At 34.5% G+C, this 72089-nt stretch overlaps 4 protein-coding genes and 2 long non-coding RNA genes across 7 annotated transcripts; 4 read left to right on the top strand and 2 right to left on the bottom strand.

Moving 5' to 3' along the window:
- The first annotated feature begins 11125 nt into the window (after positions 1–11125).
- LOC126728560 (uncharacterized) lies at positions 11126–14415 on the top strand. Its single transcript, XM_050434361.1, has 4 exons — positions 11126–11237; positions 12798–12867; positions 12958–13658; positions 13883–14415. The coding sequence occupies exons 1-4, from the start codon at positions 11126–11128 to the stop codon at positions 14116–14118; spliced, it is 1119 nt and encodes a 372-aa protein (XP_050290318.1). The 3' UTR covers positions 14119–14415.
- Positions 14416–25839: 11424 nt separating this feature from the next.
- Positions 25840–27450, bottom strand: LOC126726720 (berberine bridge enzyme-like 17). The gene has a single exon (XM_050432063.1). The coding sequence runs from the start codon at positions 27448–27450 to the stop codon at positions 25840–25842; it is 1611 nt and encodes a 536-aa protein (XP_050288020.1).
- A 15427-nt stretch (positions 27451–42877) lies between these two features.
- Positions 42878–53989, top strand: LOC126726719 (transcriptional adapter ADA2-like). 2 transcript variants are annotated; one of them, XM_050432062.1, is made up of 13 exons: positions 42878–43030; positions 43119–43308; positions 43388–43548; positions 44624–44689; positions 44837–44962; positions 45114–45189; positions 47118–47178; positions 47263–47318; positions 48919–49014; positions 49681–49903; positions 52390–52600; positions 53112–53420; positions 53722–53989. In XM_050432062.1, exons 2-13 carry the CDS (start codon positions 43146–43148, stop codon positions 53911–53913), a joined length of 1740 nt encoding a protein of 579 aa, XP_050288019.1. In that variant the 5' UTR covers positions 42878–43030; positions 43119–43145; the 3' UTR covers positions 53914–53989. The 2 variants fall into 2 exon arrangements, with proteins under 2 accessions (XP_050288019.1, XP_050288018.1); XM_050432061.1 differs by having other exon boundaries at positions 48913–49014.
- A 2137-nt stretch (positions 53990–56126) lies between these two features.
- On the top strand, positions 56127–61878 carry LOC126726717 (gamma-soluble NSF attachment protein). Its single transcript, XM_050432060.1, has 9 exons — positions 56127–56307; positions 56403–56470; positions 56557–56641; positions 56749–56907; positions 57649–57786; positions 58083–58161; positions 58684–58763; positions 60831–60960; positions 61586–61878. The coding sequence occupies exons 1-9, from the start codon at positions 56261–56263 to the stop codon at positions 61688–61690; spliced, it is 891 nt and encodes a 296-aa protein (XP_050288017.1). The 5' UTR covers positions 56127–56260; the 3' UTR covers positions 61691–61878.
- On the top strand, positions 58770–60389 carry LOC126726718 (uncharacterized). Its single transcript, XR_007656047.1, has 2 exons — positions 58770–60222; positions 60309–60389. It is a non-coding gene; the product is annotated as an uncharacterized LOC126726718 (long non-coding RNA).
- A 6035-nt stretch (positions 61879–67913) lies between the features above and the next one.
- Positions 67914–71262, bottom strand: LOC126726716 (uncharacterized). The gene is made up of 4 exons (XR_007656046.1): positions 70906–71262; positions 70649–70693; positions 69091–69191; positions 67914–68189 (listed from the first exon to the last, which is right to left on the bottom strand). It is a non-coding gene; the product is annotated as an uncharacterized LOC126726716 (long non-coding RNA).
- Positions 71263–72089: the final 827 nt, after the last annotated feature.

The following is a 72089-nucleotide window of genomic DNA, read 5'->3' as shown; positions in this document are numbered from 1 at the left end:
GTTATATGTTTGTGAATGTGATTCTGATTTGTGGTTAAACACACAATAGGTTATTTATTGTTGATAGTTATGGGATTGATTTTTTTTTTTTTTTTTAAATGGTAGTTAAACCCAACAGGTTCATTTATGTTATACAGTGGAATTAACGGAATCATTGTCAATTTTGTTAAGCCATCACAGGGCAGTTAGTGTAGATGATGCAATTGCATTTGTCAATTAAGTGCATTGCACAATTTCAGTTTTTGCATAATCTGCACATTACTTGATTTCAAACCCCTTAAGCTCAACTGCAAATTACACAATAGCAAAAAATACACCATTTAGGGAGTACAATTGCCATTTCATTAAAGTGAAAAGTACAACAAATACATTCTCAAAACAACTGAAAAATACACCATTTGGGGAATAAGATTGTCATTTAATTAAAGTGAAAAGTACAACAAATACATTCTCAAAACCTTAAAAATATCTAACAGAACCAGCAAAATTATCATACATAACTAGCATATGCATTGATACCTGGAAACACATTGACAAAAAACACTCCACTACATTAAAAACTTCTCTCTCTTAGTTTTTCTCTCTCTTAGTTTAAGTACAATAAACCCAGCCCTTTAACCCACCAAAACTACAATCACACAAATGCAGATCCCATATATTGCCAATGACACTGCCAAACACATTGTCAAAACCTTTTTTCTCTAACAATTTGCAACTTTAGCTTGAAGTGTGATAATCTCTCCGCCTCTACTATATTAGCACCTTGTCTTGCTTGCCACACTCACATATCTCATCATTAAGTCATTGAAAAAATTTTCATTAGCAAACAACCTGCAATTGAGTTTACAGAGTTAGTTGGCCTATTAAAATAACATAATTTTGATTAAAGCACTACCCCTACCCTAGTTGTAAGGTCAAAGAATTCATAGTAGTTTATATTTTCTTTGCTAAGCTGTTTATTTTCTTTGCTTTCTCATCAACTTAAGAAGCATAATTATTGGTCCACTTCAATTAGGATTTCACAAAATTGAACTTGATTGCTTATACGAGAGCCTCCAAATAAAAGCTTAGTTAGCTACAAGGATACGAACAAACATGGTGACCCACACATCATTCTAATTAACATTATATCACAAACCCATTATAGGTGGAATAATATTATGAAAAACTTATTCTTAAAATTCACAAAGAAAGTACACATAACTCACCAACTGTTTGGGCTTGTCATTGACGTTTGGGTTCTCTGTTTCTTCATCACTTTGAGGGTCGACAGCTCAATTGGGAATCAGCAATGGAGTTGGCGAGATGAGAGGAGATTTGATCTTGAGGATTGGGTAAGAAGAGATGTGGCTATGAAGAAGAAGAAGTTCATGTTCATTGTGGGTTAGGGTTCAAAATTTCATTTTGGGAATTAATAATTCAAGCGGGTCTGAGTTGTTGCCTAGTGAGGATGTTGTTAAGTGAGTCATTGAGAGTCACGTTGGATTTTTAATAGGTGAAAATGCACTTTTGGTCCCTATATTTTGGGCCGATTCTCGATTTGATTCCTAAATTGATTTCACTCCTAGGTCAGTTCCTAATTTCAAAAAATCATTTTTATTTTGGTCCCTGCCGTCAACTCGGTAACATAAAAATCAAACGTGGTAGATAGAGCGCATTGTTGGCATGTTAGATGCTGACGTGGTTAATTATAGAGCTGAAGTGGTCATTAAAAAAATATTTTAAAATGCCACATCAGCAAACAAATTAATTAAAAATAAAAGAAAAAAATTAATTTCTCAAATTTAATTTTAATTAAAAAAATGTAAAAAACAAACAAAAAATAAAATAAAATACAATCTAATTAAAAGGAGTTAATTATTTTCTTATTTTCTTTTCATTATTTTTGGAAGAACAATGTAACATGTTCTTCGGGAAAGAACATGAAGGTTGCCCAGAAAATTAAAATAATCAATATTTTTTTTCCTTTTATTACATTTTCGTAGCAAATAAACATGCAAAAATTCATTCAAACTCCCTATCCTCCACCGAAACCTCCAACAAATCAAACCAATAAACTCAGAAAAATCATCAAATCCACATAAAAAAAAAAAAAAAAAAAAAAAAAAAAAAAAAAAAACCTAGAAATTTAAAGTAAACACAACAACAGCCCGAAACCCAACCCCAACCCACATTGTTATGCTCTACATTTTTGGTCAATGGCCTCCTCAAAACATAGAAAATACTTTGCAATCTGAAGCCTATGTTAGAGATATATATTGTTCATATTAGCCCAATGTAATAGGCCCAAGCCTAATTCTACTTTGTGTGCAAGTCAAGTCTCCTACTTGTACTAGAAGTCTATTAGTCTAGGGTTTAGTCGCCTATATATACTCATGTTAGGGTTCATTGTAACACAGGTTATTGTACTACACTCATTTACACAATAAAGATGTAGCCCTTAAGGGATTCCTCCGTGGATGTAAGCCGTCAAGGCTAAACCACGTAACCCTCGTGTTCTTAATGTTCCTATTATATGTTTCCCCTTCCGCATCCACTCTAGCATACACAACATGATATAACACATCTCTATGCTAATATTTAACATGGTATCAGAGCCAAACTTCGTTCTTGGCATCAAACAAAACATCTCTAGCAAGCAAAGAAGATTCTCACGTGCATATCACCATTTGAAGTCACACATGTTTCTTTGCTGGATCTAGAATCCACGGCATCTCGCAGCCACCGTGGCGCAGTGCTGTGTCCAAGATCCACAAACTCAAGCAAAGCCGTGACTTAACTTTTTAGATTTGTGCACATCAAGCCTTCGCTTGTCGAAACCGACACCACAGACGTGCTCCTGGGCCTCCCATGAGGAAAACCCAGAAATCTGGTCACCCGAAGCCCTGCCACGCGCCTCAATTGTCTCCGGAAAATCTCCCACGACCGCCTCAGATTCCTAACTTCCAGATCGTGTTCTTGGTACACGCGCCGCCATGACGGCCTCCTCGTCCACCAATCTACAGAACCTGAGATTCCGGCCCTCATCCGACATTACACGCGCCTCCCTAGTTTCTGGCTTCTCCTCCACGTGCTGGTGAACATCGCACGCTCCTGCCAGGCACCGGAAAACTACTGCTGATATCATCTGACGTCACCGGATGACGTCATTACTCCACGTCAGCAGCCATGCAAGCACCTCCACATCAACCCTAGTCCACGTCAGCAACACGTCATCAGCCACGTCAGCAGTGTCGTCTCGTCAGCACCACGTCACCTAGTTGACCGTTGACCCGGACCGACCCGACCCGGACCACCCGGATCTGACCCGTGAGCACTTTGACTATTGACTTTGACCTTGGACTAATTGACTTTGACTTTTTGCGTTGACCTTTGACCAAAAGTCAAAATTTCCAAAAGGGCCTATCTTACTCAGTTTTTTTGCGTAGATTCCAATTTTGGACTCCGTTTCTTCGTTTGAAGCTCCGAAATTGGTCAATTGGCACATACATCATTGTGGTTTCTTCAAAGGCATTCTTCAAGGCATCTCCAAGTGATCTTCTCATGCTTATCCAACCTCAAGCCTTCATCGAGCTTCCACCTTGAGTTTGAGGGAGGGTGTTAGAGATATATATTGTTCATATTAGCCCAATGTAATAGGCCCAAGCCTAATTCTACTTTGTGTGCAAGTCAAGTCTCCTACTTGTACTAGAAGTCTATTAGTCTAGGGTTTAGTCGCCTATATATACTCATGTTAGGGTTCATTGTAACACAGGTTATTGTACTACACTCTTTTACACAATAAAGATGTAGCCCTTAAGGGATTCCTCCGTGGATGTAAGCCGTCAAGGCTGAACCACGTAACCCTCGTGTTCTTAATGTTCCTATTATATGCTTCCCCTTCCGCATCCACTCTAGCATACACAACATGGTATAACACATTGCGTTGCTAATAATAATTATTTATTTAACAGCCTAAACCAACAACAGACCCAACCAATGGTCACCGATCTAACCAACCAACCAACCAATCCTGCAATCTAAATCCCACATGAACAAATCAGACCACCAATCACCACCATTGTCGCCAATCAGTCCATCAAATAATTGCTACCCACGCCAACAACAAACCCATCCAACGATCCACCCTCACCCACCACCACTTCACAACTATTCATCCGATAGAGAGCTTTAGAGATTTTCCTAGATCTACGATCTAAAAGAGAGAATTGAGAGTTTTAGAGCTTTAGAAAGATGAAAGAGAGAGAGAGAGGGAGGGAGATTTTGATCTGAGAAAGAGAGCTTTAAATATTTTCATTTGGGTAAGCAAAACACCAGCTCTCATACTTGAATCATTATGATTTGAGACTTACTTTTGTTGCTGTTGTGCTTGTGATGAAGGCCACACAGACTGAGGCAAACCCAGATCTACGATCTCTCCCTTCCCCCAACCTCTAACTAAATCAACTCCATCCAACGCAGATTGAGGTCTAGTTCGTCTACGACAGCTCGATCCGTCCGCCGCTACTCCTTCAGCTCCTTGTCGTGGGATGACTCCACCACCACCACCACCACCACCAATAAGAAAGGAAAAGAAAGAGGGTGAGTTAGAGAGAGATCTATCCATGGAGCGTGAAGAGAGTGAGAGAATTTGAGATTAGTCTTTGAGTGTAGGGATTTTTTTAAAGCTGATGAGGTTAAAGAAAAATAAAAACAAAAACAAAAAGAATTAAAAAGTTAATGATTTTTTATTTTTTAAGAAATGATTTTAGTATAAATTAGATTTAAGGTTTTTTTTTTAAATTTAATTTACTTTTTTTACAAAAAAATTCTGAGTTGGTTTTTTTTTATTAATTTAAATGCTGATGTGGCATTTAAAAAATGCTAAATATAAATTTTTTATTATTATTTTATTAGCTACGTCAACAAACAGTGTATTTCGTCTGCCACGTTTGATTTTTCTATTACTGAGTTGACAGCAAGGACCAAAATAAAAATGAATTTCTGAAATCAGGGACTAACCTAGGAGTAAAATCAATTTAGGGCCCAAATTGAGAATCGGCCCAAAATGTAGGGACCAAAAGTGCATTTTCGTCTTTTCAATAATAGTAGAAGTTGATGTGGAAGGTTGGCGTGGAATAACTATTTATATTTTAATTTAATTTATGCCATGTGTGCATTCCGTTTGCCATCTAAGCAAATTCCATTAGTCATCTAACGGTAGGGACCAAATTGATTGTGACTTGAAAATAACAGGGATCAAATTGACTGCTCTCAAAATGTAGGGACAAAATTGACCGTGATCCCAAAATGTAAAGACCAAAATGGTGTTTTCGCCTAAAAATATTAAACCTATCCCCGCTTGGCCCCAAGGTGCAAGGACAAATATTGCCCCATCCTCGCCCCACCACCTTTGCTGGTTGGGGCGGGGTGGGACGGGGCAATATTGTCATCCCTATATATAAGTCATTAATTTTAGGAGTATTTAAAGTATATTTTAATAAAAATATATAAGTAAATTTCTTTAGCAAAATATTTTTTTTGTTTTCCAAAAATAAAGTTATGTGCATTTATTTAGAGAGTTAAAGTTAACGGGCAAATTACATTTTTCCATCCTAAACTATACACCAGATTATACTTTGCACCCTAAACTATTTAAAGGCACACTTTACATCCTAAACTATCACACTTATTACACTTTACACCCGAATGTTAGTTTTATTGTTAAGTTAGATAGAGATTAATAGCACATGATTTACACATGATTTTTGCTTAAGTGGCGCACTATTTGAAGACAAAAAAAAATCCCTTCACAAACAATTAAAAACAAAAGCTTATTTCATTTTTATTTTTATTTGGGTTGAAGATTCCCCACACCCTACAATGGAAGCTTTGTATTTTGACTTGCTTCTTCATGAAAGTTGCAGTTTTACTCAAAAAGGAACAACGGTAAAAGGCTACAATTATAGAGTGACTTTTTGTTATCAGGGTATGAGTATCTGTATGATTTTATCAAACCGATTTGAGTCTGCACCTGGTATATGATGTAGTCTCCACCATTTTGTATATGATGCAGTCACCATTTTGAAGTTATTATATTAAAAAATATTTGCTTTCCGTCAATGATGCGCAAGGGAGAGAGAGCTGGGAAAAAAAAAAAAAAAAACAAGTTTTCGTTTTAATTGATTGTGAAGATGGGTGTTTTTGTCTTTTAATTTTGTTACATCTAAGAAAAAATCATGTGTAAGTCATGTGCTATTACTTTCTATCTAATTTAACAAGGAAACTAATGTTGGTGTGCAAAGTGTAATAAGTGTGATAGTTTAGGGTGCAAAGTGTGCATTTGAATAGTTTAGGGTGCAAAATGTAATTTGGTGTATAGTTTAGAGTGGTAAAATGTAATTTCCTCAAAGTTAACGGAATATAATGATACATTTGGATTGCCTCCCTTGAGAAAATTTTCTGGCTCCGCCAGAAAATTTTCGTGGTACATTCCTTTCACAAACAATACAAGTTATCATGTTACGTATAGAAGATAATACTGAAATTTGATTAATTTATTTTGTTATCAAACTTTACCAAACTTGAGTTAGGTACTGAACTCAACTTTTTTATTCTAGTTTAATTCGTTAATTTGCTGAATAAGATCAAGGGTAGGGTTATAAAGTAATCAAGCAAATTTGAACACTAAGATATATGTTGAAATTTGGTTCTTTTATTTTGTTGTCAAACTTGACCGAACATCAGTTATTAATGAACTCAACCCTTTTGCTCAAGTTTAATTCTGAATAATATTGAATTTATGCCATTACAAACTTTGTTGATTTGGTTGAATAACTTTACCCGGTATGTCAAAAACGTGAATTTCTACCTTTGTTTACGCGTAAAATCTGTAATTATAAAATTTACTAATTAATTTATGAGTAAAACTTATGAGAAAATTATTAAGTACTCTCGGAATACCATAAATGCATAGTCTCTCCTCTCACATGAATAGTGGGTCTCATCATAAATTTATTTAGTGGGACCTACCATTCATGTGAGAGGAGGGAGTACGCATTTATAGTACTCCGAGAATACACAATAATTTTCCAAACTTATGTACAATGCTTAAGTATTATTCCTTAAGTTATGTTTTTAAAATTCACCCTTGTGGCTTTCTTCTCATGGAATGGAAGTTTATTATTTTTTGGAGTAATTCTACGGTACCCCCCCAAAAAAGGGGGGATACGATACCCACTAGTAGGTAACCTGTTACATCAGGTTACTTTTTTCTCACATTTGACGGTTTCATGCTCATATTGTGCAGTTCCAACATCACATGTGACAGTTTTTTTCTCACATTTGGTGGTTCCCTTACTTTTTTCTCACATATGACGGTTCTATTCTCACATTGTGCAATTCTAACATCACATGTGACAGTTTTTTCTCACATTTGGTGGTTCCCTTTTTTTTTTTTTCTCACATTTGACGATTCCATCCTCACATTGTGCGGTTCCAACATCACATATGACAGTTCTTTTTTCACATTGGATGGTTCCCTTACTTTTTTCTCACACTTGACAGTTCTATCCTCACATTGTGCAGTTCCAACATCACATGTGACAGTTCTTTTCTTACATTTGATGGTTCCCTTACTTTTTTCTCACGTTTGACGGTTCCATCCTAACATTGTGTAGTTCCAACATCACATGTGACAGTTCTTTTCTCACATTTAGTGGTTCCCTTACTTTTTTCTCACATTTGACGGTTTCATTCTCATATTGTGCAGTTCCAACATCACATGTGACAGTTTTTTCTCACATTTGATAGTTCCCTTACTTTCTTTTTCTCACATTTAACAGTTTCATCCTCATATTGTGCAGTTCCAACATCACATATGATAATTCTTTTGTCACATTGGGTGGTTCTTTACTTTTTTTCTCACACTTGACAGTTCCATCCTCAAATTGTGCAATTCCAACATCACATGTGACAATTCTTTTCTCACATTTGGTGGTTCCCTTACTTTTTTCCTCATATTTGACGGTTCCATTCTCACATTGTGTAGTTCCAACATCACATGTGACAATTCTTTTCTCACATTTGGTAGTTCCCTTACTTTTTTCTCACATTTGGTAGTTCCCTTACTTTTTTCTCACATTTGATGGTTTCATTCTCACATTGTGCAGTTCCAACGTCACATGTGACAGTTTTTCTCACATTTAGTGGTTTCCTTACTTTTTTTTTCTCACATTTGACAGCTCCATTCTCACATTGTGCGGTTCCAACATCACATATGACAGTTCTTTTGTCACATTGAGTGGTTCCCTTACTTTTTTCGAACACTTGACGGTTCCATCCTCACATTGTGCAGTTTCAATATCACATATGACAGTTCTTTTCTCACATTTGGTGGTTCCCTTACTTTTTTCTCACATTTGACAGTTCAATTCTCACATTGTGCAGTTCCAACATCACATGTGACAATTTTTTCTCACATTTGGTGGTTCCCTTACTTTCTTTTTCTCACATTTGATGGTTCTATCCTCACATTGTGCGGTTTCAACATCACATATGACAGTTCTTTTGTCACATTGGGTGGTTCCTTACTTTTTTCTCACGCTTGACGGTTCCATCCTCACATTGTGTAGCTCCAACATCACATGTGACAGTTTTTTTTCTCACATTTGGTGGTTCTCTTACTTTTTTCTCACATTTAACAGTTCCATTCTCATATTGTGCAGTTCCAACATCACATGTGACATTTTTTTCTCACATTTGGTGGTTTTCTTACTTTTTTCTCACATTTGACGGTTCCATCCTCATAGTTGAGGTCATTTTCTTGATGTTTATATTTTTATTATTTATATATGATGGTGAACCAAAAATTAGACTATCTCCAATTCGTCCGTAGTGTTGTTCAAGACCAGAAAGGTCATCCAAGTGTAAGAAGGTTGTCCAGCATGGAGTCACCTGGACGACCGCCAAAAACTTAGAAATTTTCAGAGTAAATCTATATCCAAAAGCTTATGATTCAGGCCACATTCTACTATTCTGAAGTAGGAGCAAAATTCTTATCCATTGCTCTAACTTCCCACTAAGTTCTTAACTTCTGATGGCAATTGTAGAAATTAAGTCTGAACCTTCTAACTTCCATCCACGTTAAGGAAGTTACTAAACAAGTAACCACTCCAAAGCTTACTATAAAAGGACTCAACCATATGAAATCAAAGTAAGTTTTTCACCACTTACAGAGTTGGAATTCCTAATTTCAAGAGAGAAAACTAACTTAAGCATCGGAGGGTTCTTGGCCAGTTCACCACAGTCACCTTTGATCTTGTGCTTAGTTCTTTTCAGGCCTTCCGAGCAATCTCAAGGCCATTGAAACCCGAAACATTCAGCCTATTGATTTTCTATGCATCATCAATATACACTATAAAACCGAAGATGTATAACCTTATGTGCTCTCTAATTGTTTTTGTGCAACATCTGCAACTTAATCACAGTTGTGTGTTTATTGTGGTGTCTAAGATTGGAAATAGGGTGACTATACAATTAGCAAGACATGCAAAAAATCCAATACAAAGATTGTTGACAATTTTAAATTTTCAGTAAACACTTGAATTGAAACTACAGATCCAGTATGAAATAGTCATCAATCAAGGCTACTACACCAGGTTTTATATTTTTTAGGCATTTTCATTAGATCCACGTGTGCGGAAGTGTCAAATGACTGTGTCCGACACGAGTATAACCACCCCAATTAAAGTGTCTATGCAATTTTGTTTCATAAAATTATTATTATATTTAGACCCATCTAAAACAAAATAAACATCCCAAAAAATTTCCACAATAACAAAAATTACCAATAGAAAAGATAAAAACAATTAAGCATAATTGACCGATTTTACCAAAAACGAACAACCCAATCCTTTTAAAAAAATTATCAAAATAATTTTGTCATTGAGAGTTTAGCATATCGACCACAATGATAAGTGTGAGTCTTATTTGAGTCAGCAGAGCCTCCACTAGCTAAGTCTGAGAGAGCCCTAATAGCAATGGAATGTTTTCATTGTTGAAGACTTATCGATGCCACAAAGCACTTATCTCTCTCTCTCTCTCTCTCTCTCTGGGTTTCGCAAAATTTATACAAACTCGTCATTCTAAAGCCATTTGGTATTTGTTCCTATAAAATATTAGAATGTGTAATTTGAACATAATTGGCTGTTAAAAGGTCAATTTTCATCTCTATACTTTGTTTGAATTAGCATGGTGGCAAGTTGATATATTTTTTGTCGAGCAACTCTAGTTCGAATCCTTCACACTTGCAATTTTTTTTTTTTTTTTTTAATTTTCAATTTTTGGTCCATAAGCTGAAAAGCCCACAAGAGCCTACGCCCAAGAAAAACCCTAGTTCATCCCAAATCTTCATTCCTTCAATGTCAGTGATAACAGCCACCGATTTTCCTCTCTTTCTCTGCCCTTTTGTTCGAAGTCTCCACCGTTTCTCGTCACTAAAATTTCAGTACATCTCCTCCTTATTCTTTAGTTTTCCATCTGGGGTTTTTGCCGTTTGGCTTTTGTATTGCTGAATTGTTATTAATCTTGTTTTGTTTTTGTTTTCCGTTTTGGTTTCGCAGGGCTAGGGATAGACACAGGTAGGGGCCCGGGCCCTTCTAGCCCAATTTTTTTTTCTTTTTTTAAGTAGGTTAGTTTTCAAAAAAAAAAAAATACTTGGGCCCCCTTACAAAAAGCTTGGGCCCCCTCAGAAATTGTAACCCAGCCGGCCAGCCCACATGTAAAAAAAAAAAAGGTTTAGTCCAAAAATGTAAACCTAGCAATCCGACCGAAGACTCCAGTCTCCGAAGTCCAAACAGAAAAACAAAAAAAAAAAAAAAAAAAAAAAAAAAAAAACCTAAGGCTGAGGCAAGACAGAGAGAGTGAGGGGCTTTTAAAAAAAAAAAAAAAAAAAAAAAAGACAAGTGTAACTTCTTTAATATTGGATACTTTTTCTAGTCCAAATTCACTACTGGCCTTTTGATTATTTGAACTGTTTTTGCCTTTATTTATTACAACCATCTCAAACTTGAACTATTTTTGCCCATACTTCAAGCACTACCATATTTTTCTTGATACACAGTGTTAGGTCCTGTTGCTGCATGCAATGGGGTATTGCTATTTTTCCCTCTGTACTAGTTTCTCTGCACTAGGTACTGCTGGATTTCTGCACTCTACACTGGTTACTGCTGAATTTCTGCACTGGATAGCTGCTGCCTGTAGCGTGTGGACTGCTGTTTTCTTAATGCAATTGCATCAATAGCACTCACTGAATAGGCTTGCTTGTGTATCTAATGGTGAAAGTGGTAATAAATACATGTGTACATAATATTACAAATTGCGTCATTTATTTCTTTTGAGCTGAATATTGGCAATTGTTGTACGTGTACAATTTTTTGTGTGGATTATTTAATTAGTGTACTTGAAAATCTTAGGGTTTTCTTGGTTTTGGACGAGGGCTGTACTTATTGGATCATTAATGAATGTAGCCAATTGCTTTACTAGTTATATGCTTTGCCTTCAAGATCATATCTCCACTTCATGCAAGGACCGCTTGGAAAAATAGTACTTACTTTGGTATTTTGGATGTCAGAAACTTGAAAGAAAGCATTGATTTTTTCATTCACCAAGTAAAATTTGCACCGATATATTTCTCAGCTTAACAACATGTCTAGCCAATACTAAACTAACAATATCATTTCACATCACAGAAAATTATTCTCATATACACAAATATTCACTTCCACAAAAACGTACTGCAAAAAAATTCTATACACATAGCTCTTAGTTCCCACTATTTTCTTTAAGTGCAGACAAATGAAGGCTGGTGGACTATTTTTATAAGGATGAGGCAACCTGTGGTGAACATAGAGCCAAAACTCACAATAAATTCAAATGAAATGGCTTAAATGCCCCACTTATAACTCTAAAAAAAAAACCCTTAGTTTTGATAATAAAATAAAGTAAACAGTGTTTTATTATTGTGAACTCACATTACAAATATCACATGGAATATTGCAAAAGATAGTACACTAAAGTAAAAACAGAATTCACTAATTAAATACAATGCTTATTGTGCAATTTTTAAATAACTTGCACCTGTACAAAATAATTTGAATGTATTCAACATCATAAGTCCTACTGCCTATTCAATCTAACACGTCTTTCTGTCGTTTGAAATGGTTGAGCTGCAAATCACTTTATGTCTCAAGACGCTTGGAATGCATCCCTCATAAATCCTAAAGTGGCAAACTTTGCCAATCTGTCTGCCTATGCACAAGTCAGAACCAAGGCAAAATGAGAAATATTAACAAAAATAGTCAAAAGGTGGCACTAAGAAGCAGGCAGATATGTACAAATATTTATGTTCTTCGCTTACATTGGCCTACACATAATGCTGTTAAAAGCTCCTTAAGGGAGACAGTAAATGCAGAATGCTAGTTAGAACAATCAAATACGTATTTGTCTCCACTTACTACCTAAATGAAGTAATATACTAGCTAGCCACAAGGTAAGAACTTCAATAAATAATCCTTGGCATTACCAGAACTTCACTTTCTTACAGCAACTTGTGGACAGGTGTTTTAATTTTAAAAATGGTACCTAAGGTACTGTATCTAAGTTTTGGTCTTTTCATATATGCATCTTAGCATCCTCACCAATCAAACAACATAAATTGATATCTAAAGACATGCAGGGCAACTCACATAAACAAGGGTAGTGCAACTCACGAAATTCAATCTCCCTTTGAATTAAAAATAAAATTCACTAAATTGTAGCAAGGAAGTGCCCAACTGCTGGGGTTGCTTGTGTGGAAGGTCCAGAGAGAAGGAGCCAGGGAAGGAAAGTGTGAGCTTCTCTATAAACTTGAAACTGCTGAGAGAGAGACAGAAGAATTGAAAAAACTGAGACGTGAAGATGCAAGAGCCACTGAGAAAGTTGTGAGAAGCAGAATAAGAGTGAATTAGAAGAAAAGCTAAAAGAAGCTGAAAATGTCATCAAAGAATTGAGAGAAACTGCAACGCTTGAAGCCCAAGAGCATTCTTCTGAGCTATGGAAGCACAAATCTGCCTTCATTGAAGTTGTGACAAACCAACGGCAACTTGAAGCTGGAATGGGCTGCGCACTTAGGAAAATTGAAGCTACAAAACAAGAACTTGGAGTAGTATTAGAGCAAAAGGAGGAGGCAGACTTGATGGTTCAAAAACTATCAATGGAGATGGTAAAAATGCATAAGGATTTGGAGCAAAAAGAAAAAATTCTGTCAGCAATGCTTAGGAAGAACAAGCTGGATACAACAGAGAAACACTTGCTTTTAAAGGAGGTTAAACTATCAAAGGCTAAGAGAAAGCAAGCTGAAATAGAAACTGAAAGGTGGAGGGCAGTATCAGAGTCTAGACATGAGAGGCATTCATTAAGAAGTATGTTGACTAACCAAGTAAATTCAAAATTGGACTTTTACACAGGGGCAAGAGGGGTGCATCAGCATGCAACAGGATCATCATACAATGGAAAGACAAGATCACAGCCAACTGATCTTGTTCTTGAGTATGGGCATATTGGACTTAAAAAGGACAGAAGGGAGCCAGAACTTTCTCCAATCTTTGACTGCTACTCTCTGGAAGGAAATGAGGCATTGGGTAAGAACAAATTTCCCAATTTTCATTAGGATTTAACATATATGAACTCTTAGCTTTAACCAACATTATCAATAGCGAACTCTAATACACATGTGCGCACGCACAAACATATTCTTGATTTTATTTTCCTTTATAAAATCCAGTCAAAATGCTTTAATTCCTGATTATGTATAAAATTCTAGATTCTTATTTTCTTAATACCTTCCCTTTTCTTGCTTTTTAAGCTATGACAGCTGATGTTAAGCAATTGGAAAGTTGGGTACTGTCAGAAGCTGAGAAGTATGCAACTTTAATTGAGCAAAGGCATCACTTAGAACTAGATGCTTTTGCAGAACAAATGAGAATCAAAGATGAGAAATTAGAAACATTTCGTTGGCAGTTGATGAGCATGGAACTAGAATCAAAGCGGCTGCAGTCCCATATTGAGGGAATGAATGAGGATGTCATAGCTCAGACATGATAATATGAAATTGGAAGCCTTGTTATTGGAGAGAGAAGAAGAATTAACTTCCTTAAAAGAGCAACTAGCATCACAATTGAAGGCCCTAAATTGCCAAAATACTAATTTAAATTGTTCTGTACATAGTCCAGTAATATAGCCCATGAGGCCATTGGCTCTGAAGTTATCAATAAGAGAAAACAGAATGAGAGAGAGCAAGAAACAAGGACTCCAAATTCGGAGGATTTGTGTCAAGAGGAAGATGCTGAGAAAGAAGAAGGAAAATCATCCTTTAACCAGTCCAAGGATGTAGGTTTAATAGCCCGTTCTCCTGAAAAAGAGTTAGAAGATGATAAGGAAATTGCCAATGAGGGTCCTGTAAAAGAGGGAAGAACAAGTCCAGTGGATATTGATGTTACTGAAAACCTGGCATCATCTAGTCAGCCCTTGAATAAGACAAACAATTCTCCTTGGAGGATGGATCTTCATGCTCTTCAAGTTTCTTATAAGATCAAAAGGTTGAAGTAGCAACTTCTAATGCTTGAGAGACTGACAGGGAAGCAAGAAAGCCTTGAAGATACAGAAAGCAATGATAATGGGCAAATTGGGATCAAGAGTTTCCCTGCATTGATGCTGAATAAACAAGTTGGCAGGTACTAGTCCTTTCAAGAGAAGGCAGATGACCTTTCCAAACGCATGGTAAGCTTGGATTAATTCAGTAAAGTTCAAAAAACTATGACAATAAAATTGACTTTTGGCAATTCAGTGTTCTCAACACTTAGATAGTTGCAAGATTTCAACCATCTCTTTTAAATATCTGTGCTTCTGTTTGGCTTCAATTAGGGCCTAACACACTATATGACATTCTCATTGGCCTCTCTTTTGGCAGTTTAAAAATGTAGTCATTTACGTATGGTTTCTTATTTATATTTTTTAGCATGAGCATAATCTAACTGCGAGTGGTGGACATTCTAGTACAGCAAGACCAAAGGAAGAAACTAAAGCACCACAAAAATTCCTAGACGAAACATTTCAGCTACAGAGACATATAGTTGCAACAGGACAGAAATGGGTGGAAATTCAATCCAAGATTGCTTCTGGATTTGTTAGGGTCACTGAAGAAATAAATAAGATTGCCAACTTTGACATGAAACGCTTTGTTGATAGTGTCAGAACTCTCTTTCAGGAAGTTCAAAGGGGCCTTGAGGTTCGGATAGCTCGAATTATTGGAGATCTTGAGGGGACATTGACTTGTGAGAGGATGATACATTTAAGGAGGTAGTGAGGAGAGCTAAAATAAATAAAATAAATAAATAAATAAAGATGAGGCTTAATACATATTAGATAGTCTTGCAGTTTGTAAGTGTTTCTACTGATTTTTTTTTTTTGAGATTTTTTTTTCTTTTTTTTGAGAAACCAGTCTATGAGACAGAATGATGCTTTTATTAAAACATAAGAAAACTAATCAAACAGAGCAAGGGGGATAATGTCCCCAGGTAAGTCTTCAACCCAAACCTGACGTTCTAGTTCTAGCACAACCCAAGATTTCTTTGCCAAAGCATCGGCAACAGGCAATCAGTGGTGGACTGTCAAGCCCTTCGGTGTAAAGATTAATTTTTCAAATATATAAGAACCGAAACTCAAACAAAACAATAATATCATAAACCCACAAAGTTTAGAGAAATAATATAAACCCATATCGGCGATAATCATATGTAAAGAGAGAACCTGAAGATTGTGGGTGGCGCCGCCGATTTAGAATGGAAGAGAAGAAGCACCGCCGAGTCGTCCGGGAAGAGATGAAGCGCCGCCGAGTTGGATTGGATATGAGTGCGCCGCTGATTTGAATATGGATTGGAAGAATAAGCTAGAGAGCGGCTTTGACGAGTTGGATTGGGTGAGAAGAAGCGCCTCCGATTTGAGATTGTGGGTGCGCCGAGCTCTGAGGGTTTTGTTTAGAGAGGCAAACAGAGCAATGAGCAAACGAAGTAGAGAGGTAGAGAAGCAAACGTGAGAAAGGAGAAAAGGCTGAAAAGCGTGAAGAATGTTTTAATTTTTTGTTTATATATAAAACCTGCTTAACCGGTAACCAAAAACCTTTAAAATTACATCAACGGTTAAGATCAAAATGATAATAAATTAACGGCTCAGATATAGGTGGGTACCATACCCCCTATTTTTTGAGGGGGTATGGTAGAATGACCCTATTTTTTGTTAAGTAAACATATGACTGAATTTTAAAAGGAGAATTTAAGCAACAATATCTAAGGTACTATACCTAAGTTTTGTCTGTAATTAATTTACACTTTGAGAGAAATAATTTTTATATGTAATGATAAAAAATTATATTTTTAAAAAATTTGACTTTACAGTTGCAATGTATCAATCAACTCAAGTGGATTAGTTATAATCCGGGTGGTCATAATATGTTCAAACTGGACCAATTATGCAATTCGACCACTAACTTGGTAAACTGATGCCTAAGCTGATTTGGTCGTTTAATTGGACAACTTATGCAATTGAAACTGTTAGATCCAGTAAAATCCAATAGTTTTTCTGCAACCTAAATAGATTGCTCCGACCCAACTAATTATATAATTTTGAGCAAAATTACATTTATATGTTGATTGCAATACCATTTTATAAATTTGGAGTATAATGAATATATGAAATTTCATAATGACGTTTAATGTTAGACTTTTTAATAAAGATAGTTTTTCAAGTTTTAGTTAAGATTGTAATCCATTGGATTAAAACAAGTAGTGAGATGTGTAATATGAATAAAAGAAAATTGAAAGGTTGCATGGAATAAAAATGTGACATTGATGAAAATCTATCAACCATCATATATATAGTGACTCCCAAAAGTACTTGGAAATCCTTGTACAAAGTTTATACTAAGATCTTTCCAAGGAATATAAGGTACTAGTACTTAGAAAGTTAGAATTCCTATGACCTGTAGATAGCCCAGTTTGAAGACGTATAAGAGGAGAGGGAATGCTGGTTCTAGTGCTCAAGTATTAATTTAGGATGTTTCAGAGGGGCGAGAGCTCTTGGGACATTTCTTAGTTAGTCTGAGTTAAATTAAGTCTTATTTATTTTTTAATTATTTTTGGATCGGTTTTAGTTAAGTAAGGGCAATTTGTTAAGTATCAGATTTCTTGAATGGATTGTTCTTGGCTGTACAAGTTATGAACTATCCATTTTTATATACATATTTTTAGACATAAAAATGCTAAACATAAACTTGTAACAAATGAAAGAATTTAAAAAATATATATCTTATTTTCATTCTATGTGCACATATTTTTTGTACTAAGATATACACATAAAAGACAAAATATGGATAAAAACAACTATTAAGATGTGTAATATGCATAAAAGAAAATGCAAAGGCTACATTAGTTGTTAAGGTTATACATAAAACAATTAGTTATTTTTCTTGGGAAAATAGAATAATTTTTATTTATACGTATATCTTTCTTTCATCCAACATAATGTCTATTTGGTGAAATGTGTTTTTTTTTTTTTTTTTTGTATTTTTTTATTAAAAAAATTAATAACAAAACTAACATTTTTTGAAAATAAGTCGACTTTTATCTTTTTGACACATATTAAGAATAAGTTTACAAAAAGTATATCTTTATATCATATTTTGCAAATAAGCTACCGAAAACTACATATATCAAACAAATCATGCAGGTAATACTTTCTCCTTTGATTAAATAATGATAATACAGCTACCCCAATTTTTCCTCATGATTCTTTGATTAGACTTAAAAAAAAATGATAAAAGTTGATTGGCTACAATGACCAGGGTTAATAGTCATAGTGAAAATTTTCCAAACTAATTGAAAACCTTTTTATCGAAAGATATGAAATTTGACCAAGTTAGATTGAATCCGACCCAATCAACCATGTGAACAACTCAAGTATTTTTTTTATTGGTTTTTGATAGTTTTTAGACCCCTTAAAAACACAATTGGATTAACCTAGGTAATTAGCCAAGTTGTTACTTAGTCTAAATTCCAAATCTAGGTTATTACAATCAAACAATCATATCATGTAAAGTAGCGGAAAGATAAATAAGACAATGATATGATCACCTAGGAAACCAAACCGATAAAAACCTGGGGAGGATTTAACCTAGCTATCCTCAAGGTAAACCTGAATCCACTCTGAAAGAATCGAAGTTGTTCAACAGGACTTAGACCACTAACATCCTATTGCTACCCACCAGTAGAAACTTACTAACACGACCACGTGTAAACTCCGAAATCACGGACTCTTTCTTTCTTGGATTCCCCAAGAAGTACAAGCACACCTGCTTATGTTTCTTTAAGCTCTTTAGTACAACAACTGAATGATCATTAAGCTCTTGAACGAATCTCCTTCTTGATAATCCTAAGCTTGTGTAAAGGAAAGCTCTTCACAAATCTCACAAGAGATTTACACAAACAACAATATAAGCAACAAAGTCCTTAGAGAGCTTTTGGGTACAAAACCCTAAATATATAAAAGGCACTCTAATCTCTCTAAAACTTCTAAAAAAATGTTCTAGGGTTTCCCTTATATATAGGAGAGTTTTACTAGAACCCTAATACGTTTAAATAGAGTTTGGGCTGAACTGGAATTCTGTAGAAAATTAAATTTGCACATGGTTCGATCGATCGAGTCTAATTTTCTATCAATCGAGCCTTGCAGATTTAGTTCAATAAATTCTGCAATCACTCGATTCCAATTTTACAAATAAACATACTTTGAGCAAGCCTAAACCTAGACTCTATGTTTTGATCATGTTTTGCCAACATAATACAAATCAGAGTTCTAATACATTAGTTCCTAAAATCTTAGAACCTAACAATCTCCCCCTTTGGCAATCCGTGACAAAACACATCACAAACATGAAATGCTCAAAGTTACAAATAGCCCAAATACAATTCAACCTAACTACCATCTATCAGTTGCAAGTGTAGACAGCAATACAACTAAATCAACCTGTATATTTCCTAAAACACTCAACAAACGCATAAACGCATGTGTGACAGAAAAACAAAAACAATAAATCAACAAATATGCAATCTAGCTCTCCCCCTAAGTTAGATACATCAAAAACAATGTTAACTCCCCCTAAACAGAACATTCTTGTATTTTCCACACATATTTCCACATTTCATCTAAATCTCCCCATTTTTGTCACGTATTGACAAAGACAACTCAATAAAGAGTAAACATACGCAATAAAGGATAAGAGAAAATAGAGAATCAAGGAAACACAAAACAATTCAACTCTATAGAAAAATAGAGACAACTACCCCTATGAAGAACAAAGGATAAAAACAAGCTTCTCCCCCTATATAAATAAATAAATAAATAAAAAAAAAAAAAAAAAAAAAAAAACAAAACAAGCGTTGGGAAAAATAGTTTTGGGGAAAATTTAGGAGGTGGGGAAAAGAAAAACACACAAACCTAATCTTAAAAAAAATTAAGTTGAGGATACACATAAAGAAAAAATATTCTCTCTTTCAATAAATGCAAACATGACACTCTGTGACCCATAAACAGTTGCATGAGTAGAGAAAATATTTGCACATTGATTATCAATCATATCTCTTAAGAAAAATATTTTCTACAATTCACACATAAAAATAGCATATACTAAAATGTACAAAGGACTCAAAAATTAATCAATCAATTTTTAAATCAAGTTGAGCACCCAATTTAGCAAAGTGTATGCATGCTATGTGTGAAAACAATGAGAGATATGACTGTAAAACTGCAAGATGGATACAAAAAATCAATGCAATGCATGTGAATCCTAAACATAAATGATGCATGAAAAAAAATTTGGTCAAAAACTTAAAAACTGAAAATTTTTCAGTTTTGATCGGTTGAGCAACAAGTTCGATTATACACTCGCTCACTGATAAGGTGAGAGCTTGTAGTCAATGGAATCTCACATCACCTAGGTATGGAAAAAGTAAGGCTTTATATGTGAGTTGAATATCCAAAAATTTAACAACATATTTTCCTCTACTTTGCATGTGCTTGGGTTGGTAATTTGACATTTTGGTGGAATACAACCAGTTGTTTATTATTTTTCTACTTCTCTAGTTTGTTTTGCCTGAATATTATTGAAGCACCTCATTAACCTTGGTGGAGTATTCGATTATCACAATGAACTGTCTTTTGGCCAAGTACATAACGTTTTTCAATTAAATTCAGGTTTTTTTTTTTTTTTTTTTTTTTTTTTTTGTTGGGGGTGGGGGGGAGAATGGACTATTAAATACAATTGAAAAAGCGACAACACTGATTAGTTTATCGACTTTGTTGTGGTAAATTATTAGTTTGGTTTAGATAAATAAGCAAAAGTGTGGTATTGTTAAATGATAAAATGATGTCTTATACCATTTCATGAAGTTTGATAATAATTCTATGATTGTATATTGAAATATATATATATATATATATATATTAAGGAGAGTTAAAGTAGGAACGTATCTAGTATTCTATTTAAAAAGTTTTGTTCCTTCTTCAATAGGATCATCAAAACTACTTATTAATCATTGTGGAGTTCATGATAGAATTTTGTTGATAATGATTATATATGTGTAGAGTAGCAATATAGATACAACTAATTGCTGGCAAAGTAAGTAAAGTTGGTGATATAATTAAAGTACTCTCTCTCTCTCTCTCTCTATGTGTGTGTGTGTGTGTGTGTGTGTGTGTGTGTGTGTGTGTGTGTGTGGTGGATTGTTGAATTAGGGCAAGCAAGTGGCTTGCATGGAGTAATAAGGTGGTTTTATTTGATATTGAGAGTGTTGACTATTTTGTGTAATATTGAATGATTATTGTTGAGCTATTTTTTATTTGATTAATTCTTTTTAGGCTATTGATCGTAATGATGTTATAGTTACCAAATGTATTGATAACTTTTCTCTGCGTTTAAATTCATTGTTTTGTTAGGAATATAGCTGAAAGTGAATGATTAAAGATGATTTATTTCTTAAATTAAAGTGAAATTGTGTAAATGAAATGTGTGTTAACTCTTACTTTGTGCTTTCATGAAATCACATTATAGGTATTTCTTATAAACCACTTTATAGCAATGGATAGGAGTTAAAAGAAAATTACAAATAGAAGGTCGCGAGAATATTTAGATGGAGTCCAACAGTTTCTAAATTTTGCATCTAACCATGCACACCCGGATGGAACGATTTCATGTCCGTGTAGAAAATGTGTGCTTAAAAATTCGTGGCCTATAGATGTCGTAAAAGCTCACTTAGTGTCAAAAGGGATTTGTAGGGGTTATAACCATTAGGTTTTTAACGGTAAATCATCATTTGCACAGACTTCTTCTGAAATTCCTAATAGTTATGTCCAAGAAAACCCGATAGAGTATTCCGATCTTTGTGACATGTTGCATAAATCTGGAAAAATCAGTTTTTTTTTTAAAAACAGAGCATTTTAATGAAGAAAACTCCTCAAAGGACATTGTATTATGAATAAAATGCATGAGTATGAGATGAAAAGTTTTTCAAAAAATATTTGAATTCAACCCAGATCTTCCAAAAAAAATTTCAATCAATTTGACCTCAAGTCTTAAACTTTAAACGCATTTTGCATTAAAATCAAGGAACTTTAATCTTGAATGGCCACAACAAGATCACGCACAATATAATGTATAGTGTGTGCAACTAGTAAAAGGTTGAGATACATGTGAGGTAATATGTAAATAGAAATCAATCACAAAGTCTACAAAATTCATCATATAGAATTTGAAAGAGACTATCACCTAAAGAGTTACATCATATAACTCCCACATCTTCTAGAAAACAAGCTTGCAATCATGTAAGTTTCTTGATTTGCCTCATAATGTACACACAAATTTTTATTGTTCGATTTAGCTTTAAGTCCAATAATGTACACATCAATTTTAACATTTAAACCGAGGCTACACCTTATGTTCTTTTTGTGCATGTGCTATACTTTCTCAAGCACAAAATCTTACGATATGTACTAAGATGTTCATGATTGGCTAGTGAACAGTGGTGAGATGGTTATTTATGCTTTTCTCTAAAGGTTCAAGTTCGACAGTCAAAGACATGTGACTTCAAGATCAAGACAAAGTGATCAAAACCATAAACATCTTTCCCACACAACATGCATTACAAAGCTCAAACTAGTAAAGTGCAATAAATAAGCTCATCCAAGCTAAACAAAATACAAAAGACATGTTATGTGAAAATAAATTGGACAACCTTGATTTCAAATCCATGATGTGTAAAACAAAACACATAAAAATCTTTTTGGTTTAAAAATTTTATGACCAAAACTAAAAGCACACTATATGCTAAATGAACAATGCAAATGCAATGCATGACAGTACTTAACTAAGTTATAGAAGGTACACAAACAAGAAATATCAATTACTTAATTAACTCATGAGTACATGTACACATTAGTACATACTCATACAAAATTATAAATAACTTAGCACTTATATAACACATACTATTCAAGTTTCTCCACAATGTCAAGCATGTTCTAAATCAAGAAAGAGATATTATAGCTCATGTAATCCTCAATACAAATAAAACAAGACACAAAATAAAATATTTTTGTCTTTTTGAAAATTTTCAATGTTTTTGGATTTTTTTTAAAACTTAAAAAAACAAAACAACCAAAAACAGAAACAAAACATGTCCACAAACAATTGAAAGAATTAAATCAGGGACAAGTCAGCAACACTCACCTTAGAGAATCTTTTCTCACCCATCTAGCACGAGTCTTCGGCTTTGTAGGTGAAAATCCATAAGAAGCAGAGTGTATTTGAGGGATTTCACCAATCTTCTGAGAAAGACTAAAATTTTGCAAATTCCTTTCACAAGCCAACAAGCTTAAATTTTGTCAAATGAATATGAAACAATTTTATATGGACTTATGGTAGGAGAATATCATCACATATCCTAGACTGAAACACAGAATGCTTAAATTTCAATTTATGACAATTAAGACGTATGTGACCAGAGATACCACAAAAGTGACAAACAGGAACAAATTTAGGAACATCAGTATTCCTAACAATAAATCTAGTCTCAGATTTTGGTTTTTGCCTCAATAAAGAACAATTTGGTCTAATATGACCAACAACACCACAAAGGTGACAAGTAGGCACAAAAACAGATTTATTATGTTCTCTAACAGTAGGTTTAGACTTAGGTTTAGAAACTTCAGCGTATACATCAGAACTTTTACCTTTGTCTAACCTAACAAAATAAGATTTTTCTTTATTATTCTTCTTAAAAGGAGGGATATAAACTTTCTCAATTTTAGGCTTAAGAGAAACAGAAATACTTCTATTATCAACAGCAAGCTTGGTACTAGTCAAATTTTCAATTTTAGTTTTAGATTCAACTAACTCTTATTCCAAGCTTTTCATCTTCTCATCTTGAGAGGAAATTTGATTTCTCAAAAATTCATTCTTTTTATTAGATTCATCTAATCTAACAATCAATTCCTCTTTTTCAAGATTAGCCAATTTTAACTCTTCCTTGAATTTCTTAGCAATTTTCATAGATTTTAATAATTCCTTACGAAGAGTTTCACAGGCATCAATAAAATCAACAGAAGCATGAGCAGAAACATGATCAAAAAGACACTTCAAATTATCCATGACAACAGGGGTCAAGGATCAGCTCTTAGATCAAAAGATCTAAAACAAAAGAGCTACCTGCTCTGATACCACTTGATAGTTTTTAGACCCCTTAAAAACACAATTGGATTAACCTAGGTAATTAGCTAAGTTGTTACTTAGTTCAAATTCCAAATCTAGGTTATCAAAATCAAACAATCATATCATGCAAAGCAGCGGAAAGATAAATAAGACAATAATATGATCACCTAGGAAACCAAACCGGTAAAAACCTGGGGATGATTTAACCTAACTATCCTCAAGGTAAACCTGAATCCACTATGAAAGTATCGAAGTTGTTCAACAGGACTTAGACCACTAACATCCTATTGCTACCCACCAGTAGAAATTTACTGACATGACCACGTGCAAGCTCCGAAACCATGGACTCCTTCTTTCTTGGATTCTCCAGTAAGTATAAGCACACCCGCTTGTGTTTCTTTAAGCTCTTTAGTGTAGCAACTGAATGATCATCAAGCTCTTGAACGAATCTTCTTATTGATAATCCTAAGTTTGTGTAAAGGAAAGCTCCTCACATATCTTACAAAAGATTTACACAAACAGCAATATAAGCAACAAAGTCCTTAGAGAGCTTTTGGGTACAAAACCCTAAATATATAAGAGGCACAAGAGGCACTCTAATCTCTCTAAAACTTCTAAAAAACATTCTAGGGTTTCCCTTATATATAAGAGATTTTTACTAGAACCCTAATACGTTTAAGTAGAGTTTGGGCTGAACTGGAATTCTGTAGAAAATTAAATCTGCACGTGGTTCGATCGATCGAGTCTAATTTTCGATCAATCGAGCCTTGCAGATTTAGTCCAATAAATTCTGCAATCACTCGATTCCAATTTTACAAATAAACATACTTTGAGCAAGTCTAAACCTAAACTCTATGTTTTAATCATGGTTTGCCAACATAATACAAATTAGAGTTCTAATACATTAGTTCCTAAAATCTTAGAACCTAACAGTTTTTTTGTTTGGCCTATATATGTATATGTGAGAGTGTTTACCTTGATTTGCTTGAACTACTTGTACTAGTGGGATTGTGAGCATGTGTGTGTAGGAGGAGTCGTAATGTGCGGAGTTGCTATCAATCATTGAGATTTTTTACATTGTGATTGACTACCTAAGATTTGTGATTTAAGGTAAATTATGGTTCTAAAGGTCCTAGAGTCATCTAACCTAGATTATGTCAAATCGTGTCATGAACCAAGAAGATAGATTTAGGGTCTGCATGGGATGGTGTTAAGCACTCCCTAATGCCTGACCATAGATAACTAATTTTGATTATTACTTTCTAATGTTATGCAATGCAATAAAAAAAAAGGATAATTGACTAGTATTGGGGGCATATCACATACGTTCAATGATGTCAAGCATACTCCAAGATTGATACATGAGGAGTGATATTAATCATTTTGGTCTAGGGAAAACCAAGATAGATTTGATTTTGAAAATTCTAATATCAAGATGCACTCAAAATATTTGACAAAGCACATCGTGACACATGCTTGATGAACATGTTGTGTTAAGGTTGAGGGATCCTGATATAACAATTAAATGCATCATGTTTGTATTTACCTCTATAGTTGAATACTCACGAGTCGACAAGATACGAACATGACATGCGAACAAAAATTTTCTATACTAAAGAGAGAGAGAGACATGAATAACTTGGAAGGGAACATGCTTGGTTGCTAAAAGGGTATGAAATATGTTCGATTCCGAATCCATGATTGTTTAGTCAAGAGAATATTTTAAGTTGATTTTGTTTTCAAAAACTCAATTGAGTAAGCAATAGAAAATATTATTTTTAGATAGAATAGAATGGAGGAAAATAATCCATACAGTTGACCTTAACTAATTTGTTGAGAATCAATAGCTGACCTCAAATTTTTTGTACTAAAACTTTGGTATTGTTATATTTTTATTGTTTTGGCCAACTAACAATAATCACCAACAAGAGTTTCAAAAAAAATAAATAAAAAAAATAATCACCAACAAGTGGTGGGCCATTATTAAGTTTTGATCCCTTCTTTTTCTACTTGTATTTCGGAAGAGTTGGAATACTTTGTTCATTTCTGAAGAAATTATTTGGGTCTACCGTGGTTTTCACACGAACCAATCTCTCGAAATTACCCTTAAAATAGCTAGGTCCATATTCTTGAGCTTTTTGAAAAGCTGTAGCATTATCTGTGGCGGCACCAATGTCAAGGTCCCTGTAGCAGAAGAATGCTTCTCTTGGAGACTTGGAGACATATGGAGTCATCGCATCATATAAGGCTTGTGATAAATCTATATTGTGTTCGGTGATGTTAACTCCGTCCTCCATCCAGAGGAAACCGTACTGAATCAAAAATAAATTTCCGGCTCGGTGTGGGAATGGAGTCTCTGATTCAGAAATCTCTTGCATTCTTCCCCCATAAGGATTCCATTGCATCCATCCAATCCCTCCTTTGATCATTAGCTTCCATATGGATTCCAACACTTCCTTTGGAATGACTTCTTTTACATAGTCAGACCTACTCTTGTAATATACCACAGGCTGCTTTGGCCTTTCTAGTAAAACATTTATGGATGTTCCAATAGGATAGTCAGCCCAGAATACTGTAGATTCAACCCAACTCATCTCATTGCACTCATTTTGTTGTAGTCCTAGTTGGGGAAAGCTCTCATTCAACAACGAAAGTAGTCCCTGTGTTTGCCCTAGGAAGAGGCCAATAAATGCAATTACTACTGTCTTCTTGCCCTCTTGGGAGTCTTGGCTTGCATTGAACACTTGGGGCATCACTCTTATGAATAAGTCTTCAGGTAGTTTGTGACCAACATGTTGCCACTGATAAGCAATATCCGTTGCACCTTGTTCCAGGGTCCTATTAGCATGGAACACTGTCACAATAGGCGGAACACGAAGCAACTTGATCTTCCATGAAAGAATAACCCCAAAGCTTCCTCCGCCACCTCCTCTAATGGCCCAAAACAGATCTTCGCCCATAGACTTTCTATCAAGGATTATACCGTTGACATTGACAATTTGTGCATCAATGATATTATCCACTGAAAGACCATATTTTCTCATCATGTTTCCATACCCACCTCCAGAAAAGTGCCCACCCGTGCCAACGGTAGGACACGCCGCAGCAGAGAATCCATGTTCCTTACTTTTCTCAGCAATTCTGTAATAAAGTTCGCCAACAGTTGCACCAGCCTGAACCCAGGCGGTCTCATCTGCCAAATTTATATTGATGGATCTTAGATTGAACAGGTCAAGAATAACAAAGTACAGATATGAGGTGTATGAAAGGCCCTCAAAGTCATGGCCACCACTTCGTATTCTAATCTCCAACCCATGATTCTTTGCACATATAACAGTTCCTTGGACGTGGGATTCATGCAAGGCTGTTACAATTGCCAAAGGTTTTGGGGTAAATTGCGTTGTAAATCTTTTGTTTCTTATATATGACAGCAAAACAGATTGAAAAGAGGAATTTTCGGGAGTGTAAATGGCGTCAAAGATTGGGTTGGAAGGCTGCGAATAGTTTGAAAGACACTGGATGAAATCGTCAACATTACGTGGACTTGAGGTTGCACATGTAACTAAAAGCACAAGGACACCGAAAATTAAGAGTAGTGTAGAGCTTGAGAGCTTCATCTTTTGAGGACTCTTTTTCTTCTCTCTTGATTGCTCACTTGTAAATGATTCTGTTTATTTATAGGGAAATCAAGCACTGTAAAATTAATTTTTGGTCATACACTGTAAAAAATATTAAATATGAAATTAATAATTATGATATTTTTTTTAAGAATAATTATGATGCTTAGTAATAGGTATCTATGATTGTATTTTTATATGGAATTATTAAATATATAATTATGATAGTTACTGATAGGTATTTATGAACTTATTAAAAAAATTAATAGGGATTTATTATGATTTTACTTTACATAGAAATTTCTTTTGAAACTTTTTTTTTTTTTTTTTGGAGGTGGAATTTCTTTTTAAACCTATATTGCACTATTTATATAATTATGGTTATTAATGATGGATATTTGTTATGGTTGTGTATGTATGTAAAAGTAAAACTATTTATCGTATCATTTAAAGAAAATAACATTGTAAAGATTTTAATTGAGACAGATACTATATACGATACACATACAATATGGTAAGTACACGAACAGTTATAATTCAGCATCTTTTAAGAAAAGTAGGTTTCAAAAATTCAGCAAAGTGTAATATGTTTATATTTTAAAATTTAGCAATAAAAATATGGAAACATTAGCCATAAATTTTTTGGAGGTAAATACCAAAATTCAACACATTATAGTCTTATAGAAAATTTCAACAATTTAATTTAAAATAGAATATTTAATAAAGAAAATTATTTCAATAATAATGAATAAATCTACTATACCACTAATTTTTGTTGTGAAAATAATAATCAGATTACGTATCAAATAATGTTCTACTTATTCATAGATCCAAAATAAATGATCTTACCTAAATAAAAATAATATGGTAAATTTGTTCACCTGTTTTTTATTTTTCTACTTTAGTTGAACGTACTTACTATTTGCTCTAGAATATATTAATTTAGAACTTAGCGGCTCCTATCAATGGGTAGATGGTGTGGTGTAGTACCACCACATCACCCAATCTTATCCATTCGCCTTCATGTTTTTTGTTTTCAACTTTTTACTCGTTTGACCTTGTTTTTGGGCTACCATTTGAAGGTCTTTGGGAGCTTGGATTCCTTTGAAGGTCTTTGAGAACTATTAAATATATAATTATAATAGTTACTATAATAGGTATTTATGAACTTATTAAAAAAATTAATAGGAATTTATTATGATTTTACTTTAAATAGAAATTTATTTTTAAACCTTTTTTTGTTGAGGTGGAATTTCTTTTCAAACCTATATTGCACTATTTAAATAATTATGGTTATTAATGATAGATATTTATTATGGATGTGTATGTATGTAAAAGTAAAACTATTTATCATATCATTTAGGCTTCGCTTGGGAGTTCATAAGGGAAGGGAATATAATAAAATTGAATAATAATAAGGGAATGAAATAGAATGGAATGTATTTAAATAAGGGAAAGGAATGGAATGGAATGGAATTAAGTAACCTTGATTGGATGTTTTAAAATAAAGGAATGGAAAGAAATAAAAATGAATTGAATGCAAATAATCTTGTTTGAAAGCAACATGGAGGGAATGGAATGGAATCATTTTATGACAATATTACTATTAAATCCCTATTTTAAAATAAAGAGTTGAATATACAAGGGTATTTGAGAAGTTTTAGTAAAAAAATCATTAAATCTAATTTCATTCCCTCCAATTCCTCCCAATTTCAGGGGGAATGAAAATTTGAGGTTTTAAGGGAATAGAGAGGAATGAGTGTTCCCTCCTATCCATTCCATTCCCTTCTATTTAAACTCCCAAACAAAGGAATGGACTTTCAATTCCCTCCATTAAAACTCCCAAACAAAGGAATGGAAGAATATTCTAAAATGATTCTTTTCATTCATTTCCATTCTATTTCATTTCCTCCTCCGAAGCGAAGCCCTAAAGAAAATAACATTGAAAATATTTTAATTGAGGCAGATAGTAATATACAGTACACGTACAATATGGTAAGTATACGAATGGTTATAATTCAGCATCTTTTAAGAAAAGTAGGTTTCAAAAATTCAGCAAAGTGTAATATGTTTATATTTTAAATTTATTGGCAATAAAAATATGGAAACATTAGCCATATAATGTTTTGGAGATAAATACCAAAATTCAACACATTACAGTCTTATAGAAAATTTCAACAATTTAATTTAAAATAGAATATTTAATAAAGAAAATTATTTCAATAATCATGAATAAATCAACTATATCACTAATTTTTGTTGTGAAAATAATAATCAAATTACGTATCAAATAATGTTCTACTTATTTATAGATCCAAGATAAATGATCTTACCTCAATAAAAATAATATAGTAAACTTGTTCACCTATTTTTTATTTGTCTACTTTAGTTGAACCTACTTACTATTTGCTCTAGAATATATTAATTTAGAAACCAAGACTCCCCTTAGCCGCTCCTCTCAATGGGTGGATGGTGTGGTACCACCACATCACCCGATCTTATCTGTTTGCCTTCATGTTTTCGGTTTTCAACTTTTTCCTCTTTTTGACCTTGTTTTTGGGCTACTATTTGAAGATCTTTGAGAGCTTGGATTTCTTGAAACTTGGCGTCCCTAGAAAGTTCTGAATGTCTAGTTTTCATAGGCCCTAACCTCATATGATTTTGAGCTACAGTCAAGATATCGTGTCTGGAGAAAGGGGGTGACGTTGTGTAGAAAATTTAATAGCACTATTTTTTAAAAATTCATTCCTCCCAATCTAGAGAAGATATTGTAGGGTCGCAATTCAGGTCCCACGCCCAACAGGAATGAGGTTCTGGCCCAAAGAGCCCGAAACAATGAATTTATAGAGAATGGATTGTAAAGCTAGACCTTAACGAAGTGGGTACTAGCTAAAATTGGGCCATGCAACAATTGAGAATAAGAAAATCCCCTTCATGTCCATTAGATGTTCAATCCGAGGAGACGTGGAGGACGTATATCGGTCCCTGCTCAAAGGCTATGATCCTAACACTGTTCTTCGGTTCTAAGTTCCTTTTTTTTTTCCGTCCCTTCTTCATGGGGACTTCTCTCTCTTATATAGCCCTCTTGAAATCATCAAGGCCTTACATTTGTTGGTTATCTAGACCTCCACTTGAGTGCCTGTCCTATCGGACATCCCCCCCATCTTTCTGTGAGTTGTGGTAGCCAAGGCAATACTGTTCATAAGTCCTCTCCACATTAATGCGGCCAGAAAAGTAGCTGTCATGCATTTAATGTGGCAGCTGCAGCTTCTCCCTTGGCGTCCTACACTTTCCTCCTTCTTATGGGCTTATAGGACTTATCCTTGTTACCAATGCTCGTAGGTGTGGATCTTTCTAGCAGGTAGAGTGCATGTTTGAGCCATGCTTGGGACCGCCTTTTAGCCTTCTTAAGGCCCACTAGAGTTGGGCCGGGGGCCATTTTGGCACCCACACCTTCTCCTCGGACGTGATTGAATTTTCTATATGGGGCCCAAGGCCCATTGTGTGATCTTGGGCCTTTGCCCCTACAGATATCATCGGCCATTTTAATGAAAAGTAGCTAACCCATCATGCTTCAATTTGATTTAGGCAGTTCGCATAAATTATGGCTGGATTGATACAATTTATTGCGTGAAAACGCCCTGAAAATTGTTAGGTTTAGTGTGTGCTAGTTTTTAGGGAAAAAAATAGAGTGTGCTAATTTTTAGGAAAAAAAAAATTCTCTAGTATTTTTTTTTTTTTTTGCTGAATTACAATTTTAACCCTATTTTTATTTTTTAAGAATAAAGATTATCTAATTAGATTAGGAGTATTTTTGATATTTTATAAAGTCATAACTAATTTTTTTAATCCTCTTAATATATACAAATATAGCATTATATGAAAAAAAATAAATGCTTAATAATATTTTAAAAAATAAAAAAATGAAATAATTATTAATATACATATTCATGCCCGTACACATATCCTAATTTTACAAAAATTGTCGGGTCTTTGTATCATACCCGTATCCATTTCCATGTCCATGGTTCATAGTTAGGGCAAGACTTATGTACAGCTTATGTGTTGTTTCTTAGATTCCCTTTTAAGATTCTGCTATGTGAATTTTTTCTTATGGGATAGAAGTATATTTATTAGTTAAGTAGCAACATGACTGACTCTTAAAAAGGAAATCTAAGGAACTGCACCTAAGGTATTGTATCTAAATTTTATTATCATAGTTGCCAAGAGGACATATCTATTAAGAAAACTAAGATGCAACAGAAGGCACATATAATGATGGTCAACAATGAACAACTTAATTTCATAGAACCGCTTCTTGTAAAATTCTAGAGCAAAAATGTCATAATTATAAATTATTACACCTTGATTCTAGACTCGAAAACAATGCGGTGTTGTATTTGTCTGAAGAGGATCCGAACCAGAGGTGCAAGAGAAAGAGACCCACTACTTTTAATACTTCTAATACTGCTTCTGCTTCCAAACATGTAAATTAACCATAGAAACTACTACGCCAATACGTACGTGCTTGTTCCCAGCATTTTCACATTTGACATTTCATTACAAAGGAATTTTGATTCATTCCTTGTACGACGCATATAAGAAATGGTCCATTCAAAATTGAACAGCCAAGATCAAGTTCCAGATGTATCATAAAGGCATGCAATGGTTTTAACATACTATGCTTTGATCATCACATCCTCTCTTTCACACCGCAACCAAACAGAGGGGGAGGGGGTGTAGATATGATTTTCTTTGAAAGTTAATTTTCTTTTCTTTAATAGCTGATGTGGCATCATTATTTTAAGGTTTTTGTTGGTGGATTATGACATGGTATATTCTCAACAATTTATTTTAAAATGAAATGGTAAGATTAAAATAACTCAATCTAGTAGAGTAATCTAGAAACTCTAGATGATCTTAATCTAAAATAGAGAGGATTTTTTTCTACGAAAAGTTTAACATTTTGTAACTAATTTAAGAAAATGACATCATTTTGCCAGAGAAATGGGGGAAAATCAAAACATGATATAAATTAAAAGCTAATTATTTTGTAACTTATTTACAAACTTACATAATCTAATCTTAAGTATATAAGTATATGTTTATACATATGTAATATAAACATATAATATTATTTATACGTAAATCAAAACATGTAAGTTGTAAAAATATTTAAAATTATCAATATAATTTTCTTTTTTCATTGAACGTAATAAGGACTAAAGCCATATAATTTTAATTAGCACCCACTTGGGCTCAAAGAAACTGCAATTGAAGAATATTTAAAATTATCAATGGTAGTGGCATAGAACTCCAAGAAAAAGCCTGTGTGATATTCAAGGAAGTAATCAAGTAAATAACAAATGGTTTATAAATCTAGAAACATTTTGAAATATGAAATTACTTTTCATATGCGTGTAAATTGCAGTAATGCTGACTACGTAGCACGGAATTAATATCCAAGGAGACGTCGCAGTAATATTTTCCATGAAACGTTGTAAAAATGCGGACTACCAAGCTCAGAATTAATGCCCAAGGAACTGTCACACTACTATACAAAAAATATACAATAATAAAGACATAATTTGTGTACATAATTGAGCTTATTCGATCGAGGTTGAAATCCAACCAAACACTAAGTAAACCTCCAAGTCTAATTTACATATAAGCATATAATATAATCTAATTTCAAGTCTATATAAGCATATGTTTATAATACAATCTAATCTAGAGGCATGTAAGTTTTAACAATACAAGATTGTTAAATCTAATTTTATTTTTCAAGATCATTAAAGAAACCATTATATCTAATTAACTCAATAAATATAATTTTAGGTAGAATTTAGTTATCAATTCTTAGTATAAATTTGTGTATTTTTTTATTTTCATACAGTTATGGGAGCAATCAATTTGTTTGGGAATACCATTTTCTTAAACATATAAACATATAAACATCTATTATGTATGTATGTATGTTTTTTTTTACATGTTCAGAAACGTATATTATGTATGTAAATTTATAAATAGCAGTAACCCCGTAATGGTACATTGATATCAATTAGTATTGAAACTTTTCTTGTCAAACTAAAACAACCTTCGGTATGAAATTGAATCTCTTGTTTCCAAGATGTTGAGTTTAATAATAATAAAATAAAATAAAATAAAATAAAAAGCTCTCTCGTTTGTACATGTTATTCACTAGTATATATATAAAGAAGTGGTGTCTAGGTCTTTACCAAAATATTCTTCTCCCTACCCACTCCTTATTCATAAGATATCCCGGAAACTCTATGAGCCAATATTTGTTATTGATATCAAAATTTTAATTTAGAGTGCAAATATTTTTACTACATATTTACATTCATGTCCTATTTGTGTTAGGAACCCCAAATTATACCATATGTCTTGTAATCTCCTAATAGTTATTGTATTCCCTTTAGTTAGTTAGTTAGTTACTTAGTTAGTTGAGATAAGGATAAGTTAGTTAGAAATTGAGCGCATGTAGCTCATTTAACATATGGCTTAATTCATAGAGCACATGTTAATTTAACTAGCCAATTATCTTAAGCCATGTGAGGTAATGAGATTAGAGCTAGTCTCCTATAAATACTTAATTGTAATCCAACATTAGATATCATTGAAAAATTAACCAATTCATTGCTTAGTGCATTTCCTTTCTCTCTCTCAATATTTTTCTATGGAAGGTGACTACCTCTAATTAAATCAATTTCCCTAACATTTGGTATTAGAGCTGTCGATCTTAAGATGATCGATTCCATTGCAACTCATCAAGCTTTCTTGGAGATCCTTTTTGGTGGCTTGTCAAGCTCTATGAATTTCATCGCATAGTTTCCATGCCTCTTATTACTTGCAAAGAGAAGCATGGGAATGTTCCAAGATGCGGAGGCATTAGCTTTATGCACAAATTTGGTGCATTTCATATGCGCCCTACAAGATTGGTTTTGATAAGGTTAGATATTTTTTGGATCCCACGTGCTTCACACACTCCCTCACTCTCTTTGGCCGGCCATCACTCCTTTATCCTCTTTTTCTTTTTCATTTTCTCTCAACACAACATAAACACTTCTCTCACACTCTCTTATCCTCTCCCACCAGTGTACCTCCTTCCCCACCATCTCCACCATTATTTTTTTAGCAAGATTACTGTAAAATCCTTAAGAACCTCTAAGCACTTTCATATCTTTAATTTGAGGTAAAAGTTTCTAATCTTTTTGGTAGATTTATATGTTTTTGCTTGAGGTTATTTTAATCTAAGCTTTGATAATAATATTCATGTGATTTTATGAGCTTTGGAAGTGATATTCATGTGTTTATATGTATGAGTTTTGTCTTGATGGATTTGTTTGATGAGTGGGTTTATAGTTTTTACAATAATGGCTATCTAAGTGGTGAAGATTTTGGGGGGGGGGGGGGGGGGGGTTTGGCTTTTTAATGTGAAATAGATGGTGAATATATTTTTATTGATTATTTGGAGCTAGTTAAAGATTCTAATTGTTTGTTTTGGAGAATATTATGATTTTGGTGTCATGTTTCTCTCGATGATGGTATATAAATCTTATGGAAACTACTTATAAAGTGTTGTTTGATGTTAGAAATAATACCTTGAATGATTTATAAGAATAAGTTGGAGTCTATGCCTTGTAATTAATTTGTTGAGAAACTTTGGAAGTAGAATACATTATATGTGAGGTTAAATACTAGGCTTGTCTAATTAATTGCTTATTTGGAAATTCCTAAATTGTAACTAGACACAATTTCAAGTTTTATGCTTATTGTGATAGATTTACTTGATATTGTTTAGGTTCTAACTAATCTCCTTTGGAGCTTGGAGAATTAGGCTTTTTATAGGTTGCAAGGTAAAAAGCTTTTTAATGGGATTTTTGGAAAATAATCCTGTTGCATAAACGTTGTTTTTGGGTCAAACACATTTTGATAATTATTTGTGGAACTATGTTTTCTTAGAAAGTGTTGTGTTGTGACCCTAATATATATGATTGTATATAAAAAGCACATCATATTTAGTATTGCATATGGGGAAATGCATGAATTGTTGACATGAAAAATATGAATATCTTTGATTTAATTTTTTATAAGGAATTCTTGGATTTTATGGTATATTAGAAAATTCAAAGGTACTTATTTTGTCTTGTATTATTTGGGAAATTGATAGAAAATCTTTTTGGACAAAGGATGAAGTTGATAACTTTACAAACTTTACGGAAATTTTGATTTTTTAAGGTTTTTTTGAAACTACCTGGATATAAACTATGTATTTGAAAGTACATGTAACCTGTGAGATTTATGTTGTTTTAACTCTATGCCATGTGTGATTTTCTGGTGATCACTTGATTTGGTTTCTATAGCCTTTGTGACAACAAAATCAAATCTAGGTCAGTGCATTTTCACTTTGGATGACGCGTTCTTTCTCGCTGTCCATAGGGGGAAGAGATTCCTTGATTGTGTGTGGGTGAGGCTTTTGCCCATGGGGCTAAGAGATTACATACCAGAGAGGACAATATCATGCCAATTGTGAATGGGTGGATCCCTTAACCGGTCTCTATAATAGTGTGGTATCTTTGTGATAAATTATCTTATGTTAGATTTTATGGCTTTGGAAGTATATTATTAGTGCTCACAGATTATAGTATATAGTTTTATGGTATTTATTTTGAGAAACTTTGTATTTCATTATTTAATCATTCTTGTCATATTATTATTAAAAATGATCTTGCAGTATTCAGTTAGAAATTTCTCAAACTAAAACATGCTTTATAAACTGTTCATCATCATGAAACTTACATTTCTCCCACCCCCATTAATTATTCTACTTACTGGGCTCTATCTCATCCCATTCTTTCACAAACTTTTTCAAAGTAGACAATGATCATTTTGAGATATGTTTTTGTGGCTAGCAGTAGTTAGACTAACTACTGATAGAGACTGGACTTTTGTAATGATGATATTTAGATGATGTACATCTTAGAGTATGATTAACTCATTTTTTTTGTATCTAAAAATGGTTATGACTTTTATTTCCACTAATGGGACAGGTTAAAGATATGTAATTATATTTATTCAAACTTCTATTCTTTTGTGGCCAATGGTTCTTGTAATTATTGTATAGAGCTTTGACTTACTTTGGGAGTTTCTTTAATGGAATTATTATAATAATTCTTGATGTCGGTACTTGATATGAATTTTTTGGATTGAATTGTCACAAGAAAAAATCTATAGGTACCCTTGAGATGTTTTTCTCATGTTTTGGACCCTTTTGGGTTTGGGGCAAGATAGCAAGGGTTTGCGAATTTCATGCTAGAGAACTAAGAACCAATTCTTGATACACCAATGGAGACTCCCACTCAAGAGTTCACGATTTAAGAATTGGCAATTCAAGTGTCGTCGATCCAAGAATCAAAGATGCAAGTGCCAACAATTCTAATAGTTCTAAAATCAAATGATGTCATAAGGATCCAAGAACATTTCAAGGTCCAAAGAACCAATGAGATCTTGAGGATTGAAAAAACATTGAAGGCTCAAGAATTTGAGCAAAGTTTGAAGTTATACAAAGAAGGAACCTTCATGAGCACAGGATTGTATGTCAAAGAGAAGTGCATGAACATGGTGATTAAAATGTCACTAAGGTATTAGTCCGTTGGAAGATCTCCTTTGATGAAGTGCTACTTCACAACAACTCCTTGTGGACAAGGTGTTTTAAAGGGAAGGGAAATGTTAGGAACCCCAAATTATACCATATGCCTTGTAATCTCTTAATAATTGTTGTATTCCCTTTAGTTAGTTGGTTAGTTAGTTATTTAGTTGAGATAAAGATAAGTTAGTTAGGAATTGTGCACATATATATCATTTAAAACATGGTTTAATTCATATAACACATGTTGAATAAACTAACCAATTATCTTGAGTCATGTGGGCCAATGAGATTAAAGTTAGTATTCTATAAATACATTAATGCCTAATATTAGTAGGAAAACTTGTAAACCCCAAATTGTGATGAATGAAAAATTACTACACTAAAAAAAAAAAAAAATTAGTATACTATTGAACAAGGTGCAAATGTAAGAAATAAGAATTTAACAAGGTGCAAATATACAAAGTCAAGAAGGTGGAAGAAACATCAAAGACAACTCCAAATTAATCCCGAAAACAAATTCCATATATATTTCAATGATCTGACAAATTAGATTATCCGACTGAAATGTAACATCCGTCCAAAAGTCTACACAATTTTTTTATTTATTTAAATCGTTTGTCTCTATCTAGATTAATGTTATGAGATGAAATTTTATAAGTAGAAATAACATGACATTTTGTGTACTATTGAATTTAGAAAATAAAATTTTTATTATGAAATATACGAAACAAAATTGATTTTGTTATGAAATGCTAAAGAGTCGCCTTCTAATTTTTTTTTTTTTTTAAATTATAACATTTTCATAATATTATTGTTTGAATTGTAATGAGTTTTGGTATAATATTTAGGTAAAATACATTGTTAGTGTGTGTTTGACATTAATTTAAAAAGCTAGTTTTTTTTTTTTACTATTTAGCTTATTTTTACTATTATTCATGGATTTTGTGGGGCCCAATAATTTGTGGCCCTGGCCCATTTATTCATTGGGGCCCAAGGCCCGAGCCGAGGAAGGTCATAGCCCAGGCTTGGTAATACGAATACAAAATAGTCTTGGGACACAGCTGATGACGATTCAGTCCTCGGCATGTCCGAGGTCTCACTGAAAGGAAGGGCAAAAACGGTATAGGAGCAGCTTGGAAAAAATCTAAAAATATCTAGGTCAATAGAAAAGGATACGCTGGAAAGTATAACGACCAGGGAAAGCTGCCCTTACTGCCATTCAATATTCTGCACCTGACAGAGCCGCACTCTTCAGCTTTTACAACCACCCCCAACCCCTCTGGGTATGAGCTGATGGGACAAGTATCAGTCTTGGAAAAGTCGATCCTACATGTGGACGAAGGATAAGGAACACATGCGGGTATAAAAGGAAAAGTGAGCAATCCAGAGAAGGGGCTGGGAAAAATGGCCAAAAACCAGAGCCTCCCAGCTCGCCTCCAGGAGAAGGACTCCTAGAGCGAAAACGGCTTAACCATGTATGAACACCACGAAAAACCCACCGTCTGGTGACCAAGGCCTAGCCTTTCAAACCCACGCTCTACAAATGATATTGTTTGAGCCTTTTTACGTGCGAGCCCAATATCGTTTTGGGTCGTTTCCAAATCGTGTCCTTACAATTGGCGCCGTCTGTGGGGAAGGCTTGTGTGTTGGCATAGACGGTAGGTCGAGACAGTTCCCTTGTCATTTCTAACAGCCGGTTGTAATGTTCTAGCGTAAAGCTCCACTAGGGGCTATGTTTCTTTACTAGGGGCTACGCTTCATAGCGTCAGTCGCACGGATGGTTCTAGGCGCCTGGTCGAGGATCTAACTCCCCTAAAAACCAAGGTCTCATGCCATAGTCGAAGGGTTAATTCCCCCAACTACTTAGAAGAAAAAACTGAGTTTTGGACAGAACCAGGGTATTGCATGGTCCTCGGATTCAAACCTATGGGGAAACCAACTACTTAAAAGAAAAAACTGAGTTTTGGACAGAATCAGGGTATTGCATGGTCCTCGGACTCAAACCTATAGGGAAACCAACTACTTAGAAGAAAAAACTGAGTTTTGGACAGAACCAGGGTATTGCATGGTCCTCGGACTCAAACCTATGGGGAAACCAACTACTTAAAATCAAGTTTTGGACAGAACCAGGGTATTGCATGGTCCTCGGACTCAAACCTATGGGGAAACCAACTACTTAAAATCAATTTTTGGACAGAACCAGGGTATTGCATGGTCCTCGGACTCAAACCTATGGAGAAACCAACTACTTATCAAAATCAAGTTTTGGACAGAATCAGGGTATTGCATTGTCCACGGACTCAAACCTATGGGGAAACCAACTACTTAAAATCAAGTTTTGGACAGAACAAAGGTATTGCATGGTCCACGGACTCAAACCTATGGGGAAACCAACTACTTAAAATCAAGTTTTGGACAAAACCAAGATATTGCATGGTCCTCGGACTCAAACCTATGGGGAAACCAACTACTTAAAATCAAGTTTTGGACAGAACCAAGGTATTGCATGGTCCACGGACTCAAACCTATGGGGAAACCAACTACTTAACTACTTAAAATCAAGTTTTTAACAGAACCAGGGTATTGCATGGTCCTCGGACTCAAACTTATGGGGAAACCAACTACTTAAAATCAAGTTTTGGACAGAACCAGGGTATTGCATGGTCCTCGGACTCAAACCTATGGGGAAACCAACTACTTAAAATCAAGTTTTGGACAGAACCAAGGTATTGCATGGTCCTCGGACTCAAACCTATGGGGAAACCAACTACTTAAAATCAAGTTTTGGACAGAACCAAGGTATTGCATGGTCCTCAGACTCAAACCTATGGGGAAACCAACTACTTAAAATCAAGTTTTGGACAGAACCAGGGTATTGCATGGTCCTCGGACTCAAACCTATGGGGAAACCAACTACTTAGAAGAAAAAACTGAGTTTTAGGCAGAACCACGGTATTGCATGGTCCACGGACTCAAACCTAAGGAAAGGTCAACTACTTAATAAGAATTCTACGTTGCTCAATCCTCAGATCAAGTACCAGAAGAGGTTAAAGCTATGAAAGTTATTAGGAAGATGGTGAAACGCCTTATTACTCGGCAACCTGAAGGGACTGTTCATTTTTGGGGTTATATGTCCTCGGGTGATTACCTCCTACACCGCACCGAGCACTCAGCTGTCATCTCGGCTATTTTTGGGGTAAGTATTGTTTTCTCAGGTTGGCATTATTGTGCCAAGCAACTTTGTTAAGTTCATAATAGTATCTTTTATCTTGGTAAGGGATTTTGGCCCTAAGTATCACTTTCCCAGGTCGGCATTATTGAGCCAAACAATATTATTAAGTTCATTATGAACACCTTTTCCTCAGTGAAGGTTTCTGCCCTAAGTGCCATTTATTTAAGTCGGCATTATTATGCCAGATAGTTCCAATAAGCACAGAGCAAGATCTTTTTATTTACTGAGATTTCGGCCCCAAACATCATTCATAGTATAAAAATAAAAAGAAAGAAGTTACAAGATAGTACGTCTATTCACGGCATAACTATTTCAAAAGAAAAGATAGAATATACGAAATCAAGAAATGACAACCTTTATTAATGTAAAGAGGTGTTACAGTGTACAATGAAGGGCTTAAACAAAGCCTATATATAGAAAATGAGTTATAAAAACAATAAAAAATAATAGCAAACAAACAGAAATCTTTTTAAACTCTGCTCCCAAGTCTTTCCAAGCTCTGCCCCAGTGGCACTCATATTGAGAGAAGGACTTTCCTTGGTGGGAGAGGAGAAGAAGAGGAAGAAGGAAAAGCACCAGGATGGATCTGGTGGTGGAAAGAAGAAGAAAGAGAGGCAAAAGGAGGCACCAATGAAGGAAGAGAGGAAGAAGCAGGGATGCTTTGTCCCTGCGTCAGTCCTGACTCCTAACACGCTGGTGCCATGTTAGCTATGCTCGTAATAGAGCGGCTGGTACTGATAATGGGTGACCCCAGCTCAGTCACACCAAAAGTTTGACGCGATGAGTCCCTGCTTCGGATTTTGGCTGAAGGAGGGATGGGAAGTATCTTGAGTCTCTGCCATCCCTGCCTTGACCGAGCCATTTTAAGTTTCGGAAGAGCATGGCGTTTCTGGGAAGGGTATGGTCCCTTCATTCCCACTCCTATTTCGAACGTATCACAATTCAAGATGTAACTAGCAAATAAAGTAAACTCTGGAGGAGGCTGAGGGTTTCAGATTTCAGAAGGATTAAAAGGGTCTCTGTACAAGAGAAATAACCTCTTGCTTTTCTTCTTATATGAAGGGCAAAATGGAAGGTATTTAATCTGTCCAGATTTCCAAGAAAATCTGTAAACGAGAAAATATCCGTTCCACTTCCCCATACCGTCAATAACCGTCGAATTTAAATGGTCTCGTAAAGGGAAATCATTAAAGGCGCGTTTTGGATAATCAAACGGCAGAAACACATTATGAATAAATTCAGAGGAATGACTTGTAGCCCGGAATGTTTCCTGGGCAGATGAAGAGACACCAACATTAATGAAGAACAGAGTTAAACGAGCCGTAATAAAGGCTTAGCATTACCAAAACCCTCCTCTCCAACCAAGAGGTCGGACAGCAGGATTTTGAGGGGCTATTGTGGGGCCCAATAATTTGTGGCCCTGGCCCATTTATTCATTGGGGCCCAAGGCCCGAGCCGAGGAAGGTCATAGCCCAAGTTCGGTAATACGAATACAAAATAGTCTTGGGACACAGCCGAGGACGATTCAGTCCTCGGCATGTCCGAGGTCTCACTGAAAGGAAGGGCAAAAACGGTATAGGACAGCTTGGAAAAAATCTAAAAATATCTAGGTCAATAGAAAAGGATACGCTGGAAAGTATAACGACCAGGGAAAGCTGCCCTTACTGCCATTCAATATTCTGCACCTGACAGAGCCGCAATCTTCAGCTTTTACAACCACCCCCAACCCCTCTAGGTATGGGCTGATGAGACAAGTATCAGTCTTGGAAAAGTCGATTCTACACGTGGACGAAAGATAAGGAACACATGCGGGTATAAAAGGAAAAGTGAGCAATCCGGAGAAGGGGCTGGGAAAAATGGCCAAAAACCAGAGCCTCCCAGCCCGTCTCCAGGAGAAGGACTCCTAGGGCAAAAACGGCTTAACCATGTATGAACATCACGAAAAACCCACCGTCCAGTGACCAAGGCCTAGTCTTTCAAACCCATGCTCTACAAATGATATTATTTGGGCCTTTTTACGTGCGAGCCCAATATCGTTTTGGGTCGTTTCCAAATCGTGTCCTTACAGGTTTTATTACACTTTTTGGTACTATTCATGGATTTTATTATACTATTTCAAATACCTTTTAGATTTATCTAAAGTACTTTCAATAAAAAATAAAAAATAAAATTTGTTTTAGCTAAATAAATTGTTCTCAAATAGATCCTTAGTCCCTAAAATTTATCTATTAAACATTTTTAGGCCTAAAGTTTCAAGTAATTGCTTCTGGTTCCTAAAATTTCAAAAATAGGTTTTATTTGTCATTTCTCATCTTTATTTAATTTTCTTGTCTATGTGTCTAACAAAATAATAATATTGACATTTTTTTAATGACATATTACAATTACTATATTGATAAAACAAATCGTGTCTCATCAATTAAAAAGAAACAATTCAATTTATATATTAAAAAAAAAATTCAAAATTTAGTTATTAGATGGTTGAAACTTAAAAGTATATTACGTTATTGTGAAAATGAAAATGTTGCATCTATAAAAATACGGAGCCAAAATAGTTCCCTCACGAAATAAACGACATCGCTTTGTGCACTCCCTTACCTGGAGCCTCAGGCTTTAGTTTTTCCGATCTCGAAGTTTAGAGTACCGTTAGCACCGTGTTGTGATATCGAAAACTGGTTTTGTTTTTTATAGCCCATAAATAATTGACTCCTCCTTTAATTTCAAACCAAACAGCCCCTTCTAATTTATTTTCAAACTTTCTAGGGCTTTGTTCTTCGGTGAATCGGAGCGATGGGTCGGTCTCGGGCGGTGTCGCATTTGTCTGAAGAGGATCCGAACCAAAGGTCCAAGAGAAAGAGACCAACTACTATTACTACTACTACTACTACTTCCAATACTTCCAACGCTGCCTCTGCTTCCAACGCAGAAACCACAGAAACTGCTACGCCCACAGGTAACTAATTTTGATTCATTCACTACTAACCAACTAAATAACTAACTAACTAACTGACTTTTTTAATTTTTTATTGAAGGGAAACTGGCATTGTACCATTGTAATTATTGCAACAAAGATATATCAGGGAAAATTCGTATAAAGTGTGTTATGTGCCCTGATTTTGACCTCTGTATTGAGTGCTTCTCTGTTGGAGCTGAGGTTACACCCCACAAGAGCAACCACCCTTATAGGGTTATGGTCAGTACTTAATCTTTCATTTTATTGTATCTATACATATTGCTCTTTCTATATATATGTACTTTGTATTTGTAATGTAATCCTTAGCCAACTACAACCTTCAATACCCTTTTCTTATCTTTAAATTCAATGATTGTTTGATATATAAGTTTTCGACTTTGTGTGATAGGGTGTTAGTTGGAGCCTAAGAAGCTTAGACATTCCAAAATTTCCGGGGTTTCCATGTTCGAAATGCACGCTCTTGCATTTCTGTTAGAATAAAACAGATTCTTTTATTTTAGATATGTTTATAAAAAATTTAATGTTCGTTGTTGTCGTTTCCCAATTTTTTAAGACTTGCCATGTTGCCATGTCTTGTACCATGTTGTGCCCGTGTCAGTGTCCATGTTCATGCTTCTTTGGTTGGAATGATATGTATTAAATTCCTTTCTTTCATGAAGGATAATTTTATGTCATCTCTATTTTGCTACTTTTCCAACTAATTGCGTAAAGTTTTGATAAATTTTCTTGTTATTCTTTTAATAATGAAATTTTTGGTTTTACTTTTGTTTTCTCAGTAGTTATACTTATAGATGAAATGAGAATGTTGAGATTGATTAGTGGCAAGATACAAATTTTATTAGAAATAATGTAATGCAACTGTGAGAAGTTAACATAGTTTTTAAAACCATACTGGGTAAAGAACTGGAAAAAGGAAGTGGTCCTTGATTTTACGGTTGGGAATGGTGGTTGGTTAGGCTTTCAAGAAAATATAATGCAGCATTTGACTTATCAGTGAATTTTGCCCCCAATGAAGCAATAGTGCTGCAAAGGATAAATTTCTTTCTCTTGGAGTATTTTAAATTCCAGTCTAAAGAATAATGCCATTTCCTTTATCTATTTTAAGAATGAGTGTGCAAAACCTTTTTAGGAGTGCAAATAGGAGCTAATTTGGAGTAATAGAATGATTAGGAGATGGACTATAAATGTGTTTTATGTTTTGGTTCACTATGAAATGAAAATGGAAATGCCATACTGCCTTTGTTATTATTCATGTATATCTTGTTTAAGGGGGGAAAAACATTTTGCTTGGCAGGACAATCTCGCTTTCCCACTTTTGTGTTCGGACTGGAATGTAGACGAAGAGATGTTACTTCTGGAGGTAATTTGTTTACATACCAAGTTCACGTATCACTGAAACAATATTATGTTTTATTTAGTTGTTTTGGTAAATGCTGCTAATAATCTTTCATGAATCTACAATGTCATTGTCCTTGATGTTTGGGTGGTTAATGTGTATTATTTTTAGGGAATTGAAATGTATGGATTTGGTAACTGGACTGAAGTTTCTGAACATGTTGGAACAAAAAGAAGATCACAATGTATTGACCACTATAATGCTGTGTACATGAATTCTCCATGCTTTCCTCTCCCGGTAAGCAAGTTTTGATATATGCATGCATATGAACACTACATACATACATATGTATGTACGTAAATAAGTGCATACATACATACATACATACATACATACCTACATGTGCATAAAAATTAATATGCTAAAAAGTTGTAATTTATGTACCTAGGATATGTCGCATGTTATGGGAAAAAGCAGGGAGGAGCTCCTTGCTATGTCTAGAGGGCATGGTGAAGTCAAAAAAGGTTAGTTTGCCTATATTCCATTGACTATTGCTGACTTGTAGCACTTATTTTAGTGATTTTGCATGATGAGATTTGACTATTTTAATTAGTGTTGGTAAATAATTCTTAAAGCACAAAGCTCCACAACTGAAGTACTTTAGATAGCTAATGCAAAGCACATTCTCAACTGAACCATTAAAAAGGGTTCAAATCTCCAGTTGAACATGCTCAGGCCCAATGAGCCTGATCCCAAAGATAAGAATCCCATGTTGGGGGCTTATGACCGGATTGACCTGGATCCAAGTAGTGAAGTAAGGGGATTGGGTCAACGGATAGCTTGCTTGAGAATTCTCTTGAAACAGAGGAATGTGCTTTAGGTGTGGAAGAAGCGAAAGCTTTGCTGGTGGTTTCTCAGCTCTCATGCTGGGGGCTTATGACTGGATTGACCTGGGTCCATGTAGTGAAGTGAGTAAGGGGATTGGGTCAACAGATGACTTGCTTGAGAATTCTCTTGAAACAGAGGAACAGGCTTTAGGTTTGGAAGAAGCGAAGGCCTTTTCAATGGTTTCTCAGCTATCATTGGTTATTAGAGAGGACAAGACAGAGGCAAGAAGCAATAGCCACCTTCCCAATTCAGAGCTCAGTTGATGTTTGAACCAGTGACATATCTGGGTCACCATGAGGTTAAAACTATGGTGAGTCTGTTGAAGGAGGCAATTCAATTACTGTAGAAAGAAAATATGAGTTTGGGAGGATCAATATTAGATTTATTAGACATCAATGATTAAGAGTTAGCAGTGGATTCATTGATGGAGGCTTTGCATTCCAACACGCCAAGTAGAGGGCCCTAATATATTGATTTGGAGTCTGAATGGAAATGGTAGATTTAATGTTTGCTCATACTATGAGGTTTTGCAAGGCTCCACTAATGCAGTTTTACCTTGGAAAAGCATTTGGTGTTATAATCTTATGAAGAGAGCTATAGCATGTTTAATTGGTGCTGTATATGTAGGAGAAATGGGGAGATTGTAAACCACCCGTTGTTGCTCGTGCAGATGCACATGATCTGTGGGATTTTGTCTTCTTTATGTTTGGTGTCTATCGGGTGATCCTGAGGAAAGTTGTTACAGAGGTTGGAGGAATCGGTTTGGTAAATACTTGTTTATTTGGAATTTAACCCCAGTATGCTTGTTGGGTGGATATTGTGGAGAGAGAGAGAGAGAGAGAGAGAGAGAGAGAGAGAGAGAGAGAGAGAGGAATCATTGTACATTTGAAGGCATAAATGTCTTGGTGGTCTAACTGAAGTCATCTTCTATTAGGACTTTGTTTGAATGGTCTGGTGTCTTAGGACCTAATAATTTTGACAATGTTGTTGATTTCATTGGTGTCCTTTCTTTCTGTATGCAATCCCTATTTTTGTGCATAATTATTTTGGCTATATTATGCATATGTTCTGTATGGATAAGGTAGCTTCATTTTTTTTCAATAAAAGTATATTACTTATCCCAAAAAAGCCTTTTTTTTGGGTATTGTATTACTATGAATCCTATGGTGGCTTACATTTTTCAACAATATTATATAATAATTTAAGAAAATTTTTTTTGCAGTTCTGTGCATGCTTAAGTAGGATATGTGTTTACTGTCATATTTCTGTTGCTCAATTTAAGTGTTACTTCAAAAGCATACCTTTTTATTTTATTTTATTTTTTTGTTTCTAAGGAGTTGTGTGAATTTTACTCTTATAATACAAAGTATTATTATGTGTGTTATTAATCTTCTCTTTCTCAAACTTGTTAGAATTTATTGATATTTGTACTGGCAAAGCTTAGATGTGATCTTCATCTAGTATACTACCTGTGCACTTAATTTTTTTGGGTTCAATAAAATTTATTACTTATCAAAAAAATAGGTGTGTTATGGCTGTCGACTTTTTCTTTTATTTGCCACAGAAATTCCTAATGTTGGGGAGCTTACGCTGAAAGAAGAGTCTTCATTCTCAGCTAGAGTCAGGTATTGTCACCTTCATAACTCTATAGTTATGTTTCAATTTAGCTTTGTGATTCTAATTTGCTAATTCGTGTCTTGTTTCATCAGATCTGACGAATCAAAAGAAGGTCCAGCTTGGCAATCCTCATCTAGCTTAACATCAGGTAGAGTAGTCAATATCTTGAGGGTTGCTGTTTATCATGATTTTTCTTTTGTGCCTGTTGGCTGTCCCAAAATTAACTCACACAATAATGTAAATTAATAGCTGTGTTTCATTGCTTAATTTGCTCAAATGAAAAGGAATTAAGTTGAGGAAATTCGAGATCTGGTTGATGGATGTGGTCTATACAATTGCAGCTGATAGGATTGGTGGTCTTGTTTGATCTGAGGGATCCGGAAGGAGGTTCAGATTTGTTGTAGCTGATTATTGGCAGCTAAATTGTAATTTCTGGAATAAGTCCACTAGTCTTAAAACAGTCCAAATAAGCCTTCAAAGATCAAAGATAAAGTTTAAAGCTAAGGGCCTGGAGTGTAAATGGTTTAACAAGGCAGCATTGGCCATTAAAAAGGAGCCTTGAAAGGTCCAAAGATATGCCCTGTTTCCATTTAAAATATGGGCCTAGTTCCAAGCCCGTTGCTGGAGATTTTTAAGCAAAAAAATATGTCCATTTTGGGTCCCATAAGTTCCAGATATGTTCAGGAGACAAAGGTCACTTGTTGATATACTCTTAGAGGACATGGGAGCTGAGAATATTGTTCTGGATGAAGTGATTTCTGTTGGCAGCAAGTGCTAGTTTATCAGAAAATAAAGTTAATAGATGAGAGGGTCATCTAGATAAGGATAAACACAATCTGATTGGTGGGGGAAAAGGTTAATTAGGTCACAAACAGAATCTGATTGGCTGAGAAATCAAGCTCTACTACCTCATACCCTATAAATAAAGAGCTGCACTAAATATATGTGCATATATATATATATATATATATAGATAGAGAGAGAGAGAGAGAGAGAGAGAGAGAGAGAGAGAGAGAGAGAGAGAGAGAGAGAGAGAGAGAGAGAGAAGGAAAAGGCTGTAAATTTGATGAATTTTATTTAGAAGATGCTTCTGTTGGAGATAGAATTCTGTTAGCAAAAATGAGGATTTGAAGCATACTCAAAGGAAAGCTACAGGTAGATTTAAAGAACACAGCAAAAATCTGTTGGGGGCTTATTGAATTTTATTTTTTGTCAATGTTCTTCATTGTCTTTCTGATTTGAAGTCTGAGGATAAATATCTATAGGAATGTATCAAAACTAATTAAAGCACCCTAACAAAATACATATTATTTATGGATAGAGTTTAGGTACAATTCCTTGGGTGCTGTATCTTCGTTTCCACAATAAAATTCAACTACATGTTTGCATTGACCAATGCAGTTCAAACGTGTAATGTTTCCCAAAAATAATTTAATTCAACCACACGACTTATTGGCCATTACAATCACACAGTTTAATTTAATATGGTAACATAAGGTACAACACCTAAGGAATGGAACCTAAGTTTCACCCATTATTTATGTAAATTTTCTAATACATTTTGACTGATTTACCCCTCACATCTATATTATGTTTAAACTTGTGGCAGTTTAGAAAATTAGGTAATCTGTACATTCATACTTGCCCTTAGTTACTTCTTCTTCTCTTTTTATTTTATTTATTTATTTTTTATAATGTTTTTGGAGTTATGATTGACAAAAGTATAAACATATTTGGCACAGAAACAGGCAAAGGTTTGGGTTCAAGTAGTGGCAACACATTCTCCAGTGTGATAAAGAAGGCTTCCAACAACTCCCAGATCAAGGATGGAATTAAAATGGAAGGTAGGCTTTCTGTATTTTACTATTAGTTGCAATCATTGCTTGCATACTGCTTTCTGCTTGATGGAAATTCTTGTAATAATTTATTTGGCACCTTCCATTTAAATGGCTTTCCTGTAAAAAGCTGATATGTAGAAGTAATTTGGTTGCTGGAGACATTATTCAAGTATGTGGATACTCAATAATATGATCAGCCAAAGAACTTCTTTGCTCATCTACAATGAGAAAAGTTGAGGGTTCATTTTGAATAAAGGTTTTGTTGAATCACATTAGGTTGTGCACAGTGCACAAAGCTCGCTTTTGCGGGGTCTAGGAGAGGTCATGATACGTAGCCTTACCCCCAATATGTTGGAGGCAAATTCCTAGATTTGAACCTGCAACCTATCGCTTTTGGTGGAAGGCACTTGTCATTGCACCAAGGCTTGACCTCTTTTGTTGAATTACATTCAGTTATAATAATAATAAATAAATAAAAAAAACATTAAACTAAACTAATATTTTTAGATTGATATGTATACAGATTGCATATCCAAAACTTGGGGGTGGGAGGGGAGAGAGAGAGAGTGTGTGTGTGTTTGTTTATCAGGAGATGAGTTGGTGAAGAGAACATGAATATTTCATTTTTGCAAGCTACACTTAATACATTTTTTTTTCTTAATAATTTTGCAGAATTTCAGTCAGACAGGAGCATTGGTGAGAAAAAGCCTAGGGTTCCAGGGGATGAGGGACCTTCTATGACAGAGTTGAGTGGCTATAACTTCAAGAGGCAGGAGTTTGAGATTGAATATGATAATGATGCAGAGCAGATATTGGCGGATATGGAATTCAAGAATACTGACTCTGCTGCTGATCGCGAATTGAAATTGCGAGTGTTGCGTATCTACTCAAAAAGGTAACCATGTTTTTACTTGAATGTGTGCAGTTTTTGTGAAACCAAAAAAAAAGAAAAAAAAAAAAGAAATAGAAAAGCAATTGTATAGACAAGGCTGATAGATAGCCTACATTTATCAATCAATAAGGTAGAAAAAGAAAAAAAAAAACAATATGATTAATCTGCCATTAAGTTCAAAAGGAACTTCTATAATCTAGCTCATGAAAGGATTTGAGGCATTGCTCTTGATCTATGAATGGTCCTTTAAGAGCAACCTGTAATCTCACAATAGTATGTTGTTTCTTCTTTCCTTGGGCTAGATATCCATTTATTGAGATTCAACTGTCTTCTTGACAGTGCTGATAATGAGTCAAACTAAGCTGGGTATTAAATGTTTAAGATTGATTTCTTTAATTTTACATCAAGTATGGGTTGAGTTTGACCTTCATACCAGAATCTGAGCTATATATGTGCCCCTGATGAGTCTCAAACTCATGATCTCAACCTTCACCTTGCTCGTAGAGTTAGAGCTCATATGTAATCTAAGCTACATGTTCAAGATTGATTAATTTAATATTTGTGTAAGGGCCATCAAATTAGAGTTCATTCAAAACATTTTCAATTATTTTTATTTTTATTTTTTTAAGTAATGAAACTTTATCAATGAACAAAGGCAAAAAGTACCCAAGTATACAGGGAAAAAAATTTCAGTTTATGTTACCACTCATTTATTTATTAGATATGTCCATGGTTTCACATGTTTTATGCTCTCTGGTAGTTGACAATGATTGTTTATTTTGGTGCATATTGTTGTCTGCTGCAGCAAGTTTATTGTCTAGTAAGCAAAACATGCCATGACAAAACATATATCCATTTTCCCCTATTATGTGACGCATGTAATTACCAGCAAATCAAATGCATTAGCAGCTTGAAATTGTTGAACCTGAGAACTACGGTTTCTGGCACAGATCCTAAGTCAATTATAATACCCACGCATGTTCAATATCTCATTATTGTTATAACATTTAGATTTTCCAGCTTTAATGAAATATTAAAATATGTTATGACTTATTTGGAACATTTGGCATAACAGATTTTGCCCATTGGGCTGTAGACATGCTGCACCTTTGTTATTGCTGTCTATACCTCAGACAAACTCGTAGCATGATAAAAACTCATCCGTGGCAATGAGAGTTTTTATTCTGCACATATTAAACCTACCCCATATTTTTAGTAAGAGTCATGTTAATGGATGTCCTTAGGGTCCATTTGGTTAGAGGGTGGATAAGTGGGAAGATATAAAATGATAGGAGGATGAAAAAGTGGAAGGATAGAAAATATTTTAATTTCTCTCTTTTTTGTTTGGTTGAAAGTGGAAAAGTGGAAGGATGGAAAAAGTGAGTTTGTATAAATTTACTTATACACCCTTGTTAAAAAATGATGACCAATTAAAACAAAAAAAAAAAAAGTGACAAACAACCACCAAAAAATAAAAATAAAAATCAATCACCCAATTTATTTTAAAAAAAAAATCATGTCTAGTTAAAAACAAATAAATAAATAAATAAAAAAAAACAAAACAATGATCACACCCTTAGCCCCCCCCCCCCCCCCCCCCCCCAAAAAAAAAAAAAGAGGCAACATCCAGTAAAGAAAAGAAAAAAAGAAAGAGATAACGTGCCCACCCACAGCCTAGGAAATCAAAAAATGAAAAAAATAAATGCAACGTCCAGAAAAGAAAAGAAAAAAAAAAAGAAAAAAGAGGCCACGTGCCCAGCACAAAAAAAAAAAAAAATAATAATAATAATAAGAAAGGAACTAGAGATGGGCATTTTTGTCTATTAAGCAACCCTATTTTCTCCCTTCAGTTTTCTTTCTATTTTGGAGAAAGAACTTTTTGGTGGGCCCAAGGAGAAAACACTCGGGCCTTACCATTTATTTTCCTTCCTTCCCACCCAACCAAACACACTCTAAAAATGTTTTCCTTCTCATTTTCTTTCCAAAGCTTTCCATCCACCTTATTTTGCCTCCAAACGAACACACCCTTTGGGTAATTGTTAATAAACTATAATATGAAAGTTTTAACACCACTTTCATAGAAAATATAAAAAGCTATCAACAACATTTATTGTTTTATCATTCTCTCAATAAAATATTTTTTAAAATAGTTCCTAACATTTCCCTTTTAGTAATAAGTTAAACATCAACACCCAGCATAACCCAACCTATACAAAGCTCTCTTTTCAGTCACTACTCGTAACAAGTGAAATTTACCTTCCCTTTCTACTTCTGGACTAATTTATCTTCAGGTGATCCCTAAGAAGGTGAGTGGGCTGAGATCCTTTTTAGTGATCCTGAGCTGCTAGTTAGCAAGCCTTGCCATTCAGATGGAAAAAATGTCATTCTTATTTAATACTCCTTCGTTATCAATGTTTTGGGATGCCTGATTGTGTTGGTTGCCCTAGTTGACCAATAACCCATTAAAATGTATTTGGACTTTTTGACAGGCTTGATGAGAGAAAACGCAGGAAGGATTTCATATTGGAAAGAAATTTACTTTATGCTGACCCTTTGGAGAAGAGCCTCTTACCTAAAGAGAGAGAGATATGTCAGCGCTACAAGGTCTTCATGCGGTTCCACTCGAAAGAAGAGCATGATGAATTGCTCAAGAATATTATTGAGGAACAGCAGATTGTCAAAAGAATACAAGATCTTCAGGTGTGATGCAGCCCCCGAACTTGAACCTCTATATGCTTTTTTCACTTGATCTTATCTGTTGATATTACTGTCAGTTACTTTAGTTTGGTAAGAGAAACAAACCATGCGAGATACAAATAAGGTTTTTTATTTTTTATTTTCCCCCTTTTTACTTGTTTTGTTTTTTTGGAAGATTTTTCTTTTTGTTGGTAAGTTACATAGCCACATAGGTGTCCATTGGGTTTTGAAACCATGACCTCACCCTCTATCCATTCTTGCTGAGGAGGAAGTGTCCTTTGAGTTAGAGCTCATTAGCATCTGGAAAATTTGAACCTAAAACATACCTTGAGCTAAGAGCATTAGAAATGCTATTTATTTGAAATTCATGAATAACTGGGTTTGTGATCTACATGCTCCTTTCACTTTTTGCCAAGCTCTAACATTCATGTCTACCAAAGGCTGAAGAAGTCTGACTAGTACTTGACAAAAGCTTACTAAGAGCCTTTACAATCATGTAAAAATAATTATGCAGGAAGCTCGAGCTGCAGGCTGTCGAACAGCTGCTGAGGCAAATAGTTTTCTTGAACAAAAGAGGAAGGTGGAAGCAGAAGAAAGTGAACATGGAATTAAAGAAAGTGCACAGGGTCCCAGTGGTAAAGTGTTGCAAAGACCAACTCAACTCAAAGGAGAATTTGATGCTAGTCCTCGGGGAGTTGTCAAGGGTTCCACAGGTCTAGAGCTCAGTGAGAAGGATTCATCTTCAGCAATGCAAGCTATATCGAGTGATCTAGACAAGTGGGACATCACTGGATTTGTAGGGGCTGATTTACTCTCTGAAACTGTAAGAATCCTGTTCCCAATTTCTTTGCTTTATCATGGAAAGATGGCTCCTTGTTTACCCTGGTTCTGATATTTTTACTAATCAGATAGTTAATCTCTATAATGCAAGTCAACATTGTCATAGATTGTAGGTCCAACTTTGCAAATGACTGCCCAAACTAGTGCATCCGATCCATGTTTGAAGAGAAAGAAAGCTTAAAAGATTATATAGCAAACTGTGCATAATTAGTTGGCTGAAGTTTGCATCTTCCAAATATAACTTGAGATTTTGATTATGATCTAGTTATGTTGCTTACTTGCAGGAAAAACAGCTTTGTGGTGAGATTAGAATACTACCCGCGCATTACCTCAACATGCTGCAGATCATATCAGTAGAAATTTTGAAGGGCAATGTCACAAACAGGTCTGATGCCCATGGGCTGTTCAAGGTAGAACCAAGCAAAGTTGATAGAGTATATGATATGGTTGTGAAAAAGGGGATTGTGCAAGCTTGATGACATATCCCATCTCCATCTTTGTATAGAAACTTGTACAGTTATTATTAATAGGAAAATTATTAGTTTTCGTGCATCTTTTAGGATTTTTTTTCTGGTAGGCAATAATAGTGCTCCAACTTTTTCTGGGCCAATTATTTATAGTTAAAGTCGGATCGGATTTGTCAATTCACAGTTGAATTCCACCCAACAACAACCCCCCCCCCCCCCCCCCCCCCCGCGCGGCAACAACTGGAATCAATCTTTTAATTTTTTTGGTGGTCATATATAGTATAAATATTCAACATAAATGTCTGCTTTTTTAAATTAAAAAAAAAAAAATAGTTCTTTTGAGTTAAAACTCTGAAGAATTTTTTAATGTTAACGACTATCCGAACAACAAAATGATGATGGTCAATGTTTTTTATTATTATTTTAATTTAATGTTAATGACAATGTAAAATTTAATCCAATTGTTTCAAGATTTCAAAATGAATAGACAAGCATTTAGAAGCTCAGGATCTTATAATCGTTCTTGGTACTTAAATAAATTAATTAAAAAAATAAAAAAAGGCGTTATTGCGAAGGTGTTATTGCCCTTAAAGGTAAGGGGGAGGCTAGATAAAAATGTTTATTATTTATGATTGAATAGAGAAAATATATACATACATACATATATATATATATATATATATATATATATATAGTCGTGCATTTGAATAATAAGTTAGTTAAAATAGGAAAGGCTAAGTTTGAATTTAGTTGAACTCCAATAAGGCTGGTGTGTGAGTGTGATGTGTGAATGCTATTAAACCGATAAATATTTAGTATTTATTCATCTCAATAAATAAATAAACCTTGATTATGGAAAAAATATGTAGTATTAAATAATATCATGTTATTCGTATCAAAATCTAATAATTGAGAGATGTGTGCAAAATAACCATATCAACATTCTACCCCTAATCTTAGGAGTGTTAGTGGGGTGGGGTGGTTATTTTTGTGCAATGTCTCTCATTTATTGATCATTTGATATCAAATGCCTTATCATTTATCTGAATGATCTAATGAATCATGGGGTGCAATTTATTTTTTCAGTGTTTTTGAAAATTGACTATTTGAAACAATTGCACCTAGAAAAAAAGTAAAGTATGGTTTTAGAATGGGATGCTCAACGTGCACGCACTTAATACATATGATAGTGAATGATTTTTTTAAACCATCACGTAATAGGTTGGAGGAGGTTTGGAGGTCTCTTTTGCTAAATATTCAGTTTTTGCCCAAAAAAAAAAAAAAATACTAATAAGTCTTTGCTAGAAGTTATTTAGTTCTATAGACTCTTTTGGAACTCGAGTTCCAAGTGAAAATCAAGTTTAGTGAACTCACATGTATTGTTTAATTTGATATTTTTAATTAAAATATTCCACTCAAGTTTAGTAAACTTAATTCCATTTCAGTAAATTTTCTTTTAGGGAACTCGAGTTTATCAAACTCAAGTTTCAGCTTGAAAAACAATTAAGTGAAACTCGAATTTACCAAACTCAAATTTCATTTGAGATATTTTATTTTAAAATAAAAAATTAGATTATCCACATATATTACATTATCCACATATATTACATAACTATAAATTAGTTAATCTTTTCATCTTCCATTTTTTTTTCTTTTTTTGGTTGGGAGGAGGGGGAGGACAGATCTTTCCTCCAACTACACTACACTAGAAGATTATTTATATATACTTTCAAATATATTACATAACTATAGAGTATATAGTGATAAGATGTTAAATGGGTCTTTTTTTTTTTTTTTTTTTTTTTTTTTTTTTTTTTTTTTTTCACTTGGCAGTTGGCTCCAATATTACAATTTTTTTTTAAATAAAATAAATAAATTTTTAATAAATTTGTTTAGGGTAATTTAGGAAATTTTTAACTTTTTAAAGAGATAAGACAGTTAACGATATTTTTCTAAATAATTGGATTCTTCTTATTAAACCAAACAATTTAGGACGAAAGGAGCAATATATACAAATGATATTTTAAACCATTACATAATGAGCTAGAGGATACCAATAAGCCGAAATTAAATTAATTTATAATGATTCCAGGCTTAAAAGATCAAATAAATAAGTTTCTCAAAAAAAAAAAAATTCAAATAAATAAATAAATCATTTCCCAAAAAAAAAAAAAAAGGGTGGATGATGAGAGGAGAGTAGTTTTAATAATAATAATAATAAAAAGAGGAAAACAGGGTGGAATTTGGAAACTGGAAAGTGCAAACTACAACTGCATCTGCATCAGCATCAGGGGATTTGATTTGGGTCTAAAACCACGGAATCAGCTCATACCTCATAGTTCATAGCTCATACACCATGGCTTCTTCCGATCCCAACAAGTTGATGGCCAAAGCCGACAAACTGTATTACTTTTCTCTTCTTATCTCTTTTTCTTCATTCTTGATTCTCACTGCTACTTTTTTTCTCAAACATTTTCTTCTATTATTATATAAATCAGAACAAAACTGAGTCTCACAAGGTGGAGTGCCGATTGGAAATCTGCTACCCAGTTATACGAGCAAGCCGGTACTTCCTACTCTCCCCTCTATACAATACAAAGTTATAAAAATTCTTGTTTTTGATTTCTATATTTTTATTGCTTTGGTATATAGCTATTGGGTATAGGGTCGCCAAGAACCATGAAAAAGCAAAAATTGCATTTGAAAAGGCTTCCAAAGGACAAGAAATGCTTTCCTCGTATCCTCTCTTAGTACTTAGTATTTCATTTCTTATGTTGTTTTAATGAAGTAGTTGTTGTTGTTGTTGTTTAAGTCCTTTACAAGTTAATAATAATTATGGTAAAGACCCTGGGATGCTGCTAAGCATATGGAGTCGGCTGCGGCTTTAGCTAAAGAAGTAGGCAATTGGACTGAAGTTGCTGATTTCTATAAAAGGGCTTCTGAGCTTTACATGGTCTGTGGAAGACCACAACCCGCGTCCGATGCTCTTGCAAAGGGTGCCCGGTAATATTATTTACTTTGATATATACTGATTTCGTTGCGCCTTTTTAGTTTTGCATTAATTGTGAGTAGAATTTGGCAGTCATCTTCATGTATCGTAGTTGTAGCTTAGCGGCATTGCTTGGTTTTCGTTGTGAGGAGAACCGGGGTTTGAATCCTCCTTCCTCACTTGTTATAATATGATTGAATGATCGAAAAGAATAGAGATGGATTAATTTTATGAAATTGTAACATTGATTTCACCGTTGTCCCATTTACATTGATGGCTCAATTTGGATGTTAGTTTTGAAACCCAAATGTTTAATGTGAAAGAAATAATGAGCCTATCAATGCCCATTGGATTTTTGAGACCACCATTACTAACTTGGTGAGGAATTTCATTTCTTGTCTATTTTTAACATATCTCTTTGCTATTTTACTAGTTCTTTAATGCTCAATTTTCTTTACAAAAGAACAAAGAGGAAGGTGGGCTAAAACTTTGTAAATAGTTTCATTACTAATAAATATGCATGCCTATGCCAATGGAGACTGACTTGTATGAATATGCATGCCTCTGTGTGTGTCTTTTCTTGTGTTTTTATTTCCCTGTTTGTTCTTCTACTTCCTTTCTCCGTATGGCATAGAATCATAAAACTGACCTTATTGCCTCTTGTCCATGTTTTTCCTCCCTTCTTCTTCCCATGTTTGACCATTCAATTTGGAATGTCTTTGGCAAACCAACTGAAGTATTACTTTCTATTACAGTGCTCTTGAAGATGCTGTGCCTGATGAAGCAATTCAACTTTACACCGATGCTTGTTCTATTCTTGAAGAGGATGATAAGGAACAAATGGCCTTTGATCTATATCGTGCTGCCACATGTGTTTATATAAAGCTTGAGAAGTAAGTTTGGATAGTATCAACATTCAAGTTCATTTTACAAAGTCTAACTATGGTAAAACATCTATTTATATGACCAAGTGGAAGAAGTGAACAGTGCGTACTTCTCCAATATACTTCTTAGTTTTCTTTTCTATTAACTTCACACAGTCATAAGTTGCATAAATTAATAATCTTTTGAAAAGGTAACCTTCCTGGCCTTAAATATTGGTTCATATCTGGGTAAAATGCAAGTTCATTGTAGTTTTGAGACACTTCTATGCAATTTCTTTTGAAAAGGTAACCTTCCTGACCTGCAGGTATACAGATGCTGCAACTTTCTTATTGAGATGGGGCTTAGCAGCTGATAAATGCAGTGCTACCAATAGTCAATGCAAGGTCATAAAAAAATTTTTTTGGTGTTATATTCTTTATAGCCATAAATTATGTGTCCAATGATTTCCCTCCATTGATTTCCATGGTTATGTGTGAACCATCCACAACCACCCACCCCCTGGCGGTGGTTTTTCTTTCTAATTACATTCTTTTGGTCCTGCCTCTTAAATTCCTTTTATATAATGAACTCCTGATTGATGCTTTTAACTGGAGTGTGATGCGGCTGAACTCGTTTGCTAATTTCTCTCTAGAACATTTATGTTCTCAATCATTGAATTCTGTTGCCATATCATCTGGTATGTAAATGTTAAAATGAAAAGCCAATAATATCTATCAGGTTCTGCTTTTACCATGTGATATCTCAAAAAATGACCATAGACTGAATTGTTGTTTTCCCACAATTGTACTTGGAGGCAAATTATATTTTCTTGCAGAGTTAGCCTCTGTGTTTTATTGTCTAAATCGTTGTGTTCAAAAAGTCTTTTTGCATTAAAATCATCCTTGACACACCTTTTTTGGATTCAGGCATATCTTAGCGCAATTATTGTTTACCTCTATGCACATGACTTCAAGCAAGCAGAGAAGTGCTATAATGACTGTTCTCAGTAAGTATATTTTTTCTTGCAGCAACTTCTGGCTTCAGTAATATAGGTATTTTATTAGCTTTCAAATTTTAGGACATGGGAATACTACAGTGCACCCAAACGATAGGTGGAATCTTTTTTTATTTGGTCTGGTTTGTCCCCCCCCCCCCCCCCCCCCCCCCCCCCTTTCAAATTAGATCAACATCACCCTTCTATCTATTATCAATTATCTCTCTCCAGTCCAACAATCCAATTTTCTTCAAAGGATGACTGAGTCCAATTATTGTTGTTTGTACTTTGGCTTTTGGAGTTTGGACTCTTCTTCAACTGGTTGTGTTATAAATCTTTTTCCTTTTTAAATTCATCAATTGGGGGAGGGAGGATTTGAACCTAGGATGTCTCCTTTGGTGACACAAGAAGGTGTCAAACTAGTTGAACTACAAGGCTCTTGGTGGTTGTGGTATACATCATGATGGAAGTAAATGAGCAAAAAACTTGCTCCAAACTTCTGATATTGGAAACAATTAAAAGGAAATGGTCTACTTTGTCAAGATGTGCTTTTCCACCAAGAACATGTTACATTACATAGAGCTTATAGAACTAATTGTAATCTTGTAATTTTCTGATATAACAATCTATTACTTTCTTATGACGTGAATTTCCACTAGAAAGGATGATGCAGGACAAAGGGTGGAAAATAGAAATAAGGGAAAATGAAAAAAAAAAAAAAAATCAAATAAAAGGACAATCCTTGGCTTCACCACTTAGAATTTGCTTGAAACCTTATTCTTCACCACCTAAGGGTGCTTGGAATCACAACCAAACTTAGAGAAACATGTCTAATAGAAAAATTCTTATTCAAATTGCATTGTTTCAAACTATTCTAGGAGCTTCTTTTTAATAGACTTAAGGAATTACATTAAGGCACAATTACATCCCATAAAATTCTCAAAATCAAAGCCCAATTCAAAGTTCAAGGGTCAAAATCCAAAAATGAAATCTAGAAGATGATAGGCCAAGAGCCTTGTAGCTCAATTTCTACCTTCTAATGTTTTCAATGGAAACATACATGGTTCAAATCCCCCAACTCCATTGTAAATATTGAATTATTAAAATAAAATAAAAGATATCTAGAAAAAAATAGGAAATAATGAATTCTGAAATAATTTTGGTTGTACGGGTCTATGTCTATGGGTTTGAGTGATATGGGTTAGCGGGTAATTTATTTTTCCTCTGTTGGGTTGCTGTTGGTCGTGATGGATAGTTTGTGAGTTTTTTTTTTTTTTTTTTGGGGTGGGGATCATGGTGATTTATTTGATGGGTTTAAGGTGTGGGTTTACTAAGGGAATTCTAGGGCTTCAAGTCTGGAATGGAGAGGGTTGATGGGCTTCACAGATTGTTGAGAATTGGTGGTAGTGGCCTTCACTATTTGTTTAGAGGCAGTGGTGGCGGTGCAAAATTCGTGGGGCATCAAGATGTGGTATGACTTTCTCATGACTTTATGGGGGGAGTACTTCACTTAAATATGTGTCATATGGTGGTTTGGTGTAGTATTTTTAGTTTCAGGTTCACAATGGTGGTTGGTGGCAGATTGTAGGTATTGTGGTGGGTGGATTCTCAACTGTTTTTGAACAAAACTGGATTAAGGTATGCTCTGATACCACTTTGATGCAGGACCAAGGGTGGAAATAGAAACAAGGGAAATGAAAAGAACATGACAAATCTTTGGCTTCTTCATCTAGAATATACCTGAGACCCTAGGCTTCACCACCTGATGGTACTTGGAATCACCACCAAGCTTAGAGAAACATCTCTAATAAGAATTTTTTTATTATTCAAATTGTACTGCCTCAAACCATTTCTGGAGACTCATTTTAATAGGCTTTAAGGATTGCATTAAGTCACAATTAAGTCCTATAAAATTCCAACAAAATTAAAACGAATTCAAAATTCAAAAATAAATATGGTTTGAAATTCAAAAGTGAAATCTGGAAGAAATTATGAAATAATAAATTCTGAAGTAACTTTGTTTGTGCTCCCTCCAAAGCATTCTTTTGATCAGACTCCCTGATTATTGGCCCCTTGTAGGATTGATGTTTTCTTGAGAAATGACCATGGTCGTTGTGCTAGTAAGCTTCTCTCTGCCTATTCAGAAGGTGACATTGAAGAAATCAAACGGCTGGGTCAGTCAAGCACAATTTCTAATCTTGACCATGTGGTAAGAATGTCAATTCGGTTGTACCCTGTTAATTGTTCAAATTTGCCTCATGCTATCTTACACTAATACCATATCTATTGTGAGTTCTGATATGCTTAATCTGTTTCAAATACATTTTGGATGTATTTTTTGAAGCGTAGGACTTGATAAACAGTTACAGATCTGAATGAAAATATTTGACTTGCTGATACTGTTGCAAGTTTCTGATACGAATGATACCATGTCTTTTTTTGGAAATTCTGAATCTTAAGTTTACTAAATTACGACCAACTTTTCTGCATGGAAATGGACATTGCTCATGAACTTCACAAATCACAGGCATGCAGACATAGGATGTTTTTCTATTGTGTCAAACCCATAAAGTGGCAAATTTTACAGTGTCATTTTTCATTTATGGAAATCTTCTTTGCCTCATTTAAAATGGAGCTCTAAATTATCCCTATTTTTATTTATTTTCTATTTTCTATTTTATGTTCTAATTTCCACGAATCCTTACCTGAATGCTGATTACTGTGGATTATGTTTTGACATCTTCCAATTATTACTACTATTATCATTAATACTGACCAGATTCTGGCAAATACACTTTGGTTTGCAAATATTTAACTCAGATGTAATGACTCAGATCATCAGGCTTGCAAGGAAACTTCCTACAGGAGAAGTGAGTGCACTAAAGACTGAAGCTGCGGAAGAGCAAGAAGAGCCATTGGATGAAAATGACCTCACTTAACTTCTCAAAGATCGTGTGTGGATACAGTATGTTTGTGTAAAGGATATTATTTCAATATGAAAATTGATTGAGGTTTGTAATGTAAACAGTATGAGTTCTTTAAAAGAAGTAAACTCTTCTCTCTGATGAAGTTTTAGTGACCAGAGTGTAGTCAAATAAAATTGTGTTTATGATGGCTTCACACTACATTCTTGACTCCTTGCCTAGATTAAGCACAGCATGGAATTTTGAGTTCTCTTGCTCAAGGGAAAGGAATTAGCGTCCTTGTGTCCGGATCTCTCCACCTTTGTTTCTAAATTTTATTGAACAAATAGGCAACCAAAAGATGGAATTAGACTCTTAAAAACTCTACTACGAGTACAATGTTTTTATGATAATAAACATGTATAAAGGAATTACAACTGCCCTACACTGTAATTTATATTTGTATGATTAAATATCTAGAGCTCAAAGGAGAGCTTCACTGTGTCACGTTGGAGAGCACATTCATTTCATCAACACGGGGATTGAAGAGGGAAAACGGGAGTTCTTTTTAGGCGAAAAACACATTTTCGTCCCTACATATTCACGCGATTTCACTTTGGTCCTTATCTTTTTTTTCCACCGCTTTTACTCCTTATCCTAGAAAATGCGTCTCGTTTTAGTCCTTTATGTCAGTGCTCTAACGGCAAAGTCCTACATGGCAGACGAAACTATTAAAATAATAATAATAAATTTTATTTTGGCATTAAAAAATGCCACGTCAACATCTAAATTAAAAAATTAATTTATTAATTTTAACTAAATAAAAAAATTAAAAACCAAAAATTATATGAATTAAGATTTAAGTGTGTCTTGAACAAGAATAACAAAAACACAAATCTAGATCTAAGAACACAAACCCAAATTTAAGAACACAAATCCAGAAATTAAAATCTCAAAATCACCATTTTCTCAAACCCAGCAAAATCACCAAATCCTACCAAATCAATCGAAAAATACAACACAACCAATCCAAACAAAAAAATCTCAAACTCAGAAAAACCCATCTCAAGCAAGCAAACCCACCTCAAACATGAGTCTTGGTCGATCCTTGCAATTTATGTTCACAATGGAGTAACCCTTTTTGTCACAACTCTCAATCTTCACCGTTGTCTTCATCCTGGCCTCCTCATCACTTTCTGAATCTGATGGTGTCATTGGCAAGCTCACGGTCCTAATCGAGAGCATGAGCTAATGCAAGCGGCGTTTGACATTTGTCATGACGCCTTCTCCTCCAAGAAAATTTGCAGTCTTAACTTCTTGTTGGTTGATACAGTGTGCACGCTTACCACCCCTGCCACCGATCAGACACCAAACCAACAATCCACCCCATTGGTCTGGGTCAGGTTTGGGGTTTGAGTTGTGGCGGAGTTTTTTGAGGCCGAGAAGGTCTTTCCAACGACTAGAACATCTCGAAGCTTTGGGAGAGAAGAGGTACGGGCTGGTGCTGGAGATCGCAAGTCTCCGGCGAGTTTTTGGAGACTTCGGTGACCTGATCTCGGAAATGGTGGTGTCATTGACTTGTTGTTTGATCGACGAAAGCTGTAGTGGAACAAGCTTTCCGTTGGAGAAGGGCTCGTCGGTGGGGAGCATCGCCATCGGATCTAGGTTTGCTTGAGATGGGTTTTTTTGAGTTTGAGATTTTTTTTGTTTGGATTGATTGTGTTGTATTTTTGGATTGATTTGGTACTTTGGGGCTTTAGGATTTGATGATTTTGCTGGGTTTAAGAAAATGGTGATTTTGAGATTTTTAATTTTTGGATTTTAATTTCTGGGGTTGTGTTCTTAGATTTGGGTTTGTGTAATTATTGTTCTTGTTTAAAACACACTTAGATCTCAATTCATATAATTTTTTATTTTTAATTCTGTTTTTAACTTTTTTATTTAGCTAAAATTAATAAATTAATATATTTTTTTAATTTAGATGCTGACGTGGCATTTTTTAATGCCAAAATAAAATTTATTATTACTATCTTAATAGTTCCGTCTGTCATGTAGGACTTTGCCATTAAGGCACTGACAGAAAGGACTAAAACGATACACATTTTCTAGGATAGGGAGTAAAAGTAGTGGGAAAAAAAGATAAGGACTAAAGTGGGAATCGCGTGAAAATGTAGGAACGAAAATGTGGTTTTCGCCTTCTTTTTAAAGAGAATATTAAAAGCGAAATTATTATTATTATTATTATTATTATTATTATTATTATTATTATTATTATTATTATTATTATTTTGCGAAATAGATAGAATTTTACTCTAAAATAATCTAAGTGTATATGTGTATAAAACTTTCTCCTAGAGACTAAAATCCCATCTCTTGCCACCTACACCCTATAAGCACTTATATTTGTAGAGTGACCATCATACAAAGAGTGTGTGGTAGACTAGTGGTTACTCTTAAACTACATATTGAATCTTAAATTTGAACATGTGCACTTAAACTTTACCTTAATATAGTTAGTTAATTGTATGATTAGATTATGGAGAAAACCACATTTTCGCACGATTCTCACTTTGGTCCCAATCTTTTATTTTCACTACTTTTAGTCCCCATTTAGAAAAACGCCTTTCATTTTAGTCCTTTTCGTCAGTGCCCTAACGACAAGTCCTACGTGACAGAAGGACTAAATTCATTTTAGTCCCCATTTAGAAAAACGCCTTTCATTTTAGTTCTTTTCGTCAGTGCCCTAACGACAAGTCCTACGTGACAGAAGGAAATATTAAAATAATATTAATAAATTTTATTTTGACATTAAAAAATGCCACATAAGCATCTAAATTAAAAAAATTAATTTATTAATTTTAACTAAATAAAAACCAAAAATCACATTAATTAAGATCTAAGTGTGTCTTGAACAAGAACAACAAGAACATAAACTCAGATTTAAGAACACAAAATTAAAATCCAAAAATCACAAACCTAGAAAAGAGAAAGTTGTGGTGATCAAAATCATAAACCAGTTCTCTACTTGCTTACTAAGAAAATCGTAAACCAAACTAAAAAGTAGAATTACACATTCAACCTCCTTGCTGCACTTGACACCACAACTTTCGCATCAAAATCAAAACCAATTCCAATTTTAATTCTCAAATCCCAGAAAACTCTTTTGTTCTTTCAATTTCTCAAAAAATGTTTGGGTGTGGAAAGGGAGGCAAGGGTTTGGGAAAGGGAGGAGCGAAAAGACACCGTAAGATTCTTCGCGATAACATCTAGGGGATCACGAAGCCTGCGATTCGTCATTTGGCTCGCTGGGGTGGAGTGAAGCGTACCAGCGGTCTGATCTACAAGGAGACACGTGGCAACCAGTTACAGATTTGAGAAGGGATTGGACCGGAAATGGAGTTGCTGGAGAGATCTAGGGTTTGGAGGCTCCGACAATACTTCAGACTCTCCGGAACCTCGTTGGAAAGCTGCCTCGTCAGAAGCTAAAGGTTGATGAGCCGGTTCTTCTTCTCGTTCCAACACACAACTCCTTGGAGCTTGTAGATTGAAGCGACGGACAAGTTCGTGAAGGTCCATGAACTCAGTTTGTTGGCCAGGTCGGGGCCAAAATTAGGAATTAACACTGGTTTTCAAACAATATAATTAGTAGGCATTGTTTTCAAACTATATTTTTTACTAGAATCTCGAGTCTAAAAGACTCAATTTAGGGCCTATAAATCGAGTCTCAAAGACTCAATTTCCATGGTCTAATCACGTATGATGTGGCATTTTTTTCACGTGGTGATCACCTGGAAATCGAGTCTCTAAGACTCGATTTATAAGGCCGTTCAACTACTTTTTTCCTATTTCACTTTCTCACACGCACACACCCAGTTTCACTGTCACACACACAAACTCAAACACACTCTCTCTCTCTCTCTCTCTCTCTCTCTCTCTCTCTCTCTCTCTCTCTCTCTCTCTCTCTCTCTCTCTCTCTCAATGGGCGAATTAAGCTTTCGAAGATGAAGATCACCAGCAAGCCGTAACTGCCAACGACATTATGGCGAGTTCCGCCTTCATCTGTTTTAAGCTTGCATCTCTCTCTCTCTCTCTCTCTCTCTCTCTCTCACAGAGTAAAGCCTTCATGGCCGATCAGCCTCCATGATAATGGGTTCCTCTGTGGCCGACAGCAACGCCTGACGAGTTCAACCCCGTCCCACGTATCTGTTGCATAATCCTTGCGGTCTACGAATCGGACCTTCGAAACCCGCAGTGGGAACCCTTGGGCTGGTACAGGCTCAACCCGTACTAGTACCTGATCTATTGAATGGGTTTTGGGGTTTTTATTTTTTTAATATAGATTTTAGGTGGTTGTTGGGGGTGGATTTGGTTGGATTTATGCTGAGTTGTTGGATTAATGCTCGGATTTGTGGGTTGTATTTAATAGTGGTTGGCCTGTGCTTGTATTTGATGATGGCTGATCTGTGTTTGTGTTTTGTGCTCCAACACTTGCGAAAAAATTTTCAGTCTGAAAGTTTTACAGATACAAATCGAGTATTTAAGAGTCGAAATATAAATTGAGTTTCTAAGACTCAATTTCCAGGTGGATAAAGTGCCCACTCAAATCTAATTAGAACATGAAAACTGACCCTCAAAGACTCGATTTATAGCTCAAAATCGAGTTTCTTAGACTCGAGATGTTAGTAAATTATATACTTTTGAAACCGAGCCTACTAACTATATAGTTGGAAAAATGGGCTTAATTCCCAATTTTGGCCCCTGGGTCAGAGAGAGAGTTCTTCACACCTTGCAAGCACATCACATTGTCTTTAATGGAATTGCTTAGAGAAAAGCAGAAGATTGAAGCTAATGAGAGAATCAGAAAAATCTTCATAGTGTTTTAGAGTTAGTGTTTTGATTTTGATTTTTATGTTTTGTTTTTGTTGTTTTTAGTTTGGGTTTTTGAGAGTGAGGTGGGTTTGCTAGGTTCAACTTGCTTGAGTTGGGTTTTTCTGAGTTTGAGATTTTTTTTGTTTGGATTGGTTGTGTTGTATTTTTGGATTGATTTGGTACTTTGGGGCTTTAGGATTTGACGATTTTGCTAGGTTTGAGAAAATGGTGATTTTGAGATTTTTAATTTCTGGGTTTGTGTTCTTAAATCTGAATTTGTGTTTTTGTTCAAGACACGTTTAGATCTCAATTTATGTGATTTTTAGTTTTTAATTATGTTTATAATTTTTTTATTTAATTAAAATTAATAAATTATTTTTTTTTAATTTAGGTGCTGATGTGGCATTTTTTAATGCCAAAATAATTTTTTTATAATTATTTTAACGGTCATGTCAGCTTTTAGTGTGCCAACAGTGCATTCCGTTTGCCACGTGTGCATTTTTCGTCTATGATGTAACAGCAGGGACAAAAACGAGACACGTTTTTCAGGATAGGGACTAAAAGTGGTGGAAATAAAAGTTAGGGACCAAAATGAAATCGCGTGAAAATATAGGGTCGAAAATGTAGTTTTTGCCTTAGATTGAGAGAGAAAGGATATTACCTTTGACGGTAGAGGGCTATGCAAGGATGAGTCAGAAACCAAACTGCGATGGAAACCTTTGACAATTGCACAATCTATTTCTACGAATGGGAGGAGATGGAGAATGCTAAAGGAGAGGGCAAGATTGGTAACATAGATGAGCTAAGTGGAGGAGATGCCAAAATAGGAAGAAAGAAGCTAACAAAGAAACTTCAAATATTTAAGTAACTAGTCGCTAACCCGTGCGATGCACGGGAAAGCACAAAGAATATCTACAAAATCTATATAACATTATAGTTATATTTGATAGGTTCAAACACCCTCTTCTTGAATTATCAAATTATTAAAAAAAATTAACCCTCTTGTTTTCATAGCTCATATTTAAACAATCGCAGCAAAAAATTTTCTATTAATAGTAAAATTTGTGTAAAGACAAATTACAGTTTCATGTAAAGTGTACATACCCATACTCTATACCTCTAAGGAGGGAAACATCACAAACCCTTTACATATGTAGGATAGATTTAAACAAACTACATATATTCCAAGTTTGATAAGCCAACTCAATGGTAGAAAAATGTTCTTTATAAAATTAGATAGTAACATATTTTACAAAATGGGGCAATTTTTTGTAACTCTATCTTGCTACTCATATTCTGCAGTATACAACAAAGTGATTTATTTATCTAAGTATAATGGGCAATAACATTGGTTGTTCTTAAGCACAATTCAATATAGACAAATGAGATAGAAAAGAAAAAAAAGTAACATAACAAATACAAAAAGTACCACTGTTCCAGCCCTCCATAACTCTATAAACAGAATCCTTTCCTAGCCTAGAAATACAAAAAGTTCCCTCCTTCCCCACATACCTAAGAGGACCAAGACCACCAACAACTTTCCACAGCAGTCAGACCAACCTCTCAAAGAAACCCAAGGAAAGCACGACCAAAAACAAATAAAGCTTCCTCCTTTTTCTTATTGAACCAAGAAACCCAGCAAAGGCAGCTTCTTTTCCCATTCACCCTGCACAACCAACAGCAAGAATATATACAACAAAGCAAGCAGCAAGGCATAGGAGCAATTAAGAATTTTGATTGAATGATTAAATTTATTAGTTTCTAACTATTTACAATTTTTAGATAAGTGGTAATTTATTTATAAATAGCTTTTCTCTCTCTCTCTCTCTGTTTCCCAATTAATCATTATATCTCTGTCAAAGACCCAAACTCTCAACCCAATAATATAGATTCAATTTTGAATGTGTGTTTGTCTTCCTTATAAACTCAGAAACTGAGTTGTGTGTTCAAAACCGCGCAGCAAACCATTACTACCAATCCATATAACAAAATGTAATAAGGGAAACAAAAATCATCAAGCAAAAAAACATTTCTTGACAAAAAAACCATTTGTAAGTGAATTTAATATCAGGGTCTGAATTGTAATTTGTGAGCTTGATTAAATAATTTAAAAATGGAAAATAAATTGAATATAAATTAAGTCAAATCAATGTCAAGACCATGCAAGAAAACATTTTTTTTCACATTAAATTCAGTAAAGAAAATTGAATATAGCACATACACAGCAAACTGAATTAGTGAAAAAACCTTTAATTGATCCAAGTTCAATCAAACATAAACTCTGTCAATTTATATAAAATAAAAATCAGACATAACTTTATTTTTTTGCTTAGAATCAAGACAAAAAAATTTACTATTAAATTCCCACGTTACTATCATAGTATCATCATAAGAGAATCAAACCCGATACCAATACAAAACAAAGTCAACAGACTCAAGAATACCCCCAAGTTTGAGATAACCAAGAAACTTAAATATGCAATCACATTCCAATTTCAAATTCTTTCTCGAAACATATTATTAATAAATATGCAAGAAACAGTACATAATAAAGGAAAGGTAAATACCTGACTGTCCTTGTCTTGTAGTTCAAAGAATCATATGTAACCCCTCCTTAATCATGTTCAGCTACAAACATGAAAAAAAGAAAAAAGAAAAATGCAAGCACCTACAACAAAAGTGAAATAAAATAGAATACCATAGAAAAATCTGAGTAGAAATAACATAAAGTAATTCACAATTGGCAAATTAACAAAGCAAAATTCACAATTCACAAAGGTATCTAAAAGGAACCTTCACAATTGATTGTGCTTCCATTTACTTTTGCTTCACTGTTGTTTTTTTCCTCAACACCCAAACTGATGCTCAAAAACCAATTACGCAAACTGGCCACTATCAAAGTATTTGTATTTGCACATTTCTAGTAATTACGCAATTTACAAAAAAACAAAAAACAAAACCACGTTCACAATGTTTCCACAGGTTCATCCTATTAACTATTACCTAATTGGGAAAACAATAGGGGGGGGGGGGGGGTCATCAACCTCAAATGTGTCATTTACAGCATCTCCATATTGTCCAATGTATTGGGCACAGCAATTTTACACACCAATACAGCATTACAAAAAACCCAGATATATATTTTCAACCCATAAACAGGGAAAAACCCAAGTGGGGGATTTCCATTGAATTTGGTTCAATTTGCAATGAGAGGAATAAGATGATGACGTTAGAATTTAGAAGGCTAGATACATTGCAGACCAGAAGTTGACAGAGGAGCTCCATATCAAACTAAGATTGGAAAAACTAATAAGGAATTAGGATCCAAGACTTTAATAAGTTAGCTGAGAAAATATTGTATGAAACCCCAACCCCTTAAAAAGTCTCAACTGTACCCAAAATCAACCTCAATTCAAGACGTCAATATACAAATTTTACATATAAACCACACATAATCAAAACCATACTTCTAACAACAAAATATACCAAAGAAGAAAATATTACAGAAAATTAATTTATATATATGAAAAGAAACATATATATACAGCAATTTCTTCATCACAATTTGTGAATAAAACACTACAATATACTATGATATTAAAACTCCAAGCATAAAAGCAGATTTAAAATAGCAACCAAATATTTGCTGTAACTATTAAAAACCTGCTCCATATCTGTAAAGAAAAAAAAAAACCCACCATGGTATACGTTGACCATAACCCAGAAACTTAAATTAAATCCAAATGTTACAATTTCTTCCCATAAAGCTCTGCCTAAAAATATAGTTCTGCAAGCTTTTGTGGAATATAACTTTCATCAATTGTTCAAATATTGAAAGGACAACACAAAGTTCAACAAATGTTAGAATTTCTTCCTATAAAGCTCTGCCTAAAAATATAGTTCTGCAAGCTTTTGTGGAATATAACTTTCATCAATTGTTCAAATATTGAAAGGACAAAACAAAGTTCAACAACAGGTGCACAACATTAAACCTGGTCATAAAAATTAGTTTTTTTTTTTTTTTTTGTTCCCTTTCTCTTATGGCAGAACAGAAGCTCTATATCAAGCAGATGGTGTGTGTCTATGAAAAGTGAAACTATTTTGATTCTAGGAAAGTTAACTAACCTGGGTTGGAGGAGAAAGATGAAGAAGAAGAACATGATTTATCAGCTATGAAATCAGAGAAAGAAATCAAATTAAAAAAAAAATAATAATAATTTAACAAATCCTTAGGTGTAAATTAAATGAAATCAACAATAATCAAACTAAAAGCAATTCAAACATTAACGAATTAGTAAAAATAAATAAAAGTTAAAACGTTTCACAGATATTTGATGCGATTCGTACTAACAGATTTAATCGGAAAGAGAGAAAAGAGTTACCTTCTTTGGAAGAGTCGGCAGTTTGGGCTAATACCTTAGAGAGAATGATTGAGAGGATTAAACCCAGATTTTGAAACCCAGAGGTCTGCGTTAGGAAGGGGTGAAGTGGTTAGAGAGAAGAAGGTTTGGGTGAGTATACTTGAGGGCTGAAGAGATAATCAAACGGTGGAGCCGACAAATATAGAACTGGAGAAGGGTGGTGCCGGAGAAGGTGGAGGCATTGAGCCGTTGAGCTACGATTTGCGTTTGGGGGAATGGTAGAGCGTTGTCTGCGTTTTGGAGGAAGGAGAAGGTAGAACGTGTTAGGGCTTAGGGCTTTGATTTTGCGTTTAAGTATTTTTTTTGGGTTTAAAAGTTTTTTTTTTTTTTTTGGTTTATGATTTTTTTTTTAATATTGTGCTGACGTGGAAAATTGTGGGAGCTTCAAAAGCTTCGGTTTTATATATATATATAGATAATAAAAAACTTGCGTGGAACTTGGTATTTAAAGTATCGAGTTTCATTAGTTCAAAAAGATTTCAAGGAACTCTACTTTTGTAAAAATTGAGTTTTACGTGGCTTTTTTTTTTTAATGGAGAACGCCACATCAATGGCTCAACCATGCAAAAATCACACCGAACTTGATTATCTGAAAATCGAGTTTTACACAGAACTCGAGTTCAAGAAACTCAAGTTCCAAAAAAGGGACTTCAATATCAATATATATAAAAGCAAAGATCTCATGTAGGAGTGCATGAAGTCATGTTATGTGGCGCTCTAATTTTGCATTTAGCCTTTTAAACTTCTTTTTATTAAGTTTTCTTTATTGTTATCCAATAGATCATAGTAACTTCTTTTTACTAATATATAAAATATGGGCTGCTCTTAGCAATTAGACCAAATTTTATTCTTTACAAAATAGGCTACCTTTTAAAAACAAACCAAACCTTATGAAAAGCCCAAGTCCAGTTATTACTTTACATATTATGACCCAAGTCCAATCCTTCCTACATGTAGATCAAAGCCAAAACTCTTACTCACTTACAAACTCTCTTCCACCTCTCCCACGTGTAAATGATACTTCTAGAAAATCTCATGCTCATGAAAGCATGTCTATGCAATTTATGCAGGCAAATTCTCTTTGTCATCAACCAGTGCAACAAAAATATATATAAATCTTGAGATTCTTGAGGTTGATGAAATAA

Source organism: Quercus robur, chromosome 5 (assembly GCF_932294415.1).
Source record: "Quercus robur chromosome 5, dhQueRobu3.1, whole genome shotgun sequence".
In the NCBI taxonomy this organism is placed as follows: domain Eukaryota; kingdom Viridiplantae; phylum Streptophyta; class Magnoliopsida; order Fagales; family Fagaceae; genus Quercus; species Quercus robur.
The sequence above is the reverse complement of the archived record's forward strand: the minus strand, read 5'-3'. Positions and strand labels throughout refer to the sequence as shown.

Bases quoted from the DNA above. Each gene is read 5' to 3' on its own strand.
- LOC126728560 (XM_050434361.1), top strand. From the start codon at position 11,126: ATGGGGTATTGCTATTTTTCCCTCTGTACTAGTTTCTCTGCACTAGGT. The intron at 11,238-12,797 runs GTAGCGTGTGGA...ACTAAATTGTAG, and splicing joins GCACTGGATAGCTGCTGCCT to CAAGGAAGTGCCCAACTGCT. The intron at 13,659-13,882 runs GTAAGAACAAAT...TTGCTTTTTAAG, and splicing joins GGAAGGAAATGAGGCATTGG to CTATGACAGCTGATGTTAAG.
- LOC126726720 (XM_050432063.1), bottom strand. From the start codon at position 27,450: ATGAAGCTCTCAAGCTCTACACTACTCTTAATTTTCGGTGTCCTTGTG.
- LOC126726719 (XM_050432061.1), top strand. From the start codon at position 43,146: ATGGGTCGGTCTCGGGCGGTGTCGCATTTGTCTGAAGAGGATCCGAAC. The intron at 44,963-45,113 runs GTAAGCAAGTTT...TTATGTACCTAG, and splicing joins CTCCATGCTTTCCTCTCCCG to GATATGTCGCATGTTATGGG. The intron at 52,601-53,111 runs GTGTGATGCAGC...ATAATTATGCAG, and splicing joins AAAGAATACAAGATCTTCAG to GAAGCTCGAGCTGCAGGCTG.
- LOC126726717 (XM_050432060.1), top strand. From the start codon at position 56,261: ATGGCTTCTTCCGATCCCAACAAGTTGATGGCCAAAGCCGACAAACT. The intron at 58,162-58,683 runs GTCATAAAAAAA...TTTTGGATTCAG, and splicing joins CTACCAATAGTCAATGCAAG to GCATATCTTAGCGCAATTAT. The intron at 60,961-61,585 runs GTAAGAATGTCA...GTAATGACTCAG, and splicing joins TTTCTAATCTTGACCATGTG to ATCATCAGGCTTGCAAGGAA.